Source organism: Akebia trifoliata, chromosome 2 (assembly GCF_017979445.1).
Source record: "Akebia trifoliata isolate Shusen 1 chromosome 2, ASM1797944v1, whole genome shotgun sequence".
Lineage (NCBI taxonomy): Eukaryota > Viridiplantae > Streptophyta > Magnoliopsida > Ranunculales > Lardizabalaceae > Akebia > Akebia trifoliata.
Window position 1 is genome coordinate 29303400 of NC_141376.1, and position 72089 is coordinate 29375488.

The 72089-nt window shown below is 35.3% G+C and overlaps 2 protein-coding genes across 7 annotated transcripts in view; one reads left to right on the plus strand and one right to left on the minus strand.

The window, feature by feature from the left end:
- Positions 1-5502, plus strand: part of GORK (gated outwardly-rectifying K+ channel) — a 25220-nt gene extending 19718 nt beyond the window's left edge. The window contains exons 11-14 of one of the 2 annotated variants that reach the window (XM_086432254.1): positions 1335-1410; positions 1512-1806; positions 4595-4713; positions 5159-5502. In XM_086432254.1, the coding sequence (XP_086288380.1) occupies positions 1335-1410; positions 1512-1806; positions 4595-4713; positions 5159-5418 (750 nt within the window). In that variant the 3' untranslated portion in view covers positions 5419-5502. Of the gene's footprint in view, positions 1-1334; positions 1411-1511; positions 1807-4581; positions 4714-5158 lie in introns of those variants that run through there. The other variant, XM_086432255.1, reaches the window with a different exon arrangement.
- A 2011-nt stretch (positions 5503-7513) lies between these two features.
- Positions 7514-39585, minus strand: LOC147410069 (vacuolar fusion protein CCZ1 homolog B-like). Of its 5 annotated transcripts, none has more exons than XM_086432259.1 (10): positions 39399-39585; positions 28462-28660; positions 27614-27707; positions 25579-25762; positions 25309-25418; positions 11881-11979; positions 11257-11718; positions 10300-10455; positions 7849-8078; positions 7514-7699 (listed from the first exon to the last, which is right to left on the minus strand). In XM_086432259.1, the coding sequence occupies exons 2-10, from the start codon at positions 28644-28646 to the stop codon at positions 7669-7671; spliced, it is 1551 nt and encodes a 516-aa protein (XP_086288385.1). In that variant the 5' UTR covers positions 28647-28660; positions 39399-39585; the 3' UTR covers positions 7514-7668. The 5 variants fall into 5 exon arrangements, with proteins under 5 accessions (XP_086288385.1, XP_086288384.1, XP_086288382.1 ...); XM_086432258.1 differs by having other exon boundaries at positions 28462-28667; positions 39301-39585; XM_086432256.1 differs by having other exon boundaries at positions 28462-28667; positions 39399-39584.
- Positions 39586-72089: the final 32504 nt, after the last annotated feature.

The following is a 72089-nucleotide window of genomic DNA, read 5'->3' on the forward strand; positions in this document are numbered from 1 at the left end:
CTTCTGTTGGTTTGAATTCTGAGGTCCTTTAATCACTTATCAACATTGATTAAACAAGTATCAACTTGAAAATCCTTTTTGTTTTTATGCATCTCATGTCCCAAAACACTTTTTTTTTTTTTGATAAGTATCCCAAAATACTTTCTATCATCAATTCTTTACTTGCTGTAGAAACTAATGCTAGAGATCATTCCACTCTTTTCTTCATTTTCTTGAAGGTAAATTACTTTTCTTCTTCCATTGTTTTGTGGTATTTGCATTTGTTTTTCCTAGGTTTATGTTGAAGAATCTATTTTGTCATTCATGATTTGATTACCTAGGTTGTATCTTGCATGTACTCTTGTAGACCTAGCTCTCATTTGTCTTCTACAACTTCGGAGAAAACACCATTGTAATAGGGATAATTATCAATCCAATTTTACATGATTCCATGAAATCATATATTAGGTCTATTAAAACTTCATTGGAAGAAACATTAAGCAGAGAACATTTTTCTCTGCATGCAGATTGCATGTGCATATCTGCCAAGGCTATGAATTGTGAACATCAGTTGATAACTGATGCTAGTTGTGGGTGAATATTAGAGGTTTCTGTCTTACAAAGGTCGTCCCATATTCTTGTATGTTCATGTCCATAAATTTTTGTCATTATGTTAGAATGGTGCAAATGCCGACAGATGTTTGATAAGTCATTTCCTCTTTTTATATTTATTTGAAATTGGAAAGGTTCTGGCATAATTCTAGTTCGTTATTATTTATTCTTTTCTTTACAATTTTCTCAGACTAACCCATCTTTTGAGGTATATACATATATAGGGGCAGCATCAACAAACCACTAAAAACTCATGCTTTTTGTCCTATATGGGTTAGAAGTTTCGGAATGGGCTGATTTTTGGTGAGGATCATCCTCACCATAGAGATCATCTTCACCAAAAATCAGCCCACTCCGAACCTTCTTACCCCAGTTTACAGGTTGAAGAATCATGGACAGTCCATTTTTTTTGTAAACGACTTTTGATGGGGTTAAAGTTTCAGAATAGGCTGATTTTGGTGAGGATGATCTCTATAGTGAAGAGATTCTCACAAAAAATCGGCCCATTCCGAAACTTCTAACCCATATAGGATAAAAAGCGTGGCTTTTTTTGAGGGCTGGTGATCCTTTCCCATATATATATGTAGATTGTTAGTTGGTCCATCTAGTTCTTTAACTTGAGATCAGAATATTAACTTATGGTAGTTTTGCATGCGGAAAGTTTGTCAATTTTACTATTCTTTAACCAGTACTAAAGGATATACATACATGACTTTTTTGAAAGAACATTTTGTTTTCAACAGCATCTTGCAGCATCGAGAGGATATGAAGATATTGCGACTTTCCTTATTCAAAAAGACGCAGTCATTAACATTAAAGGTGAGATATTTATAGTTGCCTCATTGTATTCATGCCCTCATGGATTTTTGACATTATTTTGACTTGATAAATTTATTTACTGATAAATCCATGTCAATTAGATAAATTTGGGAACACACCTTTATTTGAAGCAATCAAGAACGGACATGATCGAGTGGCGTCTTTACTTGTCAACAAAGGAGCAACACTAAATATTGATGATGCTGGTAGTTATCTATGTATGTCTGTTGCAAGGGGGGATTCCGATTTCCTGAAAAGGGTTTTGGACAATGGTGTAGATCCAAACTCCAAAGATTATGATCACAGAACTCCCCTTCATGTTGCTGCCGCAGAGGGGTTGTCTTTGATGGCAAAGTTGCTGTTAGAAGCTGGGGCAAGTGTTTTCACGAAGGACAGGTACAATTTGAATATTCCTCGTATTAGTTAGATAAGATTTTTTTTTTTTTTCTTTTGTAGCTAAAGATGAGTCTTCTTCCATTTTTGCATTCCATTTAAATCCTAGTAGAATAAGGATGTTGCCTTCAAATTTATAAACATTTGTGATCCATCTTTCTTGCAGTTTTTTTTTTCTTCTTCATATTCAAGGTTTCGAACTCATGTTTCCTTGTTTAGATCTTTCAGTTTGTATGGTATGATATTTTACTATCTCGTTTCATGTAGATATTGATTCAACTTACTTGTTTCCTACTGCCTTTCGAAGTGTCATAAGTTTTGTGATTGATTTTGTTATGCTTATGATGGCTTCATTTGTGTACACATCTTCATATTTTTCATTGAGTCCCTTGTGGTGTCTAAATCAGTTATTGGTTTCCCAAAGCTATGTTACTTCTTCCTCGTCGCATAGAACATAAATTAAGATTTTGCAGTAGGTTTTGAGGAGTTCTTCTCAAAAGATTTTTTTTTGTGTGTGGAAACTATCATATTACATTTGGATATGTGCCCTTGTCCATATAAACAATTTGTTATGCAACCTTTAGAGGGGTGGGGGAACTAACACTTTTATACTATATTAAGATATTTAGATATTAAGATAAGATAATGCTGTTGTGACCTCACAGTCAAAGGATACTTGATGAGGACATCATTGGGTCATTTGGTCCATTTTTATTACATATATTACAATAAGGGGTTAGATAGCCAGTACATTAGTTAGTATTTATTTTTTTTTATTTAGGGGTATTTTGGGTCATTTAGGTATTTTATTTAATTGCTGGAAATTATGTTTTAATATTGGTCCTTAATTGTTTTAATGGTTGAGATTAGATTAGGGTTGTTGTAAAGATATTTTTTCAGATTTAGTACTATGAGAGATTAAATAAAATTTACAGGTTTTTCCTAAGATCCAGAGATTGGATGTGTGGTGTGACGGCATTGTTCTTCTTGGTGTGATTACAAAGTAATAATCCTTTATTTTCATCTTCTTCTCTACCTTCTTATTTCTTTTTATATCTAATTATTGCTGCTCAATTATTCCAAACCTTACCTTAACCCTCTTAGACCCTCCTAATCCATCAAGAAACCCTACCTTACCTCTACTTTGCTACCCTTGCAGTACAACTCAATTAAACTAAACCCCTCCTAATCCTAACCACAGCCTCTACCATCCCCATAAACCTTTACCCATTAAGTTAATGTGGTTCTCTTTAGAAAATCATTATTGTTAGGTTCTTTAAATGTTCAAATCCTACCTTAATTTCAAAATTTCGTAATTACCCTTTAAATATAGCCAATTGACTTTGTTGGAAATCAAAATCCTCCACAGTAGCCAATATTTGCGAGTAGCCCTGTAGGATTGTAACTTAGCCTAGGAATCATTTTTAATTACTTATTATTTTTTCTTAATAAGCTCTGGTTGTAGTAGTTTATTTTATGGATTTCATTGTTCTTAGTAATTACTCTTGATCCCAGAATCATCATCTTAGGTTAAGTTTGCATCATCCTGCATCGATACTTAGTGACTCTTGCCTCAGAAAGCCATGTGACACTCTTTTGGGTCCATTGACACTATTTATGCAAAAAAAAATTCATGGGCTTGAAACTAAATGTCTTACCCATGGGCTTGGCCAACGATAAATGCTCAATCTGACGGTTATGTATTTACCTATCAGAGTGATTTTTGGCTTGTAGATCACTGTCCTCTTCACCACATCTCCAACCATTCAGTGCTGTCGTGTACTCTTGAGGCTAACTCCATCTAGTTGGGAATTACCTTCCATTGTTGTCAAATTTGTGTTGCTCTCTGACATAGTTGGTGTTTCGGGCTTTCTCATTTTCGGTTAGACATCGTGTCTCCTCTTGTATCATATTAGATACGATATGTTTATTGTCTCTATAAATATAGTAGTTAGTTAAATAATCCACATGGCATAATATGTATATTGTTCAATTTTCTTCATAAAACAAATTTCCAGTCCTCTGTGAACGATCCCATGACAGATTTATTTATTTATGGTGGTAAATTCTAACATTCTTCTTGTAATTCATGTTGTTTAGTAGACTTTTTACCCATGTGATTAATAACCCAAAGTTTAAAAACATGGCATTTCTTCTTCGTTTGACATTTTAATTAGGGATTCGGGTGACAAGATATGCAGCTGTGAATGTGAACATCTCAATCTTTCATTTTAAAATTAATTGGTGCTTTTGCTTCTCAATATCGTCTTTGTTTCAAAATTTCCAGTCCCCACCTTTCATTTCAATAGAGGGCTATTTGGAGTCTAATTCTCTTTAGGATTTGTTTGGCCATCTGGAAAGAGAGGAAAATATAATTTTGTCCTAGCATTTTAGGCCTTTAAAGAATTTAAAGGGCCCTTTCTTTGAGGACTTCATTTGTAGCTAGGTCTCTCGAACTCCTTTCTTTACTAATAAAATTGTATATTTTACATAAATTAATAGAGCTTCTATTACCACACCAAGTTTTACTAAGAGCACCCCTAGATGTATGCTATGATATCATGTGAATTGTTGAGCTAGTATTAGTAAAGTTGGTGTGGCAATAGAATCTCTAGAAAAAATAAATAATCTTTCATTTCAACTGAAACTATCAAATTGCATTTGCATAAACACAAGGGAGTGAATCTGATGATATTGAGGATTGGATCTTAACTCGAAATGTGTGTTTGATTAGTAAAAAAAATTCAGAAAGGGTTTTTTTTATGATATTTTGGTTAGTTTTGGTGTACAGATGGGGCAACACTCCACTTGATGAAGCCCATTTGAGTGGAAACAAGAACATGATTAAGCTATTGGAAGATGCAAAGTCTGCTCAAATGTCTGAATTTGATCGATCTCAAGAAATTCAAGGTATTTATATTTCCAAATTCTATCAACTCTTAAACATCTTCTTGTCTGTCTTCATAAAACATCTGATTCTTAACTGAGATGATCTTCTTCAGTTCCTCTTTTTTATGAAATGCAGTCCATTCCACTTTAAATAGTGAAACTGGTAGAACAACAATTGCAGCATGGCATTTCTTTTTCTTCTAGGGTAATGCTAGAGTGACTTCCTACGACACTGAGCTGATGTGGAGGTGTGCACTCCACCCCACCATAGAAGCTTTTCACTTGTATCTCGAGGAAAGCATCTATGGGTCGTAGGAAGTTACTTTTGGAGTATATGGGGAAGGCTGCCTATTATGTCTAAATTGCCCCATTCTTTTGTATGTTCTTTTTAGCACCTTTAATTAAACTCACTCACTCATGTTTCTTCAGTTAATTAATATCAGCAGCAATTTTTGTTGTTTCACAGATAAAATGAACCACCGAAGGAAGTGTACGGTGTTCCCCTTCCACCCATGGGATGATCCCACAGAAAAGAGAAGAGCAGGAGCAGGAGTCGTGTTGTGGGTCCCACAGACCATGGAAGAACTCATCAACAACGCAGCAGAGCAGCTAATAAGCGGCCGCTCACGTGCTGATTCTTGCATTATTGTATCAGAAGATGTCGGTAAAATCCTTGACGTAGACTTGATCAATGATGGCCAGAAACTGTATTTGGTTGATGAATGATATTTAATGGTTGTAATTTAACAATTTGGGCAATTAATAATTAAATTCTACGTAAACCAGTATCCAGAAAAAAAAGAAAAAAAAAAAAAAAAGGCAAAGGGGAGTTCTAATTTCCAAGTATATATATATATAACATGGCAAAGAAAAACACCTAGTGCCCACATTGTAAATCCGCCCCTGGATTCAAGTTGGGGAGAAGTGAGATTTTAGATTTCTTTATCATAATAGATTACCAATTGGGTATTTTCCGAACAGCGCCTGGATACTTCATTTTATTGGTCCGACCAAGCCAGTCATAAATTTTTTTTTTCTTCAATCAATTACCCTAATTTTTCTTCCAATTTAACCATAAAATTTTAAGTAATCCTTCATAACAACCACTATGAAATCTTTATGTAGGTTGCCTATAAAAAAATTGGGTAATGTAGGTTTCACCAAATGACCAAAAAACCAAACCCTAAACTACTCAACAATGCATCTGAATTGAAACCATAACAACCCAAAACTGAATTGGGTATTACGGATTTTTGGTCAAATTTTAAGACATTTTTCTATCACTCAATTTCCACAGTTTCAACTTTCAATTACTTCTTAAGATTCTTACTTTCACAAAAGTACCATATCAACGTAACTCCAAATAAAATAAAAAATCATTATGGTTATAGGAACTATACGTTGATTTCAAAGGACAAAAAAACCCAGTTTATTGAGCACTTGTGAACATATCTAACGGCTAGTAAAATTTTGAATTTTCATTGAACGTTACAGAGAGAGAGAGAGAGTATTACCATTAGAAGAGGAGGCAAATGGCAGAGAACGCAATGAGAGCCCCATTGAGATTCTTACCAAGGCTTTTTGTTCCTCACCACATCTTATCTTTGCTAACGAGGAATGGTGAAATTAACCCTTTGTAAGGAGTCAAATATCGAAATTGCCATTAAGAATTTTATTTGTATAATTACGTATTTGACCTTTTACATAAAAATAAATGTAGCATGCTGGGTTGATTCATCAACCATCAAAGATAAGAAACGAAGGGTTAAATTTGTCATTTTGACGACATGAGCAATTAACACGTAGGGCTCTCAATGAGCCTTAAAATCTAAAGCCCGGCCCATATAAAAGATGGCCCGGGCCCCTACTAAGTAAAAGACACTCATGTCCAAGCATATACACACCATGGTATCAAAATTGGTCCGAAACTGAGACGGAGTTGTCTCGGTATATCTCCCAACAATGAGACGGACAGACAAGTCAATGTATCGGTCGAGATTAATACTCACATTCATTTTTCTCATTGTTGAACAAAACGTCTCAAACGTATCGTAAAACTCGTCTAAGACAACTCAGTCTCGTTCACAAACGAGTTTTAAAACCATGTGCACACCTTCTGAGGAGAATCCTCAAACCATGTCCATGCAACTTAAAACATTGTTAACTTGTAATTTTTTTGAAAAATTCAAGCAAATCAAATAAGGAAAACCTATATGGTTGATCAAGAATGAGCATGTATCACCTCGAGATTCATACTAAAGCGACGAGGAATTTTTTATGTTAGCGCCTAACAGGGAAGAGCATGAAAAAAGTGGCATCTCAAGTTTATCGTAGGTTAGATATGATCCTTTACCTGAAATATATATCCAAGATAATCCGTCTAGTAGCATTGTCTTCATTGTCGTGATAATTATCTAAACACATATGGTACAAATCTCACAAATGAATAATCATGAGCCCCTAAGATCAAGGTATGGATCATAGGCTATGTCAAACTAACACAAAACTTAAGGTAGAAACCTATAAAAAATAAAGTACTTCCAAAATAAAATTATTAACTTAATCATCGAAGAAAAAATAATAATTTATTACAGCATTTCTGCAAAAACTGAGGGAGAGAAGAGAAAGATTAAAGGGTTGCAATCTGTAGAGATTTTAGAAAGAAGAAAAAGAAAAAAAAAAAAAAAGGTAATTTTTTTTTTAAAACTGTAGAGATTTTAGAAAGAAGAAAAAGCAAAAAAAAAAAAAAAGGTAAATTTTTTTTTTAAACTGAGGTGAAACAGACTACTTGTGATCTGCAAGTGGTTGATCCCAAAAAATATTTTAATTGCAACAAGATTTTTAAAAATTTTTCTTTAGTAATCTGCAGACGAAGGGAACTCATATCATGTGAGAAATACAGGAGTGAAGAATCATGTATACATAACGTTCAGTTCTCTATAAGTGTTCCAGTAACTGAAACCAAAATACTTGGTCCTAATCCAAAGAAAACGCTCCATTGCAGTACCTGCAGAAGATAGTTCAAGAACAAACTAATAAAGCCAATATTTTTTGAGATGTTTCAAACACGAGACATTCAAAACGAGTTCTACATGGTTTAGAAACCATAAAATGATTAGTTATAAAAAACTAGTAAGCCAGATGAGTTGTGTATACCTGTCACTGAACTTCTCAACAGCTTCGGAAGCATAAAGAAGGGTTTCATTGGCCTTTTCTAGAACCATGTAAAGTTCTTTCCCTCTTGTAACCCGAGCAATAACCCAAGCATTGTTTTTTGCTCTAATGCAGACTTCCAAATCTTTCTCATGGCTTGGGTCGTCATGTTTGGATCTACTCTTCTCTATATCAACTTCCTCTCTTAGCTTACTAAGGGCAAGTAATGAGTCCTGCAACACACTTGTCATGTTGACTAATGGAACTTCACAAAGAATGTTGAAAAACCAACAGGAAAATAGGCAGTACAAAGTAGTAAAAACAATGGAGCTACCAATTGATGAATGAATTAACTGAGTAATGTCATTGACAAAAGAGTTTATAATGCCACAACAAATTTTTTAGATACTGCACCAATAGATGAAATTATAAATAAAATAATTTTAAAAATTAGCGGATTTTGTGTGAGGATGATCTCCATGATGAGGAGGATAAGTTTCATTGAGAAGTAACCATACTTTGCAAGCAAAGTTTCAGTACAAGAGTGAGCGACCATGAGTTCTCCAGAGAGAGCAGCGAGCAGTGGGAACTATGCTCAGAATGAGCTTTGTCACTATCCTCCCTTTGGACAAAAGCCGGACTGACTTTGGTATGCCATTGTCTGAAGTCAGCATTAGTGATGGCTAATGCAACGCTCTCTCTCTCTCTCCTGTTAGGTTCCTATTTTTCAGGTTTACGATTTTATATGAGCCTAATGCTAATTGTAAACTACTGAAATTGTTTGAATAAGTGTTATAATATTTTGTAATGTTTACTAATAATTTGAGCCAAATCTTTGTAATGTTTGAATAGTGTGTTTTAATCTTTAATTGGGGGGTGATAAATAATTTAGAAATTGGGGGTGTATTAAGTAAAAGTTGGGGTGCCAAAAGCAGCTCTAAATTATTGAACCATTACTGTATCTTAAGAAGTTTTTGATCTCTAAGAAAGGTCTAAAACTAGTGTTTCCACAGCAAGTGCTTTGAGTAGTTTTCAAAGAAATCCAATTGTTAATAGAGGGAAAATAAATGGAACTGGTACAAAATGGTTTGCAATGGCAAGAGATGATAACGACTTAAAAGAAGAGGTTTAAAGACCTCTATAATAGGTTGGGGAGTTGAAAGATCTCTAAGATTGACTTTTACGCCTAAATTGTTAGACACATTAACAAATCCAACAGAAAATGAGAACTCCAACTATTGAGGATAAGATCTGAAACTAGAAACCAGATCTGTGAGCTAGAGCATCTATTAATGGATTGGCTTTAGCATTGTGGAATGGCGACTGTGGCAGTAACGTGAACACAAGATTGAAATAGAAAAGGAGGTCATTAGAGCTCTAATATCATGATCATTAATCAAGATGCATTTACATAATGACAACTTTATGTATAGTGTGTTACAATCCAAATTGAACTCTTTCATAAGACAATAGATTAAGGAGAATAGGAGTCTATCCTTATCCAAAATCACCAACACAATATCATGCACAATGATATTTTGCTCCACCATCATATATCAACACATGATGCCGATAAGGGTTTTAACACTTACCAATGGTTGATTCACAGGTTTTAGTGAAATGGATGCTCCAGATTGTTTCAATTTCTTATCTCCATGTGGGTCCCATAATAAACCACTTCCAATTTTTTTTATTTTTTCTAATCTCTGTGCACCTAAAGAATTTATTATTTGTGAGCACGATTACATCTTGTGCAAAGAATGTGAAGACATTGAATAGGAATATAAGTTGGTAGTGCTAACTACTTAAAAAGTATTTAAAGAATATATTGGTTGCTTTTAAAGTAACAAAACCCATGCTTAGATACTTGTAACTCAGCTTTTATACCAACAAAGATTGGAACTGAGGTTTTTAATGCCTTCGATTTGGCCTCTCAAAACAGCCACGCCAGTTGCCTTCTCAGGCCACATAATCAGCTTTTTATCAGATAAAGGAAGTATGCTTTTAAGAGTTACAAACTACGAACAAGTGTTTTGTAGTTCGTACTATATAATAAAACACAACGGTGGGTCCTACTCTTTTGTCTCAAGATTTATACTCATAGATAATATAACGTATCTCGTGGACAGGTTTTACCTTTTCTCTTCTTTCTCTTTTCAAAAATACCACTAACTTTATTCTCTTTCTTTTTCTCCTCTTTTCCAATATTACTCTTCCAACTTTATTTTCTTTCCTCCTCCCCCTTTCTTAATAATACCTCTCCAACTTTCTTATTTTTCCTCTTTTACCCTTTAAACCTAAAGATTTTTTTAATAATATCCCTCCAACTTTATTATTTTTCTCCTTTTACCCCCCTTAACGCCAAAGAGGATGCCTGTGCCTAAACTCTAGTTAAATACTAAATTCAAATAACAACCATATTTGCAGGTGAGACCAAAGTATTTGGATACTAACCTTTGTCAGAGTGGTTACTTTTCCTGGTGGAGATGCCCTTGATATATTTCTGTCACCATCAAACAGTAAGTAGCGATACCCAGCTACGTGATATGCATTGTCGCCACCCCATCCTCTTGTTAGTTTCTCTTCGACCTTCAACATCTTCATTGATGCCTGACAAGTAATGCAAATACCATTTAGAAATGGATATTCTAATTGAAGGAAATATAAGATAATGATTAACAAAAGTAAGCTAAAAACAGAATATCATACTGTCAGGAAAATGACCGGCTTCCAAACAAAAGAGAACTGCTATTGGCACCCCAACTTTTACTTATTACATCCCCAATTTCTTAAATTATTTGTCACATTCCCAATTAAAGATTAAAACACACTTCAAACATTTCAAAGGTTGGGCTCAAATTATGATCTTAACATTACAAAATATTATCAAACTAGTTCATACAATTTCAGTAGTTCTATACAATTATGATTGGGCTCAGATAAAATCCTAAACCCGAAAAATAGAAATCTAACCCCCCCCCCCCCCCCCCCCCCCCCACAAAAAAAAAAAAAAAGAGAAAAAAACGAGCAAGCTGATATTGGCATCTGAACTTTTACTTATTACACCCCAATTTCTTCAATTATTTATCACACCCCAATTAAAGATTCAAACACACTTCAAACATTACAAAAATATTATAACATGTTAGAAAATTTTAAATAGTTGTTTACAATTATGATTGGGCCCATATAAAATCCTAAACGCAACCACCCCCCCCCCCCCCCCCCAAAAAAAAAAAAAAAAAAAACAGAAGAGGCAGCTTCTATTGGCACCCCAACTTTTACTTTTCACATATTTTTAAGTGGGGTGTAAAAAGTAAAATTTGGGGTGCCAATATCAGCTCTAAAAAAACATAAATTAGTTAGCATAAAACTCATCATGAAAAGTACTGAGTGCGATAAGATACTGACATTTTCAAGAAACTGCTGCTTCACTATGGATATTCCTGGCTCTCCATTGATAATAGAGTTGACAGGAATTAGAAGGATCATGGTAAGATGTTTTTGCTGATAAACACAAAGATATACTCTCTCCTCTGTTTGCTTGAGCCACACTGTTGGGATTGTAGAAACCGAATTACCCACCTCAGTACCCCAAATATCTGTTACAAGAAAACCATCCTTCTCTTTCAACCATTTGTCCCGTTGTAAGGGTCTTGGAACATGAAATCTCTGACCATGTCTGCCTGGAGAAGTATCACGTGAAACGTAAAATTCTTCTGAAGCAGATCCAACATTTGCCAAAATGGAGCCCTTGGCAACATGAGAAGCAGTATTTCCCTTACGCAAATAGGACCACGAATTTGTTGAAGAGGATAGAGCACGTGGGGTCAACCTTAGAACAGCGTATGTAAATAGATTTACTGTGTCATCCTGCCAGGAATAAAAGGAAAATAATGAGCTTCCCCGACAATAAAATGCTTCAGCAATAGTGCTTGTCAAACTCCTAACTTCAAAGGATATTAAAAAATGGCATAAAATATTAAGTGACAAAACATCAAGATTAATATACAGGCACCATAGATTCAATCGTACAGGAGGAAGCGTTGTGGACACCAGTAGGTCCTGAAACAATACAAGTGAGTTGCATACAGTGTTCCCTGCGCATGAAGATTCTACAGCTCTAACCAGAGACTGCCAAAAAAAAATTGAGAGAGAGAGATTAGCTAATTAGTCAATAAATGATACTTAAAATCTTTCTAGATCTGCATAAAGCAAATGTCTGCATCTCTAAGCTTATAAAAGCACAAAGAACTAACATCAAAAGAATACTGAAACATAAACAAAGTACTCTCCTTTTGCACATTTTGGTTAGGAGTATGAGAAGGTCGATACCAGGAAGGACACCAAATTAAAATGACAACTACGAAAATGCAAGATGTTTTGTACTTATTATGACATTCACTCCTAAAACACACACAAAATTGAAGATTGTTCGCTTGTACTGCAAGAGCAAAGACTTATACAATTCCAATCTAGAATAACCTAAATGCCCTCAAAAGAATTTTAGAAGAGAAAAGTCAAGTCTCATAATGAGAACTTGGCATATATTTATAACCCATAATAAGGGAATGGACATTAATGCCCTTACAAAGAAATAATAGAAACAAACTGATATTAGTCAAACTAAAACTAGCTATTCTAATATTCCCAATACTCCCCCTCAAGCTGGGGCAAATATATCAATTAGGCCCAGCTTGGTAAGATGAGAGTTAGTGACAGAAGGTCCAACAGACTTCGTAAGCATATCGGCTAATTGATCTGAAGAAGAAACAAAGATTGTCTCAAGTGGTATTAAGGATTTGGGTCCGTAGTGCCTCAAACTCAGGGCGAAGACCCATGAGGAACTGGTATGTCTGATGTCAAACAATCCGCTTGACCACATACCCTGCTACCTAGACAGATAACTCAGCCATAAACTTATAGTGCTAAAGCTCCTCCCAACGGGACTGAAGGAATCCAAAGTAATCTGCAACACCCTGATTCCTTGGGTAGCCTTAGCAATATTCCGGTAAAATTCATAAATCCTCGAGTCATTTCGAACATGTGCATATGTCTAAGTGAGAGCTGACCACAAAGAGGAGACAGTCTCATGATACATAAATATAGTGTAGATGCGTTGCTCCATGGAATTGAATAACCAATCAAGAATGGTGTAATTATCGATTTCCCATTGTTCAAATTTGGGATCAGTGAGGGGTGGCTTAGGAATAACGCCTGACAGCCAGCCAGATTTTCCTCTACTACCCAAATAAAGTCGCACAGACCAGGACCAGCTCTGAAAATTATGACCATCTAGTAGGGCATTGGTTATACGTTGAATTGAGAAATTAGCCCCAAGGGTTGTGTTAAGAGCCCTTAGTCTCATGAGTCGTCGTCATAGCACACTATGAACAAGAAGAAACTTTGGATTAAAGGGAGATCTCCCGTATTAATACTGCCGAAGGCCAGATAATATTATTGATTACTGTTGGCAACACCAGAAACAACCTCTACTGCTGTCGTGAGGTTAAACCAACCAAAGTAGAGATGTTGTAGGTTACAGAAATAACCTCTGTTACTGTCGCAAGTCTTCGCACGACCCTAGAGGTGTTGTAGGACTGATCGCCAGGCACCCAACAACTGTCTGCTGCTGTCGCAGGGTAGTTTAGATCCTGTAAGCTGATCGCAAGGCACCTAAGACCTAGCTGCTACTGTTGATCGCAAGGCATCCAACAAATATTTTTTTGCTGTTGTAGAGCAGTTCAGGCCCTGTAGGGCAGATCGAAGTGTATACAACAGCTAGCTACTGCTGTATGTTGCTGTCGCAAGCCGTATTGGGCCAGTAAATTTGATCGCAACACAGGTAGGGGCTTATTGCTATTGTTGCAGGGAAGTGTAGAGCCAGTAGGCTGATTGCAAGTTAGATTGGACCTGTAGCGGCCTGCTGTTGCTGTCGCAGGGAAGTGTAGAGCCAGTAGATCTGATCGCAAGTTAGGTTAAGACCTGTAGAGGCCTGTTGCTGCTATTGTAGGGAAGTGTATGAACCTGGAGGCTGTTCGGAAGTTAGGGCTGATTGACGTGCACCTAACAACTCAAGGGCTAATTGCACAGAGAAACCCTAACGTAGGGAAAAAACACAGCGCAAATCTCTATTGCAGCATGTGAAAAGCTAATAAAGTATCTATCGCAACATGCGATTAAGAGAATATGGATCAAAAAGAAGAAAAGGGCCCCTGAAGGGGAGAAACTTCGGATGAGGCTATTGCTATGTGATTGGGGTTAAAGTGTAGTGGGATTAGTGAGAGAAGGAAGAAGGGAGGAGGAGGAGGAGGAGGAGAAACAAAGAGGGGTTGCGTTAGGTTTTTCTTCGGCTCTGATACCAAGAAAAATTTTAAAAGAGAAAAGTCAAGTCTTATAATGAGAGCTTGGCATATATTTATAACCCATAATAAGGGAATGAACATAAATGCCCTTGCAAAGAAATAATAGAAATAAACTAATATTAGTCAAACAAGAGCTAACTATTATAATATTTCCAATACCCATAACGTCATGGAGACACTTCTCTAGGATCCCTAAACTCTGTCCCTCAATTCAGTAAATATATTTTCTCAACCTTTCTGTTAAAATTACAGCATCACAAGTGCCACTACAAAAAGAGTGCATCTTATGAAACATCCACTATTTTTTTTCTTCAAAAAGGGTGTTAATGGAGATATGCTTTGGGTTTCGGAAAGAAAGAAGATAGGCCGCGTATAACAGTTATATAATTATTTATTTATAAGGATTGTATCAATGAGAAAGAATGTTTAATAGTAGAGAATTGAATTTTCCCCGGGATGTTAGATATAGACATGGACACTAGAAAGGAAACTGAGGATACAACTCTTCATTAAACCAATCAAGTACACAAACGTGGGGGCAATTGGTGTGTTGATATGTTTTTGACACGGAAAAAATCTATACAATAAAATGTTACGGTCATCATCTTGTTTATTCCCCATAAAGATTAATTCAAATTCAATCTTGCATACATCTCGAGGAATGATCTCAACTTTATTTCCTCTTCTCTCCTCCCTTTCCAGGAATACCTCTTCAACTTTATTGCCTTTTTTCTTCTACTCCATATCCCATAATACGCATCCAACTTTATTCTCTTTCCTCTTTGCCCATTTTTTCTAATGATACCCTTCCAACTTTATTGCCTTTATCCTTCTACCCATTTTCCAAAACTTCAAGGCCTCCTTTTTAAAGCTTTGATAGAAAATTTTCAATGGCATCAAACTTGATGAACTAGAGAATCCATCGAAACTATGTTAATTTCATGGTTTTCTATTTTAAGATTGTCTAGTGATACGGTAAATAAGTGATTTAAAAAAGAATAGTGATATTTTATAAATATTTATTTAAGACTAAAATAATTTTGTTTGTTAAAATTTCCAAAATAATAAATAAATTCATGTAAAGTGCTTATTGTGTATGAGTTATATGCATGCATAATTGAAGGGTACACAATGCCTCTTTATTAGTGTACAACATGTGTTGTGGTTTTTGGGAAGGATGGACCAAGACGTGCAGGGGGGGGGGTGTTCCCGAGCAACCATGTCTCATTTCAAGATAATGAAGAATCTCTATATCGAGCAAAATATACTACAAACTTCAATCTCAAACACTAAAATTAAGAACCAATATTGAGCTCTTATGCTCATAAAAAACAAAGAAAGGGAAGAAAAATCTCTTTTTATTTTTTATTTTTTATTAATCAATCTTCAAAAAAATTAACTTCTAAATTTGTTTATTGGAACTCCTTCTATAGATAACTCCTTCATAACAACTTAGAAACCTTCTAAAATACTAAAAAGTAACTTCTTATCTATCTATAATATATTACTAACCTTCTAATCCTATTAGAACTCAATTTGAATACCTAAAAGAATTTCTAATTCTAACCTAAGAAACAAAAACAAATTTTAGAAAAAAATAGAAACATAAAACAAATTAGAAACTAATTAGGAAAAAAACTTTCTAAAATTGAAATAAAAATGAACTAGGACTACTCAAGCAACTTAAAAAATAGAAACTCAATAAAAGAAGTCCTAAGAGAAGTTGGACTAGGTCTTGAAGATCGGTTAAAGATTGGATTGAGTTGACTCGGCCAATGTTGCAGATTTCTTTCTTCAACGCATCTTAACTCAATCATAGGCATTGAGATAAGTGTCGCCAAGTCTATTTACATCCTCCTCCCCAGGTTAGAGAGAATTCTCCCTCAAATTCGCAGTAGCATCAGTAAAAGGATCATCACCAAAGTATGGAAATAGGTGTTTGACATTAAAAAAATCGAAAATGCGTAGGGTGGCGGGTAGTTTGAGCTGTAGGTATTAGAATTGATCTTATTTACACCTTCTAAAGGCCCAATCTTCTTGAATTTAGTTTTTTTGTAAGAGCCCATTGGAAACTAAGGTAGACCATCACCAAATATCATTCTTCATAGGATTTGAAATGCCCATGCTTATATTCGAAAAAACTCACCAAAATAAACAATCTAGTAAGGAAATCATCAATGTTGAGAAGGCCATTGAATTGTGGGATGTTCATCTTAAGTCGATATTCTACTTGATTATTGGTCAAATGATAGTTTTCCAATGGGTACCTACAACATGAGTACTGGTCAAATGAGTATGGAGTTGTATCCACATATCTATAATATACGATGTGCTGCACATAAAATACAATTGCTTCTTAGAGATATATATCTATATATATATATATATATATATATATATATAAGAGAGTTGGTTAGGTACAAAAAAAATTTTGATGATGCCAAAGAAATAATGGATTTCACGTAAAGTACACTATAATCTTGGCATTGATGAGAAAGATGACAAATAAATAATTGAAAAATCCTTGTAAGACTAGATTTGCATATCACTTTTGATGCTTTAATCGATTTTAAAAGTTGAAGATGGGTTGCGCCAAATGATTGCATCACCTGAGTGGAAAAACATGAAATATTCCACTTCTGAGCTTGCAAAGAAAATAACAAATGCAATCCAATGAGTTACATTGTGGAGCAAGGGAAGAAAGGTGATTTCAGTATTAAAGCCCATTATTAGAGTACTAGTACTTCGTTTGGTTGTGCCAAATGATTGCATCACATGAGTGGAGAAATATGAAATATTCCACTTTAGAGTTTGCAAAGAAAATAACAAAAATAATCCAAGGAGTTATATTTTGGAGCGAGGGAAGAGATATGATTTCAGTATTAGAGCTCATTATTAAAGTACTTCGTTTAGTTGATGGTGAGGGATCAACTGCAGGGTACTTATACGAAGTAATGAAAAGGGCAAAGGATACATTGAAATATCGATGTGATAATAATCAATTAAGATACATGAAAATATAGGAATTATTTATTTCAAGAAGGGATACAAATATATTTCATAATGTTCATGCGGTTGCTGCATTTCTAAATCCATTATTAATAGAAGAATTTTAGAAGAGAAAAGTCAAGTCTCATAATGAGAGCTTGGCATATATATATAACCAATAATAAGTGAATGGAAAAATATGTCCTTACAGAGAAAGAATAGAAATAAACTAATATTAGACAAGCTAAAACTAATTGTTCTAATATTTCCAATACTCCCCCTCAAGCTAGGGAAAATATATCAACTAGGTCCAGCTTGACAAGATGAGAATTAGTGACAAAAGGTCCAACAGACTTCGTAAGCATATCGGTTAGTTGATTTGAAGAATAAATAAAGACTGTCTCAAGCGCACCAGATCAAACTTTCTCCCTGAAAAAGTGAACATCAACCTCGATGTTCTTAGTCCTTTAATGAAGGATTGAGTCGGATGCAAGCATGATAGCAGATTTGTTGTTACAAAACAGCAAGGAAGAACCAATAATAGGGAATCCCAACTCTGACAGCAAAAATCTAAGCCAAAGAAGCTCGCATGTGCCAAGAGCCACAGCACGATACTCAGCTTCAGTAGAAGAATTAGAAATAACACTCTGTTTCTTACTTTTCCACGAGATAAAGTTACCACCATAGAAAATACAGAAACCAAAGGTAGATCTCCTATCTGTAAGAGAATCCGCATAATCAACATCAGTGAAACAGAACAAATGTGGCTGCACAGTAGACAAATAGAATAGGCTTAGACCAGGACGAGGCTTCAAGTAGCGAAGAATACGATACATGACATCAAGATGAGAGGTACACGGAGCATGCATAAATTGACTAACTACACTAATTGCGAAGGTCAAATCCGATCTAGTCAGATAGATCAAACGGCCTACAAGTCTCTGGTAAGATGAAGAATCAGATAAAAGTTCCCCCAGATTCAACATGAAGGCGATGATTTTGATCCATTGGGGAAAAGGCAGGATGACAACCAAGTATATCAGTGTCCTGAAGAAGATCCAATGTGTATTTGCGTTGACATAATGAAATACCACGGCGTGAGCAGGCTACCTCTATCCCTAAAAAATACTTGAGAGGAGCTATGTCCTTAACCTCAAAGGCACGACTCAATATCATCTTTACCATGTCAATCCACTGTGCATCATCTCCTGTCAAGATAATATCATCTACATACATTAGAACAAAGGCACAACGACCATCCAATCCTTGATGAACAAAACAAGTATGATCTGAGTGGCATCTGATAAACCCCATAGATAAAATAACTTCTGAAAAACGATGAAACCAAGCTCGCAGAGACTATTTTAGGTCATACAGAGATTTGAGAAGTCGACATACCTTCCCACAATACTCCCCCTAAAGGCGAAACCTAGGAGGAGGATCCATATATATAACCCATATATATAACTTCAGTCAAATCACCGTTCAGAAAAGCGTTCTTCACATCAAGTTGATGAAGGGGCCATGAGTGACAAGCAGCTAAAGAGATAAGAGGACGAACAGTGAAATGTTTGGCGACAAGAGCAAATGTGGCACCGAAATCTTTCACTGGAGTCTGCATAAATCCCTTAGCAACTAGTCGCGCCTTATACCAATCAATAGTCCCATCCACAAGGTATTTCACAGTAAAGACCCATTTACAACCAACGGTCCGCTCACCAGATGGAAAGGTAATAAGTGTCCAGGTGTGATTCTTCTGCAATGCATCCATCTCAGTAGTCATGGCTCTAGTCCAATTAGGATCAAGTAAAGCCTCGGATACAGACCGTGGAACCCGAATAGAGTCTGTGGTGGCAAGATAGGCTTGGTAGGAAAAAAAAAACCCTGATATGAGGCGATTGGGTGATTAGTAACACACCCTCGTTTACCTTTGCGAAGTGTAATAGGTAAGTGAGAGTCAGAAATAGAAGGAACAGGAGTAAATGTACAAGGGGGTATACCTGAGTCCAAGGAGGAGGTGGGCAAGGTTTGTGAGGGGGGAGGGCGACGAGAGTAAACTTGCAGTGGCGGTAAAGATGAAGACGGAAAGAAAATTGGAGACGATAACACTATAAGAGAGTAATTCTGCAAAGCAAGAGAGTCCTGCAAAGAAGATGAAGCACTAAAATATGAAACATTTTAAAAAAATGTGACATTCAAATAATGAATAATACGATGAGTGAGTGGATTATAGCACCGATATCCCTTTGACATAGATGAGTAACACAAGAAAACACAATGAATGACTTTGTCATCTAGTTTGGTGCGCTGGGGAGTTCTATCTTAAACAAAGCAAGTACACCCAAAGACTCTCGGTGTAAGGGGGAAAAGAGTGCTATCAGGTTGAAGAACATGAAGAGGTACCTGTCCCCCTAAGGTGCGGTTCGGAACACGATTTAAAAAGAAAACAGCAATAAGAACTACCATATTCCAATATGACTTGGGAACATGCATGCCCCACAGAAGGCAACAGACAATGTTCATAAGGTGGTGATTCTTACGTTCCACTACCCCGTTTTGCTCAAGAGTGTAGGGGCAAGTTAACTGATGAAGCATACTACGCTCATGGAGATGGGACCGAATCCCATTAGAAATATATTCCCCTCCATTATCCGTTCTAAGAGATTTGACAGTAATGTTGTACTGATTGAAGGAAATTAACAAAAATAGGGAGCACCTCAAAGGGAGAACGCAATAAATAAACCCAAGTACAACGAGAATAGTAATCAATAAATGTAATATAATATCTATGACCATTAAAAACAGTAATAGGGGAAGGCCCCTACACATCAGAATGAACTAAGTCAAAAATAGCATTAACTCTATGCATGCAAGGAATATAAGAGGTACGTGTGTGTTTAGAAAGCTCACACAGAGCACTGAAATTTGTGTCCATTACAAAAAAAATTTTAAGCAAGAAATAAAGAACATACGTACTAAAAATTAGCATGTCCTAAGCAGGCATGCCGTAAATCTAAAGTCTAGGAAGAAAAAGTATGATTTCCAGTGAGTGAGAGGATGGAAGCTAGAGCAGCAGTAGGTAGAGCACCAAATAAGTACAACCCATCTCTCTCATACCTCTTGTCAAAAATCCTCCTCGAAGTCAAGTCCTGAAAGACACAGTGAGTAGGAAACAATGTTACAGAACAGTTTAAAGATTTGGTAATACTACTCACAGACATAAGGTTAAGAGAGGTGAGGAACATGAAGAACAGAATCAAGAGGAAAATCAGGGGTAAGGAGATAGTACCCTTACTGTGAATAGGAGTAAGAGACCCATCAACAAAGTGAACCTCCTTATGAGTAGTAGGAAAAATATAAGAAATAAAATTATTAGACTCAATGGTCATGTGATCAAAGGCACCAAAATCAATGACCCAAGTCAGAGGAGCAGAGCCAGACTGAGTGACATGAATGCAGAAGAGGTACCTGGAGGTATGGTAATAGAAACAACTGTCGAGGATGAAGGAATCTGGGCCATGATCTGATTTCGTACAATAGTTGTAATCTATGTTTGGAGATGTTACAAATCAATAATTCCAAGAGAGGCAGGATCAACGGAGGTAGATTCCACACTAGCAGCACAGGACTATCCCCCAGAGGATCTCAACAGGTGAGGATAGAACTGAAAACAATGAGCCTTCTCATGACCAATATTCCCACAGTGACAACATGTAAGACCATTTCCTTTACCACGTCCACGACTTCTACGATCACAATTCCCGGACCTATGAGTATGGGAGTTAGAGACACCCGAATTGGCTGCAAGGGCCATCTGATTTATATCTGGAGCAGAGATAATGACAGAAGACTGAGTCTAAGAGGGAACTACTCGGCGACGACACTCATCATTATCAATAGTCGCAAATGTCTCAAATAAGAAAGGTAAAGGAGTGGCATTAAGGATTTATGTCCGCAGTGCCTCAAACTTAGGTCGTAGACCCATGAGGAACTGATATGTCTGATGTCTAACAATCCTCTTAACTACATACCCGGCTGTCTTGGCAGACAACTCAGCCATAGACTCATAGTTTGAGAGCTCCTCCCAACGAAACTGAAGAAATCCAAAATAATCTGCAACACTCTGATTTCCTTAAGTAGCTTGAGCAATATCTTGGTAAAGCTCATAAGTCCTCGAGTCATTACGAACGTGTGCATATGTCTGAGTAAGAGCTGACCACAAAGAAGAGACATTCTCATAATACATAAAAATAGTGTATATGCGTTGCTCCATGGAGTTAAATAACCATCCAAGAATGGTGCAATTATCGATTTTTCATTGTTCAAATTTAGAATCAGTGAGGGGTGGCTTAGGGATAACGCCTGATAGCCAACCAAATTTTCCTTTACTACCCAAATAAAGTCACACTGACCGGGACCAGGACTGAAAGTTATGGCCATCAAGTGAGGCATTGGTTATATGTTGGACTGAGAAATTAGCCCCAAAGGTTGTGGTAGAGTCCTTAGTTTTGTGAGTCGTCGTCATTGCACACTATGAGCAAGAAGGAATTTTGGATTGAAGGGAGATCTCCCGTATTAGTCCTGTCGAAGGCTAGATAATATGATTAATTGCTGTCGGCAACACCAGAAACAGCCACAACTAATTGCTGCAAAAAAAAATTTTTCCTGTTGTTGTCGAAGCCCTAGTTGTTGTCGCAGGGTTAAACCAACCAAGGAAGAGATGTCGTAAGTCACAGAGACACCCTCTACTGGTGGTGTAGGTTTTCGTACCACCCTATAGACTGATCGCAATGCTCCCAATCACTGGTTGTTGTTGTCGCAGGCCAGTCCAGGGCCTATAGATTTGGTTCCAGGAAATTTCAAGACCTGTAGGTCTGATCGCAGGTCTGTTTAGGGCCTATAGGTTGATCGCAAGGCTTCCAATCACCAGTAGCTGCTATCGCAGGGTTATTAAAGATCTGTAGGGTTGATCGCAAGTTTATTTCAGGCCAATAGGTTGATCGCAAGGCTTCCCATCACCAGCAGTTGTTGTCGCAGGTCTGTTAAAGATCTGTAGGGTTGATCGTGGTGTACACAACAACACGTTGCTATTGTCTAATGCTGTCGCAAGTCGGATTGGGGTTTTTGGGTTAATCGAAGTTCACCCAAAAAATATCTGCTGCTGTCACAAGAGAGATTAAGTCTAATGACTCTGATCGGAACAGAGGTAGATCAAAAAAGAAACCTTATAGGACGCAGCAAATGCCTATAGGGATGCTAAAGTTCACCCAATAACACAAGGGTCGATCGGAAAAGAAGCCCTAATGAAGGGAAAAAAAACACAGCACAATTTTCTATTATAGCATGTGAAGAGCTAAAAAAAAAATTCTCTATCGCAGCATGCGATTAAGAGAATATAAATCAAAAAGAAAAAAGCCCTCGAAAGGGAGAAACTCCAACTGAGGCTATTGTTAGGTGATTGGGGTTAAAGTGTAGAAGGATTAATGAGAAAAGGAAAAAAGAAGGAGGAACGAAGATAGATGGCCAAAGGAAATTTTTTTTTTTCCGACCCTGATACCAAGAAGAATTTTAGAAGAGAAAAGTCAAGTCTAATAATGAGAGCTTGACATATATATATATGACAAGTGGAAATATAAGGTATGATAGCTCAAATGTTAAAAAGGGATTACTTTTTGTTGTTGAGAAAATATTTGACACAAGTGATGAATGGAATGCATTTGGTACACAAATAACGGAGTACAATACTTAGTTCAAATTTTACTACTCTTGCTAAAGATCAAATGGAACAATTCACCCTCGTAAGTATCTTATTATACTATTTAAATATTTTTTTTATTAATTATTAATATAAGATAATGTGGTTTGTACTTTTTGTTTTCAAATAAATGTAGGTATATGGTGATTACAAAACGGTGGATCAATTCCCATTGTTCAAAAGATCGCTATTCGTATCTTAAGTCAACCATGTAGTTCATCATGTGAGCGAAAGTGGAGTGCATACGAAGTTGCACAAACAAAGAAGAGAAATAGATTGACACTTACTAATGCTAGAAGATTTAATTTACATAAAGATGAAGATTAATTGTGGTGATCCTGAAAAGCGTGATACAAAAGTAATTAATCTTGAGTAGCTTGGGGAGCTTCCAAAATATGTGGATGATGATCGTGAAGAATTTGAAAAAGAAGATGAAGTTATACCTAATCATGAAGATATTCATTTTGACAAGCTATTTGGGTTTTCATCCATCTACCTTACGTCAATAGGTTTTTTGAGACTATAAGAAATATATAATTAAAATTTTTTTTTTTTTTTTAAACTGTCTCGGGACATATGTTGATTTTGAACATTTTTTGTTTTTTTTTTCCATTTAGGATGTTAAACTTAAACATATATGGTTATATAGATTAGTAGATTTGACATTAATTAATATCATATTTTATTTATGTTGGAAATTAAATGGATTAGAATTACTTCCTTAATTGTGAATTTCTAGTTTTATTGGATGAATGTGGTGTGGATTATTTAAATGCTTATTTAAGATTTTTTTTAGATTAAATTTTGATATATAATTATTAGATAGGAATTGTTACGGCAAATTATATTTTATTTATGTTTATTAATATAGAGATACTAATATGTATCTGAATTTTTGAAAGTTTTAAAATTATTGTTTCTGAATCATACTCGAACTATTTTCATATCGTATTCTTGCCATTCTATGCCTTTTCACCGAATTTTTAAACGAATCGATGAACCACTATTCCGAATTATACTCGATTTATTTCCGTACCGATTTTTTGTCATACACTGAATTGCTAACTATCGGTGGGACCATTTAGCCACTGCAATCTGATGCAGAAATCTAGTGGAAATGGCTAATTTTTTGGCATCACCCTAGAGGATTGGCAAGAATCTGGTCTAAGTTATTTTTATTGTAATCTAACTGGAAGAAATGATTTAGCAGGCCTAGGTAAAGAGGGAGGTAAGTAGAAACATTGTGTGTAGGAATATTTCTTCCTTATCTTATACTTGTTACTTCTATATCAATAAATTGTTCAGTTCTTACTCTGAAACAAAAATAAAAAGGGCTAAAATGAATTATTAAGAATGTGCTAAACACTACATTCATATGCAAACTGTATGCATGAGCTACAACTGATGCTCACAAGTACAACAGATGTTCACCTTCTTGTCCAAAGTAATGAAATTTTAATTTGATTCTATAAGTCCTATAAAGATAATTGATAAAACATGTATAGGGGTGCAACTTGGTTCGGTTTGGGGCCAAATCAGAACCGAACCAACCTAGGTAGGTTCCATTATATGAGAACGAGAACCGAACCAAACCAAACCGACCTTATATTGGTTTGGTTCCATGGGTTGCTTGAATCCTTCTTGAAACAATTTTTTTAAAATAAATATTGATCATAACAACTTCTGACACCTCCAATGTACGTCAATGTACTAGCTATAGTCAGTAGGTTCTAACACTGCATGAAAACTCATATTTTCAGATTTTAGACATCAGCTTCAACAAGTACAACCCAAAACTTCTGACAACTCCTCTTTTGCTCTTTGACTTCTTTAAACTTGCGGGACCCACCTCATAATGAGAGAGACAACCCAACAGTTTCCATTTTACTTGAGTAATATAATATTATTTAAAATTTTTCATGTACGTTCGGTTAAGTTGCATCTCTATAATAAAACAGGACTGTAGGACCCACCATTTGCTATAATTATAGGACAATAAACGACCTATCTATCCCTTTGTTTGGGCCCCATTTTGTAGCCTTCCCTCTTCACCTCTTCAACTTTATTATGTTTCCTCTCCCCCCCCTTTTTTCAATAATACCCCTCTAACCACTATTTTTCTTCTTTTACCCCCTCTAACCCCAATTTGTTTTTAATAATACCACTCAAATTTCATTAGTTTTCCTTTTTTACCCCCTTAACCCCCAAAGAAGATGCCTGGGCAACCTCTACTATCATATATGTACCAAAAGTCAACACATATAACCAGTTCAAGATTTAAGGCTAGACAAGGTAGACACTGTAGCAACGTGAATGAGATAATCCATATGTCATAAAACAGTTAGAACATTATACCTGAACTCCAATTGCAGCCTCCCGCCCTACAGTCAGCATCTGAATGGTTCCACGCTCCTTTAAACTATCACGGAAGGATGGTAATTGAAATTTCTTCCCAACAAGAAAATCTGCCCCAAGCAAAATCATGATATTTAAATTGAGGACTGTAAAACCATGGCATTTCTCGCCTTGGTGGTATAAATCCAACAGAGAGTAGCTTTTAGGGCACAAAAGAAAGATATAAGTTTAGTGACACTACAGCTGGCATGAAATGCAATTACATCTTACCAGTTAGATAATCCATGATAAAGGAATACAGATGACTACGAACAAGTCCACCACTATGATCTTTCTCAAGTAATGCTCGTACTGATCCATGAAACATCACAAAAAGAGAATGTACTTCCTTAAGAACTCTCTGTAATGCATCGACCCGCCAAATGGCTTCTGTCTCCTTATTTTTCTCTACTAACTGCAATGAAGTAAAGTATCTGATCGGAACTAATAAGCGCCAACTTCACTAACGAACAGTTGTGGAGAACACATTTGTACAAATGAATCTTACTTCAACATCATTATTTACAACATCACTTTAAAAAACCTATCAAAAAAAATTGGGTTGGCTTATCCACCATATGTTTCCAAGTCAATTGCTGCTAATTAAGAAAGTTAATGTGATTACAAGGTGAACTGAATTTCTTGAGAAATCCATGATTTTATTTGCATCACCAGTAGTAAGACAGAATTTGTAGTCCAAACATTGCCAACCTTAGATTGATTAGAGGTGCTGGTGAGGGAGAGTGTCACAAGGCAAGCAATTCTCCCTTAATAAGCTCAAATAGTTTAGAACTTTCTAGAGAACTTTAGATAGTCAAGGACTTATCCAAGTCTAGAAGATTCTTATGGCTAGAAAGTTCATGCAAATATTGAAATGTACATAGAGTATTTTATAAACATCTTAAGAAAATATCCAATATTTTTAGTTGAATGGAATTTTCTAAAGATTCTATATTATTCCTCCCCAAGCCTATAAATAGGGGAGCCTTGCACATTTGTAAGCATCCAGAAACTTGCATTTCAATACAATTTCCTTCCAAAACTCAAGTGTGCTATTGTGTTTCTTTGTCCTCTTCAGAACTTGGCGAGTGGTTAAATCTACCTAATCATTGTGGAAAGGCTAACTGAAGCATTCAAGAAGGTGATGTGTGAATGCCGCACAGGTGTTAAGTGTGTTGAAGATAAGTCTGTGACACGTAGCTCAGTTAGTTGACATGTTATAATACAATTTTGAGGTCATGGGTTCAAGCCCAACTCATCAATCTACCAAAGAAAACAACAATTTCCTATTGCATTTGAGGGTAGTATAATGTACTTTCTTCAGTCTATTTCGCACTAGGTGGATACAAAATGAGAACACTCAATTATCTGAAATGATGGAAAGTCAAGGGGTTCATGGGTGAGGGTAGGATTCTTTGGCACCTTCATCCCTTTGTCATTCGGTGCATGGTTTGAAGGAAAGAGATACCATGGTTTTTTGAAGATAAGGAGGTATATTTGGGGCAATAACTCCAAGGTTGAAGGCAACATTATGGTACTAGGCGTCAATCATTCCAGGGTTTAAGGGGATGAGATATGAGACCTTCGTGTTTAGACAGAAAGACCTGGTTTACGATTAGCGCCAAGTTATGGGAGGGAGTCTAGTTTCTCTCTAGTTTATCAATGTACCATTAATAAGTGCCTTATTGTTGTATTTTCATTCCCCCCTCCCCTCGTATCTTGAGGCATTTCCCTTTCTCTAGCAATATTATTTTCCAGCTATCAACAAAAAAAGAGTTAAAATCTTCAAGAACTACATCTAACGTTAAATTTTAGTGAAAAGAAATACAATAATATGCAAAAATGTACTCTTTTCAGCGTGATACACACAATATCACGAGTTAAGGTCTTACAGAAGATTATACAACTGAAATGCACTAAAGGAATTAAGTGCATTCAAATGTGTAAGAGAATACTGCCAAATAAATTGACCAAGTCAAGAATTAGAAAAAACAGACATTTGACCATAGCAATGGGGGTTTCCCAGAATGGCGATAAACATGCACTGTGACAATATTCATTTAGCAAACATTTTTTTGAAGAGAGATTGTATTGCCACACCAACTTTTGCTAATGCCATCCCAATTCAAATGAATCACCAAAAAATTTGCACACATCTTGGGGTGGCATTAGCAAAATTTGGTGTGGCAATAGAATCTCTCTAATTTAAACCACACAAAATTGGAGCCTCATTTCTAGGATAATTTGAAAGGTAGCAGATACGCACCATCACAACCCAGATATCTGGCTCTGCCTGATAAAAAACATGAGAGTGCCTCTCTGCTTCTATGACCTCACAAGCAGCTTCTGGAGAGAACATTCTGCATAAATCTGACGTTATGCCTTTTAAAATAACTGGCAAACAGCAGAAGATAAAAATAATCGAAGGAGAGAAAACTTAAGTGCCGAAATGAAATTAACAGTTTAGCACAATAGACTATCCTTCATAGTCACAACTCCTCCTAGTTATTCCACATGATCATAGCTACCTTACTTAGAAAACCAATAAAGGACGAAAATAAATGAGAACTCTAAAAGGAAATACTTCATTGCACTTTCAATCGATACCTGGCCCTCATCTCTACTTTAGTCACTGATCTTAGTTCACAGACGCACTGAGGTTTAAACACTAAGGGGATGCAACTAACCTAGATCTGATGTATTCTTCACTTTGGTCAAATCAACGATATGTTCAAAATTAGATCAGTCGCATGTCCATGTTTCCCAGCAGTCATTACTTAAATTATCCCAAATGGCATAATTAATTCATCTGGGCTGTTTATAACTTAATGAAACTGATTAAATGTATGTGATGCATATTGTATTAGTCTAATCCACATCATAAACTTGAGCATAAAGTTCCACAGTAGATGTTTCTTAAGTCTCAGATTGCAAATTTATCAACAGAAATAAATCCCTTTATATTGGAAAGATCTATGGCACTGGCACTTGATTCGTTTCCCAAATTCTGTCAGCAATGCATAAAAAAATGACATTTTCAGACCTGAACAAATTTTATTTCAGGAGGATGTACTCTATTTGTAGATAATTAAACAACAAAGTATCCCTACTAACCTGGTAAAAGTAATGAGTCCTTCACTAAGCCCTATTAGAGAAAGTTGCGCTGAAAAAAGGCAATCGGCAGGAAAGAAAAACAAAATCTTGTCAAGCTCCTGCCCTTCATGCTGTCCCCTTCTCGAATCAAAAACGCATAATTGAATGCTTTCACTGACGGTGGTAGTGGATGACAAGCCCATCATACAATCTTCAGTGCCTAGATCCTTAAATAAAAAATTGAATAATCAAATGAGCTAAAGAGACAATATACGGTAACATCATACAATTAAATTCACTTAAATAAATTCACATCACATCATATAGCATGATAGAAAAGTATAACGCTTTAAATGAAATGTGTATTATCATAATTAAAGCATCAAAATGGCTTAAAAACATTGTTTTACCAGGTGGCTACAAGCCATAGTATTAGATTTTTCGACATATTTTTTTTTATAATTTAAAATTTTATTAAAAGAAAAGCGGGGACGAGATGGACCCAAAGTACAAGAATTTATCAAAAGAAGGAAAAAAGAAAAAACCAACCCTCTAGTCTATCTCCAAATTACAAATGTGCTCTCATCTTAAAACAAAGTCCTCAAAAAATATACCTTTGAATTCCTTAAATAACTTCCCCAACAAAAATAACTAACACACAATCTAGAGGCTGAACTCCTCAAGATGCATTTCTTTTCCTTTGAATGTACATCTACTCCTCCCCTTCCACAACCCCCAGTAAATGGCAAAAGGAAGTAGGCTCCCCAAAATCGTCTTTGAAGCTCTAAAGGTGAAGCCCAAGTTGAGCCAAGACACGAAGAGCTCCCCGGTGGACCTTGGGAAGCAGCCCACAACATAAAAAAGACCAAGGAAATGATACCATACATGTCTAGCCGTAGCAGAGTGCAAGAGAAGGTGGTCGGCTAACTCTCCACTCTAGTAGCACATCAAGCAACAATTTGGTGGTTGGAACCATTTCTTAACCAATTAATCCATTGTGGTAAGTCTCCCCAATGCAGCTAGCCAAACAAACACAGATACCTAGGAACGAACCTTAGCACCTCAAATGAATGACACAAGAAAGACGGGGATCACCACCGTGTCACGGCTGTGTTCTTTCAAAGTGAGGTTGTGCGGCGCAATGGGTGCTAATCCACAAGCAAGCCTATAAAAATTATCTCCACACACAAAACGTAGCTAGGGAGCAAAAGAACGGGAGCAACACGAGGCAAAGCCCGAAAGCAACTTTTTTGATATAGTATTCAAATTACACGGTGTAACACGTACAAAAGCAAATAGGTGTGTTACAAGCAACTAATGATTTATGACACGTGGGACTCCACGTAGCTTAGGCGCGAGGACTTGAAGTCAACGTGGGTGTAAGCTAGGGATTGGGACACTAGATACCCTTCCTACAAAGAATACGCTAAGTCTTTCTCAGGTTTCCAGAAGGAAGCATCAAAAGTAGAGGCCGGTCATACTCTTTTATTATTAAAATGCTACTAAGCTAGCAGATATATCCTGGCACGGGGCTGATATGGCTTCATATGTGAGCCTTACATAGTATTACATGGGTGCTCCCGGGTGACTCAAGGGCGAGCTACACCTAACTTTAGGTGTCAAAGTGCATGGCCTTCACAATCTCCCCCACCTATTCTGCAGACGTCCTCATCGCATTGTCCCTGAGAAACTTTTCAATCTTCTACTTGAAAGGTAGTAGGTTCTCTGCACTTTCTTAGGTAACTTCACATTCTAGCATGTTCTTCCATCTTACGAAATACTCCATGTGTTGCTGCTAACTTGATGCTCTGCGAGAACTTTGTCGATAACACGCTCTAACTGAATGAGAAGGTGTACGTGTTGGAATGCTACGCGTAGGATCTGTTGGATTTGCATAAAATAGCTTGAGATTACTGGCATGGAAGACAGGGTGAATGTTGCATAACCAATGCAGTACCTTCAACTTGTAGGAGACCTTGCCGACTCGAGAGGATGAGCATTGGACCTTCATAACGCTGTATTAGGCCTGAGTGTGCTCATTGAACTCAGTTGAACCTTCTCAACTAATCTATCTTGAGTAGAACTAAGTCACCAACTTTAAAAGTATCTGGTCAACGATGTTCATCAGCCCATTTCTTCATTCGCTTGGACGTTTTTTCAAGGTAAGATCTGGCAATTTCATTGTTGTCTTGCCAAAGCTTTACAAACATGTATGCCTTTGGACACTGTCCCTGATAGCCTAAAACAATAGTGTAAGGAGTTAGAGGTTGTTGGTCAGTAATAAGTTCAAAAGAACTCTTGTTGGAAGAAGAGTTCTTATGAAGATTGAAACAGAACTATGCAACATCAAGAAGATTCACCCAATCCTTCTGGTTGGCAGCGACAAAATGCCTTAAATACTCCTCCAACATAGCATTTAATCGTTCTATCTACCCATTTATTTGAGGATGCCCACTGGTCGAGAAGTCAAGTTGAAACTCAAGTAATCTGAACAATTCAGTCAAAACCTTCCATGTAAATCTTGAATCTCCATTACTGACAATGTTCTTGGGCACACCCCAATACTTGATGACAAGCTTGAGAAATAAGTGAGCTGTTTCCTCTATTGAGCAATGTGTCGATGCCGGGATAAACGTGGTGTATTTGGATAAATGATTCACAATCAATAGGATGGAACCATACTCTGTAACTTTCGGCAAACCTGAGACAGTCCATAGAAATACTTTCCCAGGGCCTTTGAGGAACTGGAAGAGGTTCTAGCAACCCAATAGGTTTGTCCCGCTCGATCTTATCTTGCTGGCAAATGAGGCAGGTTCTCACATAGTCTAACACATCATCTCGAATGTTCGGGCAGTAGTATCCTCGTTCCAAGAGAGCTAATGTGCGGCGCCATCTTCGATGGCCAGCCCATAGAGTGTCGTAACACTCTTTCATTAGGTCTTGTCTTAGCCCGTCTGCACGTGGAACATACATACAGCTCTTGGTGGTATATAACAACCCATCCCGAAGCTAGAAGTGATGTGCTTTCCCCTTTTTCACCATTCTAAATTCTCCACTGTAAAGTAATGTGCTTGGGAATCATTGTTCAAACCATTCTGAATTCTCCGTTGTAAAGTGTTGGTGACTTGAGAAACGTGTCACTGAAGGGCTGCTAGCTCTGCTTTGTGACTCAAGGCATCGGCCATGCCATTATTCTTCCCTAGCTTGTAATCCAAGGCCAAGTCGAACTCTGCAAGGAACTCTTGCCAATGAACTTGTTTAGGGGTCAACTTCTTCTAAGTCAGGAAATGGCTTACGACCACATTATCAGTTTTCACCTAAACTTATGATCCTAGCAAATAATGTCTCCAAACTCTCAAGCAATGGATGATGACTAACAACTCTTTCTCTTGGGCGATATAACATCTCTCAGCATTGTTTACGGCTTTCATAAGCAAGTGGATGCCCTTCTTGTAACAATACTCCACCAATAGCAAAATCAGATGCATCAGTCTGAACTTCAAACGGCTTGGTGATGTCGGGTAAAGCTAAGACAGGATCTTGCATAACAGCAAGCTTGAGGTCTTCAAACGCCTCATGGCACTTGTCCGACCAGGACCAAGTACTATCTTTCTTCAACAGGTCCGTGAGAGGTGCGACCCGTTTGGAATACCCTTGAACGAAACGTCGATAGTAGTTCACAAGACCAAGGAATAACCTGAGTTCTATGACGGTTGAGGGGTTTTTCATTCATCAATTGCACGTACTTTCTCAATGTCCACCCGAATTTGTCTACTGCCCACAATATGGCCAAGAAACATGATCTGTTCTTGAGCAAATGAACACTTCTCTAGCTTGACATACAACTGATTGTCGCGAAGCACTTGGAAGACATTACATAAATGTTGAATGTGCTCTTCAAGAGTAGAGCTATGCACCACAATATCATCAAGGTATACCACAACAAACTTGTCGAGGTACTGTCTGAAGAGGACATTCATCAAGGTGCAAAATGAGGCAGGTGCATTGATTAGGCCGAAGGGCATGACTAAAAACTCATAGGCACCATACCTGGTAAAACAAGTAGTTTTTGGCTCATCTCCTTCTGCAACCCGAACTTAATAGTAACCTGATCTCAAATCCAACTTTGAAAAGTACTAGGCTGCCCTAAGTTGATCAAATTAATCGACAATTAATGGGATAAGATACTTGTTCTTGACTATAACCTTGTTCAACACTTGATAATCAACACAAAGTTGCAATGACCCATGTTTCTTCTGGAACAAAACAGGCGCCCCATAAGGTGCCTTCAAAGGTCTAATAAATCCAGACTCTAGAAGTCCATCAAGTTGCTTGCGTAACTTAGCTAGTTCCAGAGGACTCATCTTATAAGGTCTTCTCGCAGGAGGCATGGTACCAGGTACTAGTTCAATCTGATGGTCAATCGGCCTACATGGCGGTAGGGCCTTTGGAAACTCATTCGGCATCACATCATCAAATTATGTCAATACCTGCTTTACCTGAGTGGGTGTTGAACTATGGTCTTGATCATCAGGTTCAACTCGTAGAGTAGTAATGTACGTTTGCTCTCCTTTCTTCAACCCGTTCTTCAGCTGAAGGGCTGAGATCATCTTTCCTTCTTCCTTGCCTGTGGAAATGGGAATGAAGCTTGGACATTCACCTAGCATGCCCAGTGTGTTAGCGAATGACATTGGAACAGTCTTGTTCTGTCGCAAGAAGTCCATCCCAATGATAACTCTGAATTCATCGAGTAGAACTACAAGTAAGTCAAGCTTACCCTTCCATGTACCTATCTTGATAGACACGGACTTGGCCGACCCTTGGATAGGAGTGGCCTGGGAATTTACAACTTTCTTACGGTTAGAATCTTTCTCAAGCCGAATATTGAGGCGCTTTGCCTCTACAAGGAAAATGAAGCTGTGCGTAGCTCCTGTATCAACCATTGCCTAGGTGTTCTTACTGTCAATCTCTATGTCAACATACATAAGACCCTTCAGTTGACAGTTCTTCTAAGTCTCAAAGGTTTGCTTGATTGCATTTAGTAAATGCATAGCCCCCATGTGAGGAGAATCATCATCATTTCGCCCACTTGTACTCTCGTGACTAGGGTCACTCTAGGAGGCTAGTAGTACGTTCAACTTGTTCCGCTATGGGCACTTGAACGTCTTGTGAGGACCACCACATATAATGCACTTAAGCTTGTGGCTGTGCTTGGTAAGCGAGGTACTTCTGTTCTTTGAAAGGGAGGAATCCCGTTGGGATTCTTGACTAGAACAGTGTCTGTACCCTCCATTCTTACCTTTAGAAGACCCATTGGTGTGCTCATGTTGCAGAGAGTACCCCTTCGATTAAGGGTGTATTTTCTTCATGCTCCTATCCACAGGAGTATAATCCATCAACCGCTAGGCTGCAGCAATAGCAGTCGTAAGATCTTGCACATGTTGCCTTCGGAGCTCTCTCTGAACCCAAGGCTTAAGTCCTTCTTGGAATGAGAACAGCTTGTCTTTCTCGAACATATCACAGATATCAAGTATCAAGGCAGAAAATTACTTGACGTAGTCGTGCACTGTACCTATCTGGTGGAATTGCCTCAACTTTCTACGGGCAATGAATTCCACATTCTCTGGTAGGAACTGATTTTTCAGCTTCCGTTTAAGGTCATCCCACATTGGCCACTTTCCATCTCGGTGTACTTGGTTCGCCACCATAGTTTGGAATCACCTGTGATGATACGTAGAAATTGTGGTGACCTTTACCTCTTCTAAATTCGGACAAGCTGCACAGAAGTATGCTCCATATCAAATAGGAAATTCTCAAGCCCTTTCACATTTCGAACACCACTAAAGGTGCGTGGCTCAAGGACTCGCAGGCACGAGGAAGGAGCTTCACTACTGGTAGGTCGTTCATTACCGACGGCTCTGAGCAGGAGACCTACCTTGGTAGTAAGCTTCGTGATCTGTTCTTGTAACTCTGCTAGAGATCCTCGGGTATCTTCCTCGAGGTCAACTAATCTAGCATTGATGATCACGGATTCGTTGTCCAACATGTTTTGGCGATCATCTAGTTGAGCAATACCATCAACGAAACCCGATAGCTAGGTCATCTTATCTTCAAGCAACTCAATACGTTCTTTGTCTGTACGTGGGGATGGTGGAGTTGGAGCGGGTTAGTCCGCGGTAATCCTCTTTCCATTGTTTGCGTGAACTAAATGGAACTGGGGGAAGAACTTGGCATTGAAACCAACTTGAACCTAAAACCAACTTGGCTCTGATACCAACTGTCACGGCCGTATTCTTTCGAAGCGAGGTCGTGCGGCGCACGAGGTGTTAATCCACAAGCAAGCTTGTAAAATTATCTCCACACACAAAACATAGTTAGCAAGCAAGAGAACAGGGGCAACATGAGGCAAAGCCCAGAAACAACTTTATTGATATAGTATTCAAATTACATGGTGTAATACGTTACAAAAGCAAATGGGTGTGTTATAAGCAACTAAAGATCTATGACACGCAGGACTCCACGTAGCTTGGTGTAAGGGCTTGAAGTTAACGTGGGTGTAGGCCGAAAATTGAGACACTAGACACCCTTCCTACAAAGAGTACGCTAAGTCTTTCCTAGGTTTCTAAAAGAAAACATTAAAAGTAAAGGCCGGCCATACTCTTTTATTACTAAAATACCACTAAACTAACAGACATGCCCTGACACAGGGTTGATATGGCTTCATATGTGAGCCTTACATAGTATTACATGGGTCTCCTGGGTGACTCCGAGGTGAGCTACACCTAACTCTTGGTGTTGAAGTACATGGCCTTCACACACCAACACCTGGGCTCCATTCATGGATCGTACCAAGAAAACTCCATCCTTTGTTCCTTCCCAAAGCCTACGATCCTCTACCTTTGTATCAATCAGAATTGTCTCAACCATCTCAAGAAGCCTCTCCATGCTAGTCATCTCCCAATCGTTAAAATTTCGCCTGAAGCCAAAGTCCCATGCCCTAGCCACACCAACACCCACCAAAAAGGAGTCGATTGATCTACCCTTCTTGGTTGACACACATACAACTCAAGGAATAAGTCCATAAGAAAGACCTCCCCACACCATCTATCCTCCCAAAAACAAACCTTGTTTCCTTTCCCCACTTTAAATTTCACCTTCTTCTGAAATAACGAAAGTCTCCTAAGTATACCCTTCCACACCCCACACCTATAAGCTCCTTTTACTTCCCCACTTTCCCACACAAATTCTTGCACACCAGACTTTTGGGATACCACATTACTCCAAAGACTATCTTCCCCTTCAACAAATCTCCAAAGCCACTTCGCCAACAAAACCAAGTTCATAGCAACAAAGCTCCTACAACCCAAACCCCCTTGACTCCTAGGCAAACAAATCTTTTGAACTCACCATGTGGTATTTCCTTTTATCCTCCCTATTGTGCCAAAAAAGTCTAGACATACCTTATCCATCTTTTGCTCTAGAATACGCGGTAACGAAAATAAGGAAAGGTAATAAATAGGAATGCTGGCCAAAGTACTCTTGATTAAAATGATTTTCCCCCCTTTTGAAAAATGTCAAGCATTCCAAATGCTTAACCTTTTTCCCATTCTTTCCAGAACCGGATCCCAAATCTCTTTGCTTCTAGAATCAGCCCTAAGAAGGAGACCCAAATACAAAAAAGGCAGAACTCCTATTTTGAATCCAATCGAAGCAGCCAATACTTTTACTGCAGATGCACCGTCAACCCCAAAAACCTTACTTTTCTTCAAATTAACTGGTATCCTGGAGATTGCCTCAAACACCCAAGGAATCCACTAAGAAATCTCAATTGTGCCATTAAGAAGTCCACGAATAACAAAGTATCATCCGCAAAGTGAAGATGAGAAAAAAAATGTTTTTCAAGATATGTCGAGATATTTCATCCTATTGAAACGAAATAAAATGAAATATTTCCATTTCCACAAGCCTTTACACAAAAATTAACCTACAATTTTCTTTTGTATGTTTCTCCTTGGGAATCACTATTCTTTCAAAATATTTGATGAACAATAAATTCTACCGAATTGTTTTTATCTAAAATCACTAATAGAATTATGAAAAAAAAATTTAATTGCTTGTAGATACGACTTATAAAATATCCATGATATTTATTCATTGGAAGAAATGAATTATTATTAGTTAGATAGCTATATATCATCCTAGTTAGTTTTTTGCAGCATATTAAAACATTCTTAAAAGCACATCCAATCATCCATGTTTAATTATTTGGATACATTTTTTATATATTCATAAATATATAATAATGTGTTAATGTAGTACTTAATAGTTTGGTCATACAAGCAATTAGTGTGATACTACTATTTTCATTTTCGTGTAAAATTTTGTTGATTTTGACTGTCGGATTCTCAAATACCAATGCGAATGTGTAATAGAACGCTATTAATGTTCATCTTCATGCTCCATATGCTTGTTTATAGTTTGATGACTTATGAGTGTGTTTTCATATCAATTTTATTATTTCCTACAATTTCAATGAAAAGTTTCTCTACATTGTATCTATCCCTACATTGGTCAAAATATTTCCATTTTCAGGTTGATCAAAAAACATGCCCAAACGGAAATTGAATACTTTGGTATAGGAATTATATAGATGCCACAGTTGTAATTCACAAGCTTGTCAAACAAAAAAAATTCAAAACCTAACAGCAACAACAAGAAAACGACCCCCTCAGGGATTGCAACAAGCCACAACACATACAAAGATTTTGATATCACAAACACTTTCCAACTAACTAGGAAGTCTTAAAAAAGAATCCCCTAAAACTCTTTGGAGACTTTGTAAATAAAGAAAACGAATCCCATGATAGAAAAATAATCTCTTGAGACGATTGCTCACGCCCTTCGAAAAAACGGAGGTTCCTCTCCTTCCAAATGCCCTAGCACACAGCGAAATGGGTTATAGCCCATATCTTTTTCATAGTTGAGAAAGAGACGTTGAGGTGCTGGCAACCCTTAAAAAATGCTGAGGCAAAAAGTGGATGGCAATCTCAGGCCTTATAACAAACTAAAATTAGGTTGGACCATGGGACAAAAATATACTCCAGATTTTATATGGATTTTGGATGAGGTCTCAAAATATATGAGTTTCCTCCCTAAACTTATCTCCACAACTCCTTCCAAAGTTTAAAATTTCATGTTGAGGAAATGTTTTAGAGTTTAAACTTTCAGTCAAGGGAAAAAAAGGAAATATTTAGGAATATTTGGAATTTTTCAAAACGTCAATCAAAACCAATTTTTTACTGATAAATAACGTTCAAAACATGTCTGAGGTTATATAACGAATGTTATTATTTTTATTTATTTATAGATATAAGGCTTTATTGAATAAAGAATAGGAGGTTGAAAAGACCTATTGATACAGCAACAAAGAAGAGGACAAAATGTACCTGCTCTTGAAACAAACCACCTCCACCTAAACATAAGATCCTCAAACAAGAACCCCATAACTCCATAAAGACCTTACACCAAAATACACAGCCTAGAATGATACTGATGACCTCCTAAAGCAAGAAAACAAAACGAGTCTTACAAGAACTTATATTAGTTATATCACACTCTTCATGTTGGTAGGTACCAAGACACCTATATATATCGAAAATAGAATAAGCTACCCATAAAAAAAGGAGACTAAGCTAGACTATTTTGGTTACATTAATAAACTATTTTTGCTATATTAATAGACAAAAACGACTTAGCATTTTACTTTTTGAAAAAGAAGGCTACATAGACGTTTTCTCTGCCAAAAGTAAAGATTCGAAAGAGAATTTTCAATGCATTATTGTTCTTTGAATCTCTGTTTTTGCAATTTTTTGGCTTTGAACATGTGTATATATATCCCCATCAATATTTTTTTTTTTCATTTATCTGTGAGTTTTTTTATGTTTTTCAATAATCTAGCATAGAAAGTAGGAATTTCTAATTTTCATAGTCCATCTCGAATTGTTTCAGTTGAAATCGATCCACATCAATAATTCATCAAATTGTTTTATTTGTCTTCGATTTATTTTTTATGTTTCCAGAATCTAGAGAAGAAATACAGAAAATTCAGATTTTCTAGGTTCATCTTGGTTTGTTTTTGGTGGAAATATACCGAGAAAAACAAAGACAATGGCCTGAACTGAAATTAGAAAAAGTGTAACGAACTCTTAAGAGATAAGGATTTAACTTTCCCACCGTAAACACCTAGTTGCTTTTGGTGTATTGGTTAGGTTTATATGATATCAGAGCTAGCAAACCTCAAACAAGACGACCAAGGGAAAAAGGTCATCTTTAACTTTCTAAACCATCAACCCTATGTGATTTTGGTGATTATTTAGGTTCGAATCAGAAAGATACAACCAGAAACATTCAAAACTCTAACCATAAAAATTAAGACTCCAAACTCGAGATTCCCCAACCCAAACAAAACTGGAATACTAATTACTGATTTCTGATATATAATTAACGCAAATTGAAACAATATCTACGTTCTTCTTTGATCCGATTCATTCACAGACACAAAACAAGTACAAATTCGGGAAAAAAAACATGAATTTTGAAGAAATGCACAAAACCCTAGTAAATCAGAAAGTTACAACAACGATCATTCTAAAAAATTTACCATTCAAAATCATTAAGAATTCCAAACTCAAGCCCCTCAAATGCTCGAAAATTAATAACTGATTTCTGATATCTAATTAACGCAAATTGAATCTAAATCATCTACGTTCTTCACTGATCGGATTCATTTACAGACACAAAATAAATACAAATTCGAAAAAAAATAAAAATAAACCGTGAATTTAAAGGGGAAACACATACATATAAAAGAAATGCACAAACCCTAGTTTAACATCAAAAGATCACGATCTGAAATCTTTCACGGCAAAAGAAATATTTAATGGTAGTTCGTGGCGTACCAATTGAATGGTCGGTCAATCAAACTCCAATTCCACCTCCACCACCTTTGTCTAAAGAACGTTTAAGCTGCAGTTGCTAACGTCAGCAATGTTCGACAACATTGGCATCTATTTTGATGTCTTGCGAAGTACTAGATTTTCTATTCTACGATCAACCGTTCTACGAGGGAGCACAGCCCACCTAACCTTCTTCATCAAATTTAGGGCTGTCAAGTGTCAACCGATATTAATCGGACCGGATTTGCCTATATCCGGATTCCAAACCATCCGAATCCGACAGTTCTCATAAATATTGACATTCGAATTCGAATCCGATAAATATTTTGCGTGCTGCACGTGACCCTGAGGACTAGTCCTGGGACAAGATCATGGGCTATGGATAAGGGCAAAGCCCAATTACACACCCGATACAGTCTACAGGGATACCTGGTTATCTAAAAAAATGGATATTATCCAAACGGATATTGGTATACGTATTCGTATCCGAAAACCCTTTGAATATTACAAATTATTTGAATCTAGCATCCAAAATTTATGGATAAATATCTGATTATTTGAATAGGAATTGCGATTCAGGGTTTGACTATCCATTGACACCCATGTCCATTAACTTGGCTCATTTAGTTATTGGGTCGGATTCAATTAAGCCCAAATTCATGTTTTGGATCTGGACCATGCCAATGTAGTATTAGAAATGTAGGTGATTTTTAATTTTTGGACTGTCCAACCAATAGATGGGTAGGGTTGGGATTAGAATTTTGAATTCCAATTATCGGCAAGTTATTTACTGTCGATCTTATGCTAAATACACCTAGATACCTAAGAACTTAGGTAACTAAATCTCTCTTCTTCTTTTCCTCTAAAAAAGATCTTATGATTGGAGATAAGTTATGACTCATGAAAAAAACACATGATCCCAACCCTTTAAATGAAAAATCCAGTGGTTTAGATTTATCCTCGGGATAAGTATCTCTGAGATTTGTGTTATCAAGATACTCATGAATCTCAATCGTTGGATCTTATGTTTAAAGGGTAAGGATCATGTGTTATTTTCATGAGTCACTATTAGGCGTCGAACAGATCCCAACCCATATGTATATATATATGGGATATATGGGTCAGGTTCAAGGGCCATATGAGAAAGCATATGTAAAAACTTTCGTTTTTAATAAAATTTTAAGATATGGGTTAGAAATTTTGGATTGAGCTGATTTTTTGTGAGGATGATCTCTATGATGGGAAGATCATCCAAAAAAAAATCAGTCCAATCTGAAACTTCTAACCCCATTAAAAGTGATTTAGAATGTGGACCGTCGATTTTTTACCAATTTTTATCACTAATTTGTAAATCACTTTTGATGGATTTAGAAGTTTCCGATTGAGCTGATTTTTTGTGAGGATGATCTTTTCATCATAGTGACCATCCTTGCAAAAAATCAGCTCAATCAAAAACCTCTAACTCTTATTTTGAAAAACGAAAGTTTTTTCATATGTTTTCTCATATGGCCCTTGAACCGCCCCCTATATATAATATATATATACATATCCCAATTTGCATGAGCCCACCCAAAAATTTTAAATTTTCATAAATCTCAAGTTTGATTTCAAATAAAAGCTTAAAGGCCTTAGATAAGCCCATGATCTATTGTAAGTTCCATTTAACAAATTTTCATGCATACTTTACATCATTTGTTTAATTTCACTGAATCTTTGCCCATTTTCCTAACTTAAAATGTCAAAATACATTACCCTAAGTCCATTTCTATCTAAACTCATTATCCTAACCTAAGTTCAAGTTCTTCTTAAACCATAATTCAAGTCTAAATCCAAATCTTACTAAACCCACAACCTAAGTTCAAGTCTATTTTCATAATAAACTCACTACCTAAAACATAACTCGTTCTAAGCTCATTACCAATATACAATCCTTAAAAGTCTAAGATCTTACATTTTCCCCTAAAAGAAGACGCATATCACCTTCAAATTAGTCTAATTTCAAATTTATATTATTGCCATTATTTTTTGAGTTATTTATAAGAGAACAAAATCTATTTTTTTACCTATCACATCGTCTACACATGTCATTCTTACATTCATCCTTCTAAAAGTACTTTTTCACGTTTTCTCACCTGTCTTTTCTTTATGTAGTATTTACAAATAAACCAATATCTACTTTTTACATATCACATCACCTTTACACATGTCACTCTTTTATTTACCATTTCAAAAATAAATTTATTGTCTCATCTTTATTTACTAACAAATCAAAAATCAAAAATACTTTTAAGGTTTGGTTTCATCTCATAAATTCCACCTTTACCATTATAAAAATGAAAATTCCAAAAAAAAAAAAAAAAAAAAAAAACTTAAATCTGATGTTATTTCTCATTATTTTTAAGGTTGGACTACTATATCTTCAAAAATTCTTCAAAAATTCGATAAATAGCATCACTTCCTATTAGCAATTCATACTCTTAAGCCCCCATCTCTCAACCTAAAATACTACAAAAATCCCTGTCAAGTACTTTCAACCCTCTTTCAACTCACCCTTAACCCAAGAACTCTCAACCATCTCCCAACTCTTTACAAAGAAACCTCATATTTCTAACATTCAACTCTCAACTAAAATCCTTAACCTTAAGTTCTTTCATTCAAAGACTCAAACTCCTTTAAGAACACAAAGTGAAAAGGCGAGTGTAAGTTTAGGTTATTTATTATAAGTACTTGCATATTCTACTTCTACTTCTACCTCTCTCTCTCTTTATTTTATGTTTTAGATAGCCTTTAGGATGTAATGCACACTCTCTTCCACACCTGGTGGGTTGGACTTTGACTTGGTTGAAAGGATGCGGGGTTGAAGCCTTTTTTACTTATTAATAACTCTTATGCATCATATTTTACACAATGTACCTACTCACTATGCTTGATAATGATGAAGAAATGTGTCACCCTCATATTGCGGTTGAAACACTAAATTTCTAACCTTGTATACATGCATTAAGGTTATGACTTCAAGAGAACTCCATCATGAAATTTATCTAAAAGCAAAACCAACATTTCAATATATTAAAAGTGTAAACTCAATAAGGGAATTATCTTTTGTAGGATTTACTCTCATGTCACACTAACATCAAGTTCCCTCCTCAATGGTGTATTTTCACCTATTGCACACACTAGTTTTAACATGCACCCACATGAATTTTTTAACTATCCTTTTAGCTTTTCAAAAGATTGGTTAAGTTTCAAAAGTAACCAACTGCCTTTGGTGGAGAGGATGGGGTACCTAACACCTTCCATATCCACCCCATCCTCTAACCAAACCTTTCTACTTAGATCTTAGGAAGGTCACACCTTTTTCATACCCATTAAAAAAAATGGTGCGACTTCAATCAAAGTAGAAATCATGTTTTCAACGAAAATCTCATATTTACAACTTCACAGCTCCACCAGGGAGTCTAGTAAGTCTGAATCGACTCTATTAGGTCATTTACCAAAAATATACTCTCTATTTTTGTTTTGTGTTTCTAACATATTTATTTGCTTGATTTCTTTTTCATTTTATTTTTTTTTTTCATTTTTTTGAATGCATGTAACATTTATTTTTTTATTCTTGTTCCTTTGATTCAAAGTTGTAAGGGTTGATATAAGTTTTTCAAAAATCTTGTGCACATGTGATGATAACCTAATGCACAAACCACCCCCATCATATTCAAAATTTAGCCCTGGATGTCGGTCCTCTCAAACCCCCTAAATTGTTCATTTGGAGTGACGCGGAGGAACATATCTACTCTAATTACCAACCTAAATAATGTACTTCCAATGTGCATGGAGGTTTAAAGATTGGATGATTTTAAACCACCTATAGTCGCATGCATCAATACAATTAAAGACATAGGACACCAATTTTTCAAAATTTATCAAGCCCATGTTTTTGTTGTAATTTTCCAAGCCCATGAAGATAACTTGTAAAACTCATTTGAGAATCCAAGAAGACAACATTGTATAGAATTTAAGATTTTTTATTTTATTCTCCCCTAAGTAAAAGGGAGTATCTTCTAGTTTATTTATCTTACTTTGCATAAATTTTAATTTTTTTTTAAATGACAATTTTTTATCAAAGAATAGGAATAGTGAGCAACATTGTGCCCAAGGCATATTTCTGCAGCAAAAAAATAATAATTTTGGTCCATTTTTGTAAAATGGACCAAAATTTTATTTTAATTTTTTTGCTCTCGAATTTTCTTAACTTTGCCATCGGGTTTGTGGTATATTAAAACACCAAAATGAATCAATTTTGAGCCCAAGTTTTCAACTTTCTAGGCTTTAGAGACTTAAGTAAGGACTTTAATCATCCCTCGTCCCTTGGATATCAATCGGCCCCATTCCGATTTACATATTCTAAACAGGGATATTTTCACATTGGACCATCAATCTAAACATTGTTATTCCATACTAAATAAAGCTCATCCTACCTAACTTGAGGTACTCATCATTTATGATCAAAGTCGGTCCACCGTACTGAGTCGATAAAAGTAGAGACATATTACTAATTTCATCACTCATATTGCGTTCATGCCCTATCGAATATCCATAACATATCTTTGACTCAAAACTGGGTTTATCAGCGTCCACCAAAACCTATTAAATCCAAGTCTGGCCCTAATCGGATCTATTATCCAAGTTCGAACCTAATTGGGTTCACTATCAACAATCCACTACCTAAGTCTGACCTTAACTAGGTCCATTATCCAGGTTCGAATCTAATCGGGTCCACATTCCGTTATCCAAATCCGACCTTAATTGAGTCCATTATCCACTATCTAATCCAAGTTTAACCCTAATTGGGTTTACTATCCAAATTTAACCAAAATCGGGTTCACAATCCATATTCGATCTTAATCGAGTCTACCATCAACAATTCACCCTAATTGGGTCTACTATCCATGATTCGGTGTAATTGGGTCTACCACTCACCTTCAACCCCAATTGGGTATATTATTCATGATTCGACTCTACTACCCATCATTGACCCTAAATTGGGTTTACTATTCAAGATTCGCCCATACCACTCATCATTGACCATAATTAGGTCTACTATCCATGATTCGGCCCTAACCGAACTTACCATCTATCTTTGATTTTAATTGGATTCATTATTTATGATTTGGCCCTAATCGGCCCACCACCTATCTTTGATCCTAATTAGTTCACTATCCATGATTCATCCCTAATCGAGCCTACCATTCACAATTGAATCTAACGGTATTGACTATTCATATTTCGACTAATCGGATCCATTTCCACTATTCAATCTTAATCGGATTGACTTTTAATCACTTTGATTCACCTTCAAAGGTCAACTCAAATTATATTGTCTTGATCCAAGTCAAGTCTATCCTATCATAACTACCTTTTATTAAGCCAACTCATATGATCGACCCCCAACTCAAATAGAGTTGCTACACATGTTTTGCTTATTAGTACATTACACTTGTCTCTTTTCTCCAACTTCATGGTAATGTTAAGCATTGATTAACTCAAATCGAGTTTGTGGATTAACTTAGCTATATACTTCTTTCCTTATTTGTGTGAAAGCACTATCAATGATCAAAACCAAGAAGGATTGTTTAGTAGTTCCTCATAGAAAATTATTAACTCTAGAGATATAGTAATATGGAGAAAACAAAATTGTTTGAAAGGGAATGAATGTGCCTTTAATGACTAGCTCTGAATGGAATGACTAATGATGATGACTGGCACTACTACTAATGCATAGAAGTGGCGCACCTTTTGACAGTTGGCTCATGACGGTGCCTTTTTGAATTGAAGGTCCATTCATGTGTTATAGTCATCAGGCGCGCCCAGTAATCTTCCTTTGAGTCTTTTCGGTCGGTCGGGCTCCTCTCCCCCCAAAACAAAGAAGTCAATCTACTTCCCTGACTCGGATCTGATTCGAGTCTTTGTCGGAGTTTAGGATGCGCTTCGTGTTAGGTCGGTCGTTCGCATAGTAAGTCGGTCGCAGTTTTTTAGAATGAGTCCACCCCGTCTCCGCACCACCCTGTCAAGATCGGATCCTTCGATCTTGTCTCATTCTAGAATATGGATCGGTCTCATACTTTAGGAAGTTGGTACTGACTCAGGTAAGATTCGCATGTGAATCCTTCGAGTGTCCAAGGTCGGTGGGCACTCGTCGGTCTCCCCTTATGCGCCCGAGCCCATGGAATGACCTCTTCAACCTAGGATTTCATTTATTTCGAACCCAAATCGTCATCCGCTGTAAAAGGGAGAAAAGACATCGTCGTTAAAATTTTAAAAACTACCGGACTCTTTTAAAAAATCATTCATCTTCAAGTTTAATTTTTCTTGATTTTCGCATTGATTACCTCATTTTTGGCACATATTCTTCAATACTAACGCACAAAAATTAGTAGGGGCTTATAATTTTGACTGGTAATTTTAAATTTTAAAAATGCATTTAAGATTTTTATAAATCTTTTGATCTTATTTCAAAATATAGAATTTTAGTCGTTTATTTCAAATTGATATGAAATATATGTGTTTGATGTGTTTAATTATGTTTTACAACAAATTATATATGGGTGAGACATTTTACTGGATTATTTTTATTAGTTTGGTCCTATGCTACTATTCGGATCCCGTTTTGATCTAATTTTTGTAATTTTTTAATTTAAATAATAAAAATAAATTTTAAAGTTTGAATAATGATTTAATATTCAATGAACTCATATTGAGTTGATAAATATTGAAAAAAGAATATTGTGTTCGAAATGTCGAAAAATACAAATATTAGAAAAGAAAAAAGAGGATGAAACAGTAAAATGTCAGAATCACACTCGAAAGGTGATGTCTGCATTTTATATTATTATGTTATGTGTGGGTGGATGAATAGATATCTAGGGGTAATTTAATTTCTATTGTCTCAAGGTGATTGCATATTCATTTACGATTATGTTAGCGCTTTATATTTTTGTACTATTATTTAATTTAGGTCGTGTGGTCACAATTGCATAGTAAGAAACTAGATATCCATTTTCAACTCTATAATGTTAATTTATTATTTATTCTCAAAGAAAAATGATATGTGTATATGACTTATTAAAGAACTTGTGAATACTTGAAAAAATGATCTGTCATATCATCCAGAATGATATACTATCTTGGAATGTATGATAGGGACAACCAAGCTTATATGTGGTATGAGATGCGTATAAGAGTGGACTCACAATTGAAATTTGGGTTTATTCCTTTTTATCTTTACTAATAAACTTATATACATGAATGAGAATGTATAGTGGGAATCATATGCATGCTTGATAGGCATAGACGAAAATGGCTAATTAGTGATTACCAACAGCCCATAGTAGTTAAACATCTTAACACATTGAAAAAAGATCCATTGCTTACGGTCACATCAAACGACTAGCCTGAATAAGATAAATGATCAATCAACCATGGTAAATTGGAGCGACCTGCCACAAAATCTAAAACTAAAAATCAGTAAAGTATTGGAATATCATATCTCGATTGGGAGTAATCTAGTTGTAGAATCCCAATTTTTTAATTCCACTACTCCACCATTGTGTATTATGTATTTGTTGTCTTATTTTGAATTATAAAATGAAAAATATGTTTATTATTTCAATTTTTAAATAATTATAATTGTTTAAAAATAAAATGTTAAAGTAAGTATTGTTGATTGATGTAATGTTAACTGTTTAGTTGCTCATCATTGGTTATATATACCAATTAATTGTACTTTATTCTATAAAACTTTGCATTTATTAAAATGATTCAGAATGTTTATTCGTTTATACTAGGAGAGGTTATTGGTAGGAATTGTTTGTTTACCTACTAGATAACCATTGTTGTTCATCATTTCTTTTTCATTTTTTTAATTTTACTTTATGCACGGTGTAGAGCATGTTAATGAGGATTATCTGATAGATCAAATAGATAGCCAAAGTCCTTTACCTGATAAGCACTGAGACTATACCTACTGAAAGCGCCCTCGATCCGCAGGGTGCACGGATCCACTTTTGACCTTTGAGGTTTGGGAGTCGCCACCTAGTTATTACGGTCTAGGAACCAAATTTTGACTCTAAAAGGCAAATATACTAATCTACGAAGAAAAACTAAATCCGGGGATCACATTACGGGGTTGGAAGGTGTTAGGCACCAACCCCGCCCGGCCAATACCAGTCTTACTTAACCCAAATAAGTCTACATTGCTAACAAAAACCTAGATAGAAAAAGAAAGAAAAAAAATAAAATAAAAGAGATTTTACCTTTGAACGCAACGGTTATATTCCCTCAGATTCAATAAAACTACTCTTGTACCGTTATCCTTACTTCGTTCTGTCTCCGGATCTGATTTCGGATCTCCGAAGCACGGTATCTCTTCCTTAGATCTGGATTCTTCGAATTTTGTTATCAATTTTTGGATTTTTTTAAGGGCTTTTATGTATTTTTATGCTAAAATTGAAGAAATGATGTTAGGTAAGGAGTTGGAGCTCCAAAACTAGGGTTTATGGGAGGCTAGGGGGCTTTTAGACCTACTTCTCTTAGGATTTATGATTTGATATGAAAATAGGGTGTGAGGACCTCTATTTATAGATTTTTTAGGGTTTGATTTAGATAGAGTTAGTGTTTAATTAGAGTTCTTTTAATTGGAGTTGTGTTTTAGTTAGAATTGTTTTAGGTAGAGTTGTGTTTTAATTAGAATTATTTTAGGGGGAGTTGTGTTTTAATTAGAACTCTATTAGATAGAGTTATTATTTAATTAGACCTCTATTATGATTTTGACTTTTGATCTTATTTGATTGACTTTTAATATTTTGACTTTAGTCTTAATTGATTGACTTTTAATATCTTGACTTCAGTCTTGCTTAATTGACTTTAATTTTGACTTTAGTCTTACTTGATTGACTTTAATACCTTGACTTTAGTCTTGCTTGATTGATTTTAAATTTTTGGAGAACCCCCCTCTATTATATCTTTAATTCTTTGAACCCCAAAATGGAGGGGTCCTTAAAGAAATATCTTACAAACCCTCAACAATTTTACTTGAAAGTCCGATTGATCGATTTTTTTAATTCAAAATTTTAAATTAATTTCATCAATGTTTCACTTTAATTATTTAATGTTTTATTTATTAATTTTGAAATTTTTAATTATGAAAATTGTGAAATTATCGTTTTGCCTCCAGAGAGGACTTTTCACGTTTTAAGTCGATTTTTAATGTTCTAGAATGTTTTAGAATCGATTTTTCGTAAGGAATTCAATGGAAATATTAGTTTGTGTCATTTATGAAATTTTTTGTGTGAAATGGTCATGAACTTTATGAAAGGCATTTTCGTAATTTTGTCAAATTCTGTTAAAATTGGTGAAATGATTTATTTGGTTTCGATTTATTGTTTTATGTGTTCGAAAGGATTTTTCTAATCGTAACGTAGGCTCTAGGGTTGTTTTGATGTTAGGGGTATTTTGGTAATTTGATCAGTTTTTAGTGATTTTTATCGTGAAGCTTCTTTTTGGGTCTGTAAGATGATGATTTCTATGTTTCTCGAGTCGTATTTTCCTAGCGTAGCGTGGTTTCTAAGATTTTGTCAGTTCGAGATACCTCATCCGGATTTCTGAAACATTTCTGGTAACAAAATAAAACAATAGAATAAACATCCATCATTGGGAATCGTTGCGATCAGGTTGACGAGTTGATTAATCAGGCGAATGCAAAAATGGGGTATCTACAGATGCTCCTCTTTGGCAGAGGGTTGAAGCAAACTAGATAGCAAATCTATTTTGGTAGATAGTGCGATATCCGAATGCCAAAGCTAGTGACAGTTCATTTTGCAGCCTGATTTAGCAATTCGTCGGGACATTCAGATCCTTGAGTGTAAAACTCTCCCTGAACAAAAATGTTATCAGGTCCTCGAGCGTGAGCTCTCACTGATAGTGTCAGATCCTTGAATTTTATAAAATTCTCTTTGACTAATGAAAAAGTGCACGTGTGTGCAAAGGTGTGATGCCTACTAAGTAAAAATGTGTCAGGTCCTAGAGATCTTCTCTCACTGACAATAATGATTCAAAATTGAAATGTGCTTATGCAACGAAAGCAATCATGACAATGTCAAAAAATGAGGTAATTGGAGTCATAACATTGTAGGAACTTCATGAAATGCTATTTGAAATTCTTTTGTAGAGTTCAAAAAAGTATGAGTTTCATTTATCAAACTCGAACCTATTGTAGCCACGCTTCTCGGGCTAAAGAACTTAAACAATCCTGTTAATTCAATATGATTCAAACAAAACTAGAGTCTCGTTTCTCGAACTCTGACTAAGGTTTAGAAGAACTTAAACAATCCTATAAAACATGGAGTCTCATTTCTCGGACTCGAGCTAAGGTTTGTAGGCACTTCAAAAAGCCTATTCATTTTATGATTCAAAAAGTTGGAGTCTCGTTTCTCGGACTCGAACTTAAGTTTGTAGGCACTTCAAAAAGCCCACTCATTCTATGATTCAAAAAGTTGGAGTCTCGTTTCTCGAACTCGAACTTAGGTTTATAGGCACTTCAAAAAGCCTATTCATTCTATAATTCAAAAAGTTGGAGTCTCGTTTCTCGGACTCGAACTTAGGTTTATAGGCACTTCAAAAAGCCTATTCATTCTATAATTCAAAAAGTTGGAGTTTCACTTCTCGGACTCGAACTTAGGTTTGTAGGCACTTCAAAAAGCCCACTCATTCTATGATTCAAAAAGTTGGAGTCTCGTTTCTCAGACTCGAACTTAGGTTTATAGGCACTTCAAAAAGCCTATTCATTCTATAATTCAAAAAGTTGGAGTCTCGTTTTTCAGACTCGAACTTAGGTTTGTAGGCACTTCAAAAAGCCCACTCATTCTATGATTCAAAAAGTTGGAGTCTCGTTTCTCGGACTCGAACTTAGGTTTATAGGCACTTCAAAAAGCCTATTCATTCTATAATTCAAAAAGTGGGAATCTCGTTTCTCGGACTCGAACTTAGGTTTGTAAGCACTTCAAAAAGCCTATTCATTCTATGATTCAAAAAATTGGAGTCTCGTTTCTCGGACTCGAACTTACTAAGCCACGTTTCTCGGGCTTAGATTTATAGGAGCTTAAACAATCCTATTAATTCATTTTATGATTCAAAATCGAGCTTAGAGTTTGAAAGATCAGGCCTTTATTGGCTTATCATACATCTGGATTCATAATTATCATTGGGCTTCGTCGGACTTTTAAGCTTTTGTAAGATTTTCTTTTTATCATGTGATTAAGAACAAAAACTCAAAAATGTCCATAGTTTCAAGATTGGCTTTAATTGGAACTTGACTACGAGATTGGTGGAATGGATTACACTTGAAAAATATGGACTTTGATGTATGACAGATAGAAGAACTAACATTCCCTTAAATTTAAGACTCTTAAGATTATCATATGTGCAATAAGGAATTGATCATTTTCTTTCGAATTTTTTTTGAAAAATGCTTGAGCTGGACTTAAAAAATCTTGATAAATATTAGAATATAAGATCTTTCTCTTTAAAGTGGTTGATGATTCTACATCTTCCATAAGCGAACACTTGAACAAATAAACATACTTTTGAAGATCCTACAATGTTCAAGATGACTTCTGATTTTTTTGACTTCAACATTATCTTCATCGGATGTGAGCTCTTAGCTGAAAAATGAATATTGTGGCTTGAATGGTTCTGTATTTTCTAGTTTCTGCACAAGCTTCCTTCTGAATCTTTCTTCTTAATGGGACCTTTGCTCCCATTTAATGATGCCCTAATTTTTGCCTAAATCGCCTCTTCAGATTTTCAATCTAGCGGGTTTTGTTTTTCTTTTTCTGATGATGCCTTGATTTTTGCCTAGGTCACCTTTTCAGGTTTTCAACCTAGTAGGCTTTCTTTTTTATAGTTATACCCTAACTTTTGCCTAAGTCGCCTTTTCGGGTTTTCGACTTAGCGGGCTTCTTTTTTTCTCGATTATCTTGAATATTTAACTCGACAATTTCTTAGTTCCTTACACCTTAACCGAGTCAATTAGTATTCAGGAGGACTTAATAGGTAGGCTTATGACATGGTTTAGAAAGAAAGGGTAAAAGGCTCGACTTCCTAAAATGCCCCTAGCCTAATATTCTCTTTTTTTGTCATTATTTTCTGTAAATTCTTTTGACTCTTTTTTTTAATACCCCTAGTTTGACATTCTTTTTCTTTTTTTTTGCTAATGCCCCTAGTTTGGCATTATCTTCCTTTGAACCTTTTAATAAGGGATTTTCCTTTTGGATGATACTTTCCTTAAGAGAATATTTTTTTTTTCATAACCGGGCCTGAAGTAACTTCTCAGGTTGCCTACGTACCCCAAATATATTTATTTTTTCTTTTGGGATCAGGTCAAAACGTAGTTCATACTTGGATTTCCCTCCTGAGGTTGGTTGGTGTGGTTTAGAAAGAAGAGGCTATTAATTTTTTAAAGGCTGCGAGAGGCTAGAAGGTTGTATTTTTCTTGGTAAGACAGGAAAATGATTCGACCAAAGGAGGCCTCCTTTGATGAATGCTGCTCGACTTGGTTAAAATTTTAAGAATTTGATATTTGGATTACTCTGTCGAATAAGGTCTTCTTTTGAGAATGAATATTCTTCAGTCTTCTTTTGTGAAATCGAGTATGATTGAATTTTCTGACTATTCAACTCTTCTAAAACTTCGAAAAAATCTTTTATTCTCTTATGAATGAAACTCTCCTCTTTTGAGTGAGAAACATGGTAGATCCACTTGTAAGTCTTAACGTCTTTGTCGATGCTTTCAATTATATCATTTTTGACCGATAATCTTTAACTTTGAAATCGCTCTTGACTTGATCTATGTTTTTGTGTAATTCATCCATATATCCTTATGAGATCATGTAAGAAATATTGTTGAATTTCTCAAGTAAGTTTATTATTCCCTCATGTTCTCTTGAGGATAATGTATCACCAATTTGCACTTCTTGAGTGTACTCTTTAATTCCAATATTTATTAAGTTTGATTAGTGAGCTCTAAGTCAATCTTCATGTTAGATATTATGCTCAAATCATTATTACACGCATGATAATCAGAAGCTTCTATATTTTATTGGAATTGAAAAATATTGATTGACAAACTCGACTATTAGATTTAAAGACTGACAAAAACTGGATTGAAACTCAAAGAAAACTCAGGGACAATTATCTACAAAGAGAGAAGGTCCTTCTAGGTGGATGGACTACTTGAACTTAACATTGGTACTTTGACTAGACGACTCTTTTGACGGACCCAAAATGACACAGATGAGGGTTTAAAACATTTGGGACTAATTCTCACCTGATTGGAAGTGAACCAAGGTTAACCATTAACTCTAAATGTTTGACTCTTAACCACATGATTAAAGTTTCGATATAGAATAGCCCAAGTTCGATGGGAAATATCGAATCAAAATGCACTATAAGTCTATGGTGACAAAGAAAGTGAGAAAGATTAAATGCGGGTCTACCCCTGATTGGGATTGAACATTTTATCAGACAAACTAATTTGATCCTGAGATCGAATCTTTCTATACAAAGTGGTCTGGATCTTTAAAAGTGAAACCAATTAGTCCAACTGATTTGGTATTGATCAGTTTGATCCATTTGTCAATTGGGCCAACCGGTTTAAATAGTTCAAATTAATCGGTACATTTCACAGATTGGGTCGGACCGATATTGCAGGTTTTGTTTGATTATTCTGGATCGATTTGTCCACCTACCTGTTGGTTGGATTGAATAAAGCAACCCGGGAACACCCATAGTCAGTTCGGGTCGTGACCTATAGGAAGGCTTCTAGACTCTAGGTTTACTACGTGCAATGCATTTTTATCTAGCCACCTTTGCCCAAGCACACCTATATACCTCTCGATACGTGATGACTTGGTTTGATATACCGTATAGGTGATAATCTAAAACCTCAACTCACTTCTCTGAAGTCAAAAATAACCAGTTTGATCTCCAGTTGAGAGGTGGCGCACAATGTTGAGCAAGGGCCCACTTAAATACCTCTCGTCTAGAATAGACGTAGTCTATCCCCCTCGTACAGTAGGGTACATCAGGGCAAGATCTTGCTTAGGTACCGATTTTGACCAAGAAGTGCAATTGATATACTTGGATTATCTTTTATATACCTACGGGTACGAGTTAAGAGTTGTAGCTTTCATAAATGGTTTGGCATCCCACGAGGAGACTGACCACGTACTAGTACTACGTTGGCAATCGAGACATGTGACTGTGTGGCTCACAATAGGTAAAAGGCTCAGGTCGCTCCAGCCTGGATGCATCAATATATCTCTCAGAATTACCTGATCAGACGGTATTGATGCCCCAGTTTGATATACCCTAAGGTACGTGACTGGAGTTGTGGTTTTCATGAATGACGTCGCATCTCCAAAGAGATCGGGCCACGCACTAGTGCCACGTTGGCTATATAGGACGTGTAAGTGTGCAAAACAGTAAACGTGCATGTGGTGTGTGCAAAACAGGGTGGGGTGTGCCCGGGGCCTTTTTCAAATAAATAGGCCCATGGGCCAGATTATGTCATCACATATGGATATCAAATGAATATTAATCAAGAAAATAATACAAAATCCATCACATCGAAGTTAAAATGAAAGCAAACACATCACAAATATATCTGTAGAGATCATAGCACATTATATGGGCATATAACACAAATAATAATTAATCTTATCCAACATTAAAAAGGTCCACAAATTTGTTGTCTATGGTCCAATCAAGGGTTACTTTTGGGTGATCCAAAATAAATCGATATTCCAATAGATGTTACATTGATGATAGAATGACAATGGTTGAGATGAGCTCACTCTCAGGAGCATTAATTGTGCTAACATTAGATAAATTCGGATTTCCTGTGAATTAGAAAAATATAATCCGAACTTGCATCAATGATATCTAAGGCTCCCGATAACGAAATCAAATGAACTCAAGTTCTAAATTAATCTACTCGATGAGATCTACATTTTATTAATAGGTGCCTAGACTTAGTTCTCACTAGAATATTCTGTAAAAACGTTTTAACATTGCTGTCCCAACCTTCATTCAGAAACAATTTCAGATTTACAGATTGAACTTGCATCGATGATATCTAAGGCTTCTGATAATGAAATTGAGTGAACTCAGGTTCTAAATTAATCTACTCGATGAGATCTACGTTTTATTAAAGGTTACCAGACTTAATTTTCACTAGAATATTCTGTAAAAACGTTTTAACGTTGCTGTCCCAACCTTCATTTAGAAACAATTCCAGATTTATAGATTGAACTTACATAGATGATATCTAAGGCTTCCGATAACGAAATTGAGTGAACTTAGGTTCTAAATTAATCTATTCGATGAGATCTACGTTTTATTAAAGATTCCCAGACTTAATTCTTACTAGAATATTCTGTAAAAACATTTTAACGTTGCTGTCCCAACCTTCATTCAGAAACAATTACAGATTTATAGATTGAATTTGCATCGATGATATCTAAGGCTTCCGATAACGAAATTGAGTGAACTCAGGTTCTAAATTAATCTACTCGATAAGACCTACGTTTTATTAAGAGGTTACCAGACTTAATTTTCACTAGAATATTCTGTAAAAACGTTTTAACGTTGCTGTCCCAACCTTCATTTAGAAACAATTCCAGATTTATAGATTGAACTTACATCGATGATATCTAAGGCTTCCGATAACGAAATTGAGTGAACTCAGGTTCTAAATTAATCTATTCGATGAGATCTACGTTTTATTAAAAGGTTCCCAGACTTAATTCTCACTAGAATATTCTATAAAAACATTTTAACGTTGCTGTCCCAACCTTCATTCAGAAACAATTACAGATTTATAGATTGAATTTGCATCAATGATATCTAAGCCTTCCGATAACGAAATTGAGTGAACTCAGGTTCTAAATTAATCTACTCGATAAGACCTACGTTTTATTAAGAGGTTCCCAGACTTAATTCTCATTAGAATATTTTGTAAAAACGTTTTAACATTACTATCCCAACCTTCATCATTCCATCATTTTCATATGTCAATTTGAATCTTTCATTATTTAGGGGTCATTAAAAAGTGATCCTTAATTGGAAAAAAAAATGCAATACCCAAAATCATCTACAATCAAGTCATAAAAATAAATAAACAGAAAAAATAAATAAAATAAATAGAACTAAATAATAATAAAAACTAGGTCATCTTGGCAATGCTCCCATACTTGGGGTTTTTCAAGTTTGATCCTCAATAGTCCCTAGTGGAGTCGCCACTGAAAGCGCCCTCGATCCGCGGGGTGCACGGATCCGCTTTTGACCTTTGAGGTTTGGGAGTTGCCACCTAGTTATTACGGTCTAGGAACCAAATTTTGACTCTAAAAGGCAAATATACTAATCTACGAAGAAAAACTAAATCCGGGGATCACATTACGGGGTTGGAAGGTGTTAGGCACCAACCCCGCCTGGCCAATGCCGATCTCTACTTAACCCAAATAAGTCTACATTGCTAACAAAAACCTAGATAGAAAAAGAAAGGAAAAATAAAATAAAATAAAATAAAATAAAAGAGACTTTACCTTTGAACGCAACGGTTATATTCCCTCAGATTCAATAAAACTGCTCTTGTACCGTTCTCCTTACTTCGTTCTGTCTCCGGATCTGATTTTGGATCTCCGAAGCAAGGTATCTCTTCCTTAGATCTGGATTCTTCAAATTTTGTTATCAATTTTGGAGTGTTTTTTAGGCTAAAATCGAAGAAGGGATGTTAGGTAAGGAGTTGAAGCTCCAAAACTAGGGTTTATGGGAGGCTAGGGGGGCTTTTAGACCTACTTCTCTTAGGGTTTATGATTTGATACGAAAATAGGGTGTGGAGACCTCTATTTATAGATTTTTTAGGGTTTGATTTAGATAGAGTTAGTGTTTAATTAGAGTTCTTTTAATTAGAGTTGTGTTTTAGTTAGAATTGTTTTAGGTAGAATTGTGTTTTAATTAGAATTGTTTTAGGGGGAGTTGTGTTTTAATTAGAACTCTATTAGATAAATTTATTATTTAATTAGAACTCTATTATGATTTTGACTTTTGATCTTATTTGATTGACTTTTAATATTTTGACTTTAGTCTTAATTGATTGACTTTTAATATCTTGACTTCAGTCTTGCTTAATTGACTTTAATTTTGACTTTAGTCTTACTTGATTGACTTTAATATCTTGACTTTAGTTTTGCTTGATTGGCTTTAAATTTTTGGAGAACCCCCCTCCATTATATCTTTAATTCTTTGGACCCCCAAATGGAGGGGTCCTTAAAGAAATATCTCACGAACCCTCAACAATTTTACTTGAAAGTTCGATTGATCGATTTTTTTAATTCAAAATTTTAAATTAATTTCATCAATGTTTCACTTTAATTATTTAATGTTTTATTTATTAATTTCGAAATTTTTAATTATAAAAATTATGAAATTACCGTTTTGCCCCCGAAGAGGACTTTTCACATTTTAAGTCGGTTTTTAATGTTCTAGAATGTTTTAGAATCGATTTTTCGTAAGGAATTCAATAGAAATATTAGTTTGTGTTATTTATGAAATTTTTTGTGTGAAATGGTCATGAACTTTATAAAGGGCATTTTCGTAATTTTGTCGAATTCTGTTAAAATTGGTGAAATGATTTATTTGATTTCGATTTGTTGTTTTATGTGTTCGAAAGGATTTTCCTAATCGTAACGTAGGCTCTAGAGTTGTTTTGATGTTAGGGGTATTTTGGTAATTTGATCAATTTTTAATGATTTTTATCGTGAAGCTTCTTTTTGGGTCTGCAAGATGATGATTTCTATGTTTCTCGAGTCGTATTTTCATAGCGTAGCGTGGTTTCTAAGGTTTTGTCAGTTCGAGATACCTCATCCGGATTTCTGAAACATTTCTGGTAACAAAATAAAACAATGGAATAAACATCCATCATTGGGAATCGTTGCGATCAGGTTGACGAGTTGATTAATCAGGCGAATGCAAAAATGGGGTGTCTACACCTGCTAACATTGTCAGTTTCATCCAGGTTGTATTATAAATTTTGATTAAACTTTAGGATTTTATTAGAGAAATGAGCTTTTATAGAATCTTGTATATTATTTACTTTTTTCGCACTCTAATCTACCTTACATTATATGTATATAGACTTCTGTTATTATTCTAATTTTGCATATATATAGAATATTATGTATATTATTTATCAGGTGAAACATGTTTTAGTATCTTGGAATGCTAATATAAATGGAGGAAATCATGTTAAAATTTTGAGGTGCCATCTAGTACCTCAAGATTTAAAATGAGATTTTGTGTTAGTATTTCGGGGGTGCCATAACAAAGATTCCTTAGGCAATTAATGTAACAATTATCTACAATGAATCAAGAAAATTTTGCAAGCATTCAATGTGATGATAATAAATAATAACTTGAAAAGAATGTATAAGTGTAGATAATTGAACGTAAATAATTAACTTACCTCAAATCAATCCCCAAAAAATATAAACGTTAATCCACCATTGTCGGTTGAAATAAAATTATAATTTTCAAGTTTTACCCTTAGCCCTATTTAGGATTTTAGCTAACAATCTTCATAAGTGAGTCCATCAAAATTATTAAATAAAAAAATTTAAAAAAAAACTAAAAGAAATTAAAGAGGGAGAGAGATTAGAGGGGAAGACATGAGAAAAATATGAAAATAATTAGAAGTGTAGAAAAATAAATAATGTTAGGAGAATAAAAAAAATAAAAATCAATTAAAATAGAAGATGAGGGATGTGTGAAGAGAGAAAATTTAACATGTAAAGGAAAGAAAGAGAGAGAGAATAACAGAAATAAGAAATATATGGAGAGATGTATGTGATATTTTAGAATAATATAAAATAGGAGATGATTTTGTTCTTTTAGGTAAAAGAATAAAAGAATGTGTAGATATTTTTACTTTTTGAAAACTTTTATTTTTTTTCTTTAGTCCTTTCTTTACCTTGTCTCATAATTACTCCTCCACCCTTTTATATGTTTTATTCACCAAAACTCCATCTTTATCCTTTTTCTTCTATTTTAAACTTCTAAGACTTACGAGAAAGAAAATTAAACTAATTAGGTCATATTAATCAAATTAACATTAATTAATCACCACAAATTAGGGGTAAATATCATTGATTTGCTAGTCCTCAAACAAAAGAAGCAATCAAAATAAAATAAAGAAAGAAAAATAAAATGCCACTTTCACAAATAACTCAACTATATTAAGTTCTGAATTTAACTCCATGGGGTCAAAGAAAACTCAATTTAGGATATGTGAGACAATTTTTGTAGCAACCAAATAGACCTAGAGAAAGAGATATTTAAGATCATCTTTACCATTATATCAAGAGGAAAGGATGAGAATTGTTGACGCAAATTTATATTAGTTAACTTATTTTTTAAATTGTATAAATATTGTTTTATTGCATTAAATGACACAACACTTCATAAAGTTAAGACTATCTATCAATTGGGATTGGACATGATCCTTGTCATGGCAAATATTTTTTGGCATCCTTAAATTGATATTAATTTGCAAAACACTTTCCTTACTAACATGATAAGATTTTGAGCCTTACTAATAAGGGTCATTTTGCTTAAATGGATTACCACATCAGCAATCCAAGACCCCAATCCTCTAAATTTCGTCAAAAAATTTAGATCCAAAATAAAACTTCAAAAAACATTTTCTTTTGAGCTTGATTCAAGGTTTTGACAATGGATGGCTACAGAACTTCCACTTAAAATCCCAAACTTAAATTAAAATTCAATGATGAAAAATAACTTTTTTCAGAAATTGTATTTTTTCTTGAAAGTTCATAGAATTTTGTCCTTTACGACGTTGAAGCATTTGATCATGTATTTGGATGCTACAAGGTGAGCCCAAGAACCCTAAGTAAGCTAGTCGGACTCTACTAATTTTGTAATTGATGTGCAAATGGACATGAGTCGACTTTTGATTTAATTACACATGTGGGCCAATTTGTCAACTTAGAAATTTGACCAAGTCAAATTTGAAACTCAACGAGTTAAAAGATTATATCTAATGTTTCTTTTGAAAAAAAAAACTAAGTATACATTTTAAAATAATAAAACTATAATTTCTAATACATTTAACATATATTTATTTGACATACTCGAGTCAACTCACAAATCATTAAGTCGAGTTTCTGTGCTTTAAATTATGGTCCTAGTCGATCATAGAGGTTGACCCTCCATTTACAGACCTAATAATTCCGAATTCAAGTATATTAGAGCCATAGTTTTAATACTCAACTTATTAATTGTTCATCAAATCAAATAAAATTGGACTCAAACAAACACCCCAGTCGAGTTTCTGACCTGACCATATGCATTCTTTATCTGACTTGGCTGAGTTAACAAGTCGAAAATGGGATTTTGATTCCATAAAACCTTGAAATCCAAATTGAGTCAAATTGACTTGGACGAATTTTGAGTAAACCATGAGGGGGTCTTACAATTTGGCTATTACCTACGAGAGAGTACATTGAAGACGTTAAAACCTACACAATTCAAAATTTCAAACACATACTCGAATGGTTTTGTAATCACATCCTCTTAAATCCTTCTCTCCATCATAACGTCATCGAATGTGGCCTCATGGCCCCGTTCTTCTATCTGCTCTTTGTAGCTAGGTCCCTTTATTTGTCACTAAATGACACGTGTCAGTTGTCAATTCATGTTGGTTTGTGCTGTGGGACCCATTGATGTGGTCCCTTTGTTGTTCCAGCTTCACCTTCTTTACTGCAAAGCAAAGACACACGACCGGAAAACCAGCGTGCAAGCTTATTCTGGTTTGAATTATATTGGCCTTATTAACGTGATTTATTACATATGAACCATTCAAAATATTTTTAGTGCTGTGTTTGGTGGTTGGGTTAGCTAGATGTAGATCTGCCCCTCCACATTTTCGAGGTGACACGTGGCAATCAGTGGTGAAAAATTATCTCCTCACCATACCCTGTGTTTTAAAACTGTTGACATCTCTCATTTGACCCAAGTAGGTTAATGTAAATGCCCCAAATGCCTCTCTTTTGATGAATATTCTCATTTTTTTTTCTAAGTTTTAAGAGGTAGCTCCCAACAATCTCCCAAAAGTATAATTTTTCACCTACATTTTAAAACTTCTCATTGAGACTTCAACCTAGTTGAATGACTCAATTATTATTTATTTATTATTATTAATTTTTTTTTGATAAGTAATATCCTTGTAGATGATGGATCGGACTCGTATCTTGACTTTACCGAGTCTATAAATCATGATCTTGTCCAAGGACTAGTTTAAGGGCATGTGCAACGGTCACAATTCACATGCACTAGGTAAACGAGAGTACACCCTTGCGGGTGACCCCGAGGAATTAATGCTCATATTGGATATTGAACTCATGATTTACGGACTTTCATCACCACTTATCGATTCGAAATTGCCATTGAGCCAACCCCTTGGGATTGACTCAATTATTTTTTGAGTTGGCTAAAAAGTAAACCTTGTTTGAATCAACTTAGGACTTTGCCAAGTCATATTAGAAACTCGACTGAGATATATGTTTCACAAAAATAAAAATAAAATAAGTATAATTCTATTTTGAGTGTTGATTTTGTAACTCAACTTGACAGGGAAACTACAAAATTCACTAACATGATAAGTGCAAGAATTGTAATTTTTTCTCGAGATACACAACTGCACATTAAGAAAAAATTTACGATTCTTGCAAGGTACACATCAATTGAGTTTTTGAGTCAACCTGTCTAGTTGAACTACAAAATCATTACACTTCTATTTTTTTTATTTTAAACGTTTGATAAATTTAATACATATTTATTTGATTTTGTCAGAGTAGACTCACAAATTATTAAAATTCGACTCAATAGACTTTCAAGTCAACTAGAATTTTAGAGTTTTAAAGTAGATTTTTATTGGGCTGTGATATTATCACACCATTATAATATGAAGAAACACCACCAGTGATTTTATTATAAAATCATTTATTACCACCTTTTTTATTTATAATAACAAATGGCATTTTCGGTAATTTTCTAATCATAACAGGGTATTCATCGAAATTTGAAAGCTTGTCAAACGGCCAAGGGCCAACCTCCATAAACACAAACAAGCCTTGACGACAAAGACAGCCCTAGTGAATTATTCAAAAGTCAAGATGCCAATGAGAAGCGCTTCCAAGAAGTCATAAGAAAACCCATCCTTCATCCTCCTCTTCTTGACTTAGTTCATCAAAATTAACTACAATGGATGAGATCCTAAGAAGCAACTGATTTACATTTTCCTCCAAGATCACAACCATGACGATAATGATGGAAATTCGTAGTGTGGGGAGTGTCGGCTGGTTCGAGAGACTCTAGTACTTCTCCTTTAGAAGAATTTCATGCATGTTTGTGCCATATTTCTCGGACCAGGCTTCATTCCCCTCACAAGTCACAACCATGCACCTTCTGCAGCTGAAGAGATTTCTTTTGTATAAGCTTTTAAAAGCTTGTGGGAGCAATTCAGGTTATACTTTTGGCATATTTACGAAAAAGTGATCAACTTTTTATGAATTTATGATTCCAGTTCATTGTTCATTTTAATTACCAAAACATGAATGTTAACGAATTAGGAGGTTTTTATTGGCACTTTAAAACTGCTGAATTCGTTGCCGTTTTGAATTTTTATTTATTTATTTTAACGAAAATGTGATCATTCATGTTTTGATAATTAAAATGAGCAGTTAGCCGGAATGGTTAACAACTCATTTTCAGCTCGTGAAATGGTAATTGGCCCTATGCTTTTTGGCTATAATTTTAAAACTTGTCGGGACATAGATGACTTGGACGGTCTGGCGAGTCATAATGGTCTTGGAGGCGACCCGGTGAGATGCAATGTGAATCTTCCATCACAATGACTCATCCAAGATCTGAGTTGACTTGTTAGATATTTTGAAAATATCAGCCGAGTTTTCATCAACTCGTCCAAGTCAATTAGGTTTTGTGTTTGTGATTTAAAATAAAATAAATACTTTTCTTTTAGAGTTACTAACGCCGCACCAACTTTTACTAACACCACACTAAATGTGTGCATGGTGACTTACATAGGAATTGGTGTGGCAATAACAGCTCTCTTTTCTTATTGATTGAATTTTTTTATCTGTATAAAATATAGATTTCGTGACTGAACATCTACTAACCCACCCGAGTTGACTCGAACTCGTTTTAAAATTTTCTTAACTCAGTCAAGTCAACTAGAATTTGTATTATATATATATAATGATAATTATTTTTTATTGATTTAAATGTTTGTTAGTTGTATATATATAGTATAGATTTTGAGTCTGGGAATCTATTAACCCACTCATAATGACTGGATTGATATTTCAAAAATATTAGCCAATGTTTCGTAAACTCGGTTGAGTCAACTGGGATTCATTTTGCTGATATAAAATAATTATTATCATTTCACTGATTTAAATGCTTGTATGCAATCCATCTTTTAATAAAAATCTTTGCTATTAAATTATAAGGACAGAAGGACGATTAAGAAGTGATTTGACACCAAACTTTGGATTTAAAAAAGAATTGTGTTGGAGTGACCTCAAGCTAGAATCTCGTACCGCACTTCATGACATGAAAGTGGATAGGAACCATAGAATGAAAAAAATCATTCTATGGTTCCTATCCACTTTCATGTCATGAAGTGAGATATGAGGTTCCAACTGAAGGACACTTCAACATTATTCTTTAAAAAAAGCCCCCACTTTAACATTTAAACTTAAGAGGATTAAAATATTCCACCCACACCTAAATACATATCACATAAGATGTAATCTTAAAAATTAGGAAAAATTATTTAAAGGATCCTAATGGAGGGAGTTCTTTCAAAATAGTCCCCATGTTCTGGATTGTAAGTTGATAATCCATTTGGTAAACTTTTTATTTCTTAATGGTCCCTCAATTTTTTTTCACGTTATAATTTTCTTGAAATACCAAATTGCCCATTTTCCCATCTTCTTTACATACTTAAGTTTTTCAATAGCGATTGCAATCATTTTTTTTTTATCATGAATGATAAATGGAAATGATACACTTCTAATTTTGAATATTTAGATAGATTTTATTTCAATAATTTATAATAAAAATGAAGAAAGAAGTTGAGATTCCAAAACTTTTATACAATGTCAAACTCACCACTTTTCGTGCATTATCGAGTTCACCACTTTTTATTGCCAGGTTCAAAAAATTTTTATTGTCTAATTCAACAATTTTTATAAAAATGTTAAACTTAACAATAAAAATGTGGAATTCAAAAATAAAAAATGGTGAGCTTGACCCTAGTCAAACCCACTTGTTTTTATTTTTTTGAATTTTTTCAACTAAAATACATGGAGAGATTGACTAAAAACTTGACATAAGACTTGTTTAGATGATTTCAAATCAAAAGAATTATCTTGATTGATTTTCATAAAAAAACAAAATGAAAAATAAAAAAAACCTTACTTTTTTACACAGATCTTTGACTAATATCTTTTTAGTGCTGTGTTTGGTGGTAGGGTTAGCTAGATGTAGATCTGCCCCTCCACATTTTCAAGGTGACACGTGGTAATCATTAGTGGTGGAAAATAACCTCCTCACCCTACCCTGTGTTTTAAAACAGATGACATACTTCATTTAAATGTAAATGACCTAAATGCCCTCTCTTTGATGGATATTCTTATTTTTCTTAATTTTAAGAGGTAGCTCCCAACAATCTCTCAAAAGTATAATTTTTCACCTATAGTTTAAAACTTCTCACTAGATCTCAACCTAGTTGAATGACTCAATTATTATTTATCTATTATTATTAAAAAAAATTTGGTAAGTGGTATCCTTATAGATGGCAGACTGGACCGTATCCAGGCTTTGTCTAGTCCATAAATCATGATCTTGTCCAAGGACTAGTTTAAGGGCATGTGCAACGCCCGCACATCACATGCACTAGGTAAGCGAGGGTACGCCCTTACAGGTGACCCCAAGAATTAATACTCTTATTGGATATCGAACTCACGACCTACGAACTTTCACCACTTATCGATTCAAAATTGTCATTGAGCCAACCCCTCGAGATTGACTCAATTATTTTTTGAGTGGGCTTTTCTACTGTAACTAATTTTTACTAGCTCTATCTGAAATCCTCCTTCATTTGTAGTTTCGTATATCAATTTTTCTCTTTCATGCAAGTGGCAGAAAAGGATGCTGTGAATATAATAGAGATATAGGTCTGTTCATGCTTTCAGTATAAAGGGTAGAGAGAATTATAAAAGTATGACTAGAAAATTCAATTGTTGACTAAGACTTGTTTAGGCACCTATACATTTATTCTACCAAAAATTACTTGAATGACAACCACAACTTCTTTTGCATCAAGCATTGGGCTAAAAAAGAGAGGAAAAGAACCCATAAAAAAGCATTATAATGGCACTTGTTTCTGAAGCATTGCACTCTGATAATTTAATTACCAAAGTCAAGTTTAATTTATTGAAAATTTGTGAATTTCTTTGTGCTGAACATGGCTAATAGTTAAATTAAGTTTGATTAAATCAAATTCTGGTTTATAGGTGCGTAGAACTTCATAAAAGAGTTGATGCCTCAAGTGTGTGAGGGATTAATAGCAACTCTATCTCAGGTGTCAGCTAAGCCTGAAATTGCCCCGAGTCTCTTAATATACTCGACCTTGAACCTATAGCTCAGTTGGTTGACAAAATTAAATGAAACTTTGAGGTGGTGGCTTCAAATCAAGTTTATACAACAACAACAACAACAACAAAAAGAAAGTATATTGGGTTATGTAGAGTCTAGTAGAAGTGATCTTTTTTCCAAACATAATGCTATATTGGAGAGTTTTTAGATCATAAGGTTTCTGGATAAAACTTATGTTCCTAAATTTTTTTTGGTAGCAGATGAGGTACTCATAATCAAAAGTGTGACCCACAGAGACTTTAATGCAATGATAAAGGTGAAGATGATGTACCGTTATACCAGCATAATCAACATTTCAATGTGTTAAATGAAATGAGTTCAAATTGAATCACCTGATTTATCCACAATTGTGGCTAGTTTTATGCTCCAATAATAGAGATCGATGCACTAGAAATATGGTTTCTTTGATTGGAAACAGTTTCCTTGAACATTTTTATTCCTTTTATTTATTTATTTATTCACAAATAAGGCTAAGTTGCTAACTAATGTTTTTGTATGCAAGTCACGACTCATTAACAACAGCCTTTCTGGATCTTGTCCTGAGTCTCTATCTAACATTAAAGGTCTCACTTTAGTGTATGGCTCCATATCCTACTTGTTGGGCATTGTGGAGCCTAGTTATATTTGATCCGGTTGACGACCCGACTCGAATAATGTTGCGTGGTATTTTGATGGGAGATTTTCTGAGGCTTAGTCCATGGAATGGCGCTTATGGACAAGCCTCCTGGGAGCAACGCCCCCGAGAAATTTTTTTTGGATTTATTTTGTAACCCATTGTGAATCTTGTGCGCAGTATATAGAAGCCGTTTTTAGTGATTAGGGTTTTTAGAGTCTTGGTTGTCGTTTTTGGGACTTGAACTGCACTTTGTAATTCTTCTCGATAATAGTGAAATCCCTTCAACTCCGTGGACGTAGGCAAATTGCCGAACCATGTAAATACTGTCTTGTCGGTGTGATTGCTTTATTTTTTGATGTGTGTTTTTCTCTATTTTTGTTTCTCATAGGTTGGGAATTTCGGGTTGAATTCCCTACACTACTCTCTCTTATATTTGCTTATCTTTTGGGGAAAACTACCATAAAGTTTTGAACTAGTAAAATTTGCTTTCAGGGATCTTTCTTATAATAATCTTAGTGGTTCCATTCCGAAAATATCTACAAGAACTTTCAAGTAAGCCACGCTTTCTCAATCTTGTAACACTCATAGGTCTTTGAAGTTATGGTTATTTATTGATGTCTCTCTTTTCCGTTTTTATCAGAATTATTGGAAACACTTTAATTTGTGGGCCAAATTCAGATGAAAACTGTTCCACTGTTTCTCCTAAGCTGTTATCCTTCTCACTAGACGCTTTAAGTGGTGATGTCACATAGTTCTAATTTTGCTGTTTATAGTAAACTTTCTAGAACACTTTAATAACTTGTCTTGGGTGACTATTCTAAGCTATGGACACCTTCTGTCTCACACATCACTCACAACCAAATGGAAAGAAAAGCCACCGAGCTATTGCATTTGCTTCGAGTGTTGGATCTGTTTCTTTTATTCTGATTGTTGTTGGGTTGCTGCTTTGGTGGAGATATAGACACAACCAACAGATTTTCTTTGCTGTCAATGGTTGCTTTAAGAATTCAAAACCTGGTTTTTCTTTAATTGTTTCCTATCTTATGATATGTCTATAGTTGTATAGGTCAACTTGCTTGGCATATGCCTGTGAGTTTGTCAATGCAATGGGTAATAGCATTGGTGTTTATCCACCAGATACTAATTCATTTGGTTGTTAAATATAACAAACCATATTGTTGTTTGATTGTATTGATCTAATCATATTTACTAAATCATTGGATAACTTTATAGCTCTATGATGTATGTACATGTTTCCTTTTATGTTTCAACTAGTTTTTACTTCTTAATTTTTTTAAAAGACTTCTGAGTTAGATATGGCAAAAATATTATACAACACATATGCATGGTCTTATTGGAGTTATATGCTTCTTTAAGGTGCTATTAGACCCCTTGCTTTTGTATTGGCCAGTAGCACACCTCAATCATTGTTTTTGTAGGAAAATTAGAAAAGATCAAAACAAAAATGAATAAAGAAAGAATGAACCCCTTTCTACATTGTTCCCTGCAATAACATCCTCTTCTTTTCTTTGATTAGTAGTTTTCTTTGTTTTATTTGCAATATAGTTATTTTCACTTTTGGTCTTTATATCAGTAGATTTCTTTTTACTATTTAGAGATTTTTTCCACAACCATGATTAAACTCTCTTGGTTTCATGCCTCATCTTGCATTACATTTTTTGACTTTTTAATCTCTCTTTCAACGTACTTGTGCAGGAAGAAGTAAAGATAATAGGCGTTACGGTATTCGTCAATCCATACACAGAACTTGACGAAGAAGAGGAAGATAAGAAGATAAGAAGAGAAGGATACACTAGTTCAACTCTACAAAATTTTCCAAAAAAAGTGAATTTTTTCCATGTTTCGAGTCTTTCGACTGCATATATGCTATATTTTTTTTTCCTTACTCTTGATTGTTTAGAGTATTGAATTCATTTCTGATTCTGAAATTAACTCTTGATGTGTTTTCCTTCTGATTGGTTTAGATTTAGGAAAATTTATTAGGTTGGAAAGCTTTTGGATCGGTGATCGAATCATTTAGTTATCTGGTTCTCTCTTGGATGCTTTTGAAGGTTTGTATTATGTTTTGTTGAAATTAGATTGTTTAGATTTTAGATTTAATATATGTTGGAGAAACATTTTGATTGAGTAACCAATGGAATAATTAGATTTTAGTATGGCATTTAGTGAAAATCTTGTGTTTGATGAAGTTTAGATTTTTGTATTTTATTTCTAAGCAATTATGTGACTCAATTTCATTTGTAAGTGTCCAATTGCTTCAATTAGAGCTTGTTTGGTAATGAAATTTCAATATTATAATATGAATTTTGAGTTGTTTAATTAGTTTAATTTGGAGATTGTTTTATAATTTTTTTATTTTTCTGATTTTTTTTATTACTATTTCATTTATTGTGATTGGTGAATTAAATGACCGTGCTATTGTTTGTTAAACCTCCATATTCGACAGCCATACTTTATGGATTTTTTTTTAAGCTCATTCTCTAATAATTTGATAGTTCAGGGCCGTCAAAAAAAAATTCTACAATAAAATATTTGACAGTATGATTCAAAATTTGACAGACTGAGAATGTCAAATATGGGCTTTTTTTACATAGTTGGGGAGATGTAGACACCCCATTTTTGCACTCGCCTGATTAATCAACTCGTCAACCCGATCGCAATGATTCCCAATGATGGATGTGTATTCCGTTACTTTATTTTGTTACCAGATATGTTTCAGAAATCCGGATGAAGTATCTCGAACTGACAAAACCTTAGAAACCACGCTACGCTAGGAAAATACAACCCTAGAAACATAGAAATTATCATCTTGCGGACCAAAAAGAAGCTTCACGATAAAAATCACTAAAATTGATCAAATTACTAAAATACCCCTAACCTCAAAACCACCTTAGAGCCTACGTTACGCTTAGGAAAACTCTCTCAAATACATAAAATAACAAATTGAAACCAAATAAATCATTTCACCAATTTTAACAGAATTCGACAAAATTACGAAAATACCCCTCATAAAGTTCACGACCATTTCACACAAAAAATTTCATAAATAACACAAACCAATATTTTCATTGAATTCCTTACGAAAAATCGATTCTAAAACATCCTAGAACATTAAAAACCGACTTAAAACGTGAAAAGTCCTCTTCGGGGGCAAAACGGTAATTTCACAATTTTCATAATTAAAAAATTCGAAATTAATAAATAAAATATTAAATAATTAAAGTGAAACATTAATGAAATTAATTTAAAATTTTGAACCTAAAAAATCGATCAATCGGACTCTCAGGCAAAATTGTTGAGGGTTCGTGGGATATTTCTTTAAGGACCCCTCCATTTGGGGGTCCAAAGAATTAAAGAAATAATGAAGGGGGTTCTCCAAAAATCAAAGTAAATCAAGCAAGACTAAGGTCAAGGTATTAAAGTCAATCAAGTGAGACTGAAGTCAAAATTAAAGTCAATTAAGCAAGACTGAAGTCAAGATATTAAAAGTCAATCAATTAAGACTGAAGTCAAAACATTAAAAGTCAATCAAATAAGACCAAAAGTCATAATAGAATTCTAATTAAATAATAACTCTATCTAATAGAGTTCTAACTTAAAAATAATTCTACCTAAAACAATTTGAATTAAAACACAATTCTACCTGAAACAATTTTAACTAAAACACAACTCTAATTAAAAGATCTCTAATTAAACACTAACTCTACCCAAATCAACCCCTAAAAACATCTATAAATAGAGGTGCTCACACCCTATTTTCGTATCAAATAATAAACCCTAGGAGAAGTAGGTCTAGAAGCTCCCCTAGCCCCCCATAAACCCTAGTTTTGGAGCCCCAACTCCTTAGCTAACATCCCTCCTTCAATTTTAGTCTAGAAAACACCCAAAAGCCTTCTAAAAACACCCCCGAATCTTCAACGAACTTGAAGAGTTCAGATTCAAAAACAAGGAGATACCTTGCCTCGGAGATCCGAAGTCAAATCCGGAAACAGAACGAAGCAAGGGAGCACGATACAAGGAGTTCTTTTTGTCAGATCTGAGGGAACCAAGTCCTTGCCATCGGAAAGGTAAATTTTTATTTTTATTTATTTTTTTTATCTAGGTTTTAGCAATGTAATTTACTTGGGAATTTAGTAGAGACCGGCTTTGGCCGGGCGGGGTTGGTGCCTAACACCTTCCAACCCCGTAAGTTGATCCCCGAATTCAGATTTTTTATGGTAGATTAGTTCCTTTTATCCATGTTAGAGTCAGTTTGGTTCCTAGACCACAATAACTAGGTGGCGACTCCCAAACCTCAAGGGTCAAAAGTGGATCCGCGCACCCCGCGGATCGAGGGCGCTTTCAGTGGCGACTCCACTGGGGACTATTGAGGATCAAACTTGAAAAAGCCCAAGTATGGGAGCATTGCCAAGATGACTTAGTTTTTTTTTTTTATTTAGTTGGATTTATTTTATTTATTTTTTTATCTTGATTGTAGATGATTTTGGGTATTGCATTTTTTTTTCTAATTAAGGATCACTTTTTGATGACTCCTAAATAATGAAAGATTCAAATTAACCTATGAAAATGATGGAATGATGAAGGTTGGACAGAAATATTAAAACGTTTTTAGAGAATATTCTAGCGAGAATTAAGTTTGAGAGCCTCTTAATAAAATATAGATTTCGTCGAGTAGATTAATTTAGAATCTGAGTTCGCTCAATTTCGTTATCGGAAGCCTTAGATATCATCGATGCAAGTTCAATCTGTAAATCTGGAATTATTTCTGAATGAAAGTTGGGACAGCAACGTTAAAACTTTTTTACAGAATATTCTAGTGAGAATTAAGTCTGGGAACCTCTTAATAAAACGTAGATCTCGTCGAGTAGATTAATTTAGAATCTGAGTTCACTCAATTTCGTTATCGGAAGCCTTAGATATCATCGATGCAAGTTCAATCTGTAAATCTGAAATTATTTCTGAATGAAAGTTGGGACAGCAACGTTAAAACTTTTTTACAGAATATTCTAGTAAGAATTAAGTCTGGGAACCTATTAATAAAATGTAGATCTCATCAATTAAATTAATTTAGAATCTGAGTTCACTCAATTTCGTTATCGGAAGCCTTAGATATCATCGATGCAAGTTCAATCTGTAAATCTGAAATTATTTATGAATGAAAGTTGGGACAGCAACGTTAAAATTTTTTTTTACAGAACATTCTGGTGAGAATTAAGTCTAGGCACCTCTTAATAAAATGTAGATCTCATCGAGTAGATTAATTTAGAACTTGAGTTCACTCGATTTCGTTATCGGGAGCCTTAGATATCATCGATGCAAGTTCAGATTGTATTTTCCTAATTTACAGAAAATCTGAATTTATCTAATGTTGGCACAATTAATGTTCTTGAGAGTGAGCTCATCTCAACCATTGTTATTCTATTATCAATGTAACACCTATTGGAATCTCGATTTATTTTGGATCACCCAAAAGTGATCATTGATTGGACCTTAAAAATTATAAAAATTATGCCTATTGCAATGTTTGTTTGATCATTATCATATGCCATATTTATTGATTAATTTACCATGATCTTGCTTGAAATACATGATTGATGTTGATCGTAATGTTAATGTGCTTATGTGATGGGAATAATGTGATCTTAATTGAATATTCATATGATTTGAATGATTTTGGTTTTGATTAAATGTATGATTGGTTTGATTGGATCCATGGGCCCATTTGTTTGAAAAAGGTCCCGGGCACACCCCACCCTGTTTTGCACACACCACATGCACGTTTGCTGTTTTACTCACTTACACGTCCCGTTTAGCCAACGTGGCACTAGTGTGTGGCCCGATCTCTTTGGAGATGCGACGTCATTCATGAAAACCACAACTCCAGTCACGTACCTTAGGGTATATCAAACTGGGGCATCAATACCGTCTGATCAGGTGATTCTGAGAGATATATTGATGCACCCAGGCTGGAGCGACCTGAGCCTTTTACCTATTGTGAGCCACACAGTCACATGTCCCGATTGCCAACGTAGTACTAGTACGTGGTCGGTCCTCTCGTGGGATGCCAAACCATTTATGAAAGCTACAACTCTTGACTCGTACCCATAGGTATATAAAAGATAATCCAAGTATATCAATTGCACTTCTTGGTCAAAACTGGTGCTTAAGCAAGATCTTGCCCCGATGTAC

Excerpts from the sequence above, each read along its gene's own strand:
- LOC147410069 (XM_086432259.1), bottom strand. The coding sequence starts at position 28,646 with ATGATGGGCTTGTCATCCACTACCACCGTCAGTGAAAGCATTCAATTA. Across the intron at positions 11,980-25,308 it reads AGGCTGCAATTGGAGTTCAG|TCTCTGGTTAGAGCTGTAGA; the intron begins GTATAATGTTCT and ends TTTTTTTGGCAG. Across the intron at positions 7,700-7,848 it reads GTTGAGAAGTTCAGTGACAG|GTACTGCAATGGAGCGTTTT; the intron begins GTATACACAACT and ends TATCTTCTGCAG.